Source organism: Populus nigra, chromosome 19 (genome assembly GCF_951802175.1).
Source record: "Populus nigra chromosome 19, ddPopNigr1.1, whole genome shotgun sequence".
Classification (NCBI taxonomy): domain Eukaryota; kingdom Viridiplantae; phylum Streptophyta; class Magnoliopsida; order Malpighiales; family Salicaceae; genus Populus; species Populus nigra.
The window spans coordinates 4,684,847-4,740,449 of NC_084870.1; the positions used below are offsets into that span (position 1 = coordinate 4,684,847).

The 55,603-nt window shown below is 31.6% G+C and overlaps 4 protein-coding genes across 7 annotated transcripts; 2 read left to right on the forward strand and 2 right to left on the reverse strand.

Moving 5' to 3' along the window:
- Positions 1-829: 829 nt before the first annotated feature.
- LOC133680598 (uncharacterized) lies at positions 830-2,499 on the forward strand. Its single transcript, XM_062103624.1, has one exon. It carries the CDS (start codon positions 1,402-1,404, stop codon positions 2,338-2,340), a length of 939 nt encoding a protein of 312 aa, XP_061959608.1. The 5' UTR covers positions 830-1,401; the 3' UTR covers positions 2,341-2,499.
- Positions 2,500-20,057: 17,558 nt separating this feature from the next.
- On the reverse strand, positions 20,058-21,096 carry LOC133679496 (uncharacterized). The gene is made up of 2 exons (XM_062102105.1): positions 20,546-21,096; positions 20,058-20,373 (listed from the first exon to the last, which is right to left on the reverse strand). Exons 1-2 carry the CDS (start codon positions 20,714-20,716, stop codon positions 20,302-20,304), a joined length of 243 nt encoding a protein of 80 aa, XP_061958089.1. The 5' UTR covers positions 20,717-21,096; the 3' UTR covers positions 20,058-20,301.
- A 13,490-nt stretch (positions 21,097-34,586) lies between these two features.
- Positions 34,587-36,175, forward strand: LOC133679591 (dof zinc finger protein DOF3.6-like). 2 transcript variants are annotated; one of them, XM_062102234.1, is made up of 2 exons: positions 34,587-34,792; positions 34,981-36,175. In XM_062102234.1, exons 1-2 carry the CDS (start codon positions 34,742-34,744, stop codon positions 35,908-35,910), a joined length of 981 nt encoding a protein of 326 aa, XP_061958218.1. In that variant the 5' UTR covers positions 34,587-34,741; the 3' UTR covers positions 35,911-36,175. The 2 variants fall into 2 exon arrangements, with proteins under 2 accessions (XP_061958218.1, XP_061958220.1); XM_062102236.1 differs by having other exon boundaries at positions 34,589-34,792; positions 34,984-36,175.
- An 8,695-nt stretch (positions 36,176-44,870) lies between these two features.
- On the reverse strand, positions 44,871-49,749 carry LOC133679732 (U-box domain-containing protein 13-like). Of its 3 annotated transcripts, none has more exons than XM_062102417.1 (5): positions 49,147-49,276; positions 48,320-49,015; positions 47,760-47,876; positions 46,911-47,366; positions 44,871-46,397 (listed from the first exon to the last, which is right to left on the reverse strand). In XM_062102417.1, the coding sequence occupies exons 2-5, from the start codon at positions 48,320-48,322 to the stop codon at positions 45,255-45,257; spliced, it is 1,719 nt and encodes a 572-aa protein (XP_061958401.1). In that variant the 5' UTR covers positions 48,323-49,015; positions 49,147-49,276; the 3' UTR covers positions 44,871-45,254. The 3 variants fall into 3 exon arrangements, with proteins under 3 accessions (XP_061958401.1, XP_061958400.1, XP_061958399.1); XM_062102416.1 differs by having other exon boundaries at positions 48,320-49,072; positions 49,147-49,275; XM_062102415.1 differs by lacking the exon at positions 48,320-49,015 and having other exon boundaries at positions 49,147-49,749.
- Between the last annotated feature and the right edge of the window lie 5,854 nt (positions 49,750-55,603).

Here is a 55,603-nt window from a genome sequence, read left to right on the forward strand (position 1 = left end):
AGAAATATAAATTAATTTTTTTATTTAAAAAACATTTAAATTATTCTTGAAGTATGATAAATAGAAATTTTAATTAATTTTTTTATTTATTTTTTCTATAAAAAAACATTAAACTATACTTGAAGTATCCTAAATAAAAATCTTAATTAATTTTTTATAGATTATTTTTATTTTAAAAAAAATATTTAAATTATCTTTAAAAAAATCTAAATAAAAATTTTAATTAATTGTTTTTTAAAGTTTTTATAGGTTCTTAGATGAACTCGATGGATAAAGTTCAGATGCTGTAGAGGTGTTACTCCCGTTTGCATGTGCCCAGTTAGATTTGTGTAAAAGCTGGATCAAGCTTTGATTAAAACCTTAATGAAGTGACACCCAGCTAAGAAGGACATGGCTGACGAGTGTTTTCTTTGGCTGTGTCTTCCATTCCAGTTAGAATGCGTGGACTCTCCATGGGTGCTGCAATCACCGCCCTTCATTTTTTTATGTGGACCAAGAATCTTAGCCTTTTGAGTCAATTATCCTTTAGTCTTTAATTTTCTAAAGTATTATAACCTAGTCCTTCATGTTTGAAGATCTATAACTTAATCCCTTGATTATCATCGACCGTTGTCTTTTGAAATGTTTTCGTTCTTCTCTAAACCCCCACTGTATTGATTTTCCTCTAATAACTTAGATGTTATTTGGGATTTAAAAGAGTACATTGTAGGTTTTCTTGACAAAAAAGGACTAAGTTGCAATAAGTTTCAAGATTTGGGTACTAAAGAATAATTTACTCTAACCTTTTTAGTCACTTTCCTCTTTCTATTTTCCTTTCCTGACTGCTGTCTATGCTTAATATTTAATGCATATCTTATGGCAAACCCATGTGAATAGCCTCTCCAGCTAAATTCCACACACATTTTACAAGATTTTCCCCCATCACTCATGTAATGCTTTCTCATATCTTTGGTTTTGGGTTTGCTATTAGTTATTGTACTCGCAAAAAAAATGCTTTCTCTGCCCTCCTTTGTAGCGTGTATTTTATAGCAGATACCTATAATTCTTGTTTTAGTTCATGTTGAGAGCTCTTAGGCCTTAGCTTCTGATTCGAGACTAACATTTCACCAGAGGAGGGTTTTTATTTCATTAATTGGGTAGTCTCCAGGAGTTTCCCTTTTCTTTTAAGTAATTTTTTTGGTGTTTTCCAACATTAGTATTGCATTTTTCCTTTATTTTATTTTGGCTATGATGGGTTTTTGGTTCTTTGTGAATTCCTCATGGAAGTTCTTCTGATAGAGCACAGAAGGATTTATATTTGTTTAATATTCTGATATTTTACGTTGAATATCAGAGTAGAAAAACTTGAGCAAAATTCAACCAAAGATTAGTTGTTATTGAGATGTGAATTTGCATTCCAGCATGACATCTTTCAGTAAGTTAGGTGTTGGTTTAGGCCTAGTCTTCGGTTGCCTTCTTTTAGCAATTGTTGCAGAGCTTTACTACTTGCTATGGTGGAAGAAGAGAATCAGCAACAGAGAAGTTGAAGAAGATGATGGTTATAGCAGCAACTATGCTAAGGGATTCTTTCATCTTATTTGCTGGAAAAAACCCTCCTTTTTCAGAAGTAACATTACTCAAGATGGTGTGAGAGATCCAGAAGCCCCTTGCCAAGAACCAGACCAAGAATTAGGCACAAGCAAAGATTTGCTTATAAAAGCATTTGGTGAAGAAAGTGTGGAGTCTGAGATCATGAGGTTGCACAACCTTTGTGGTCCACCTAGATTCCTCTTCACTATAAAAGAGGAAACAAAGGAGGATTTGGAGTCTGATGATGGGAAGTCCAGAGGCGATAGGAGCAGAAAGGGGTCAAGGACAAGAAGCTTGAGTGATCTTATGGTGACTATTGACACCCCATTCCTTTCTCCTTTGGCTTCTCCACGTTTAAAATCCCCTCCTGTCAATGTTTTGGATTCTTATCATCACCATGGATTCAATCCACTCTTTGAATCATCAGTGGAAGCAGAGCTTAGCCGGCTGAGATCTTCCCCGCCTCCAAGATTCAAGTTCTTGAGGGATGCAGAGGCGAAACTGTTTAGAAGGTTAATGGAAGAAGCCGAGAAAAGGGCATCTAAAAATTGTGTTTCTGTTCAAGATTCATCAGAGATTAAAGTATCTAATTCAACGATGATAACAGAAGAGACAGAAGGGTCTTTTCTAGGCTTTATTGTTGGCAAGAACAAAGAAAGTGAAATTCTACATCATCTACCACAATATCATTCAAGTTCTTCTCAGGTACTCCCATTGGCTTCTTCCCCTACAACATTCAGACCCCTGGACAAGAAGCCCGTTATGCATTAATTTAGTTTTCTTTAAATTGACATGAAATGAGGCTTAGTTATTCTTATTACTTGCCAAGAATCAAGCAATAGTCTTACCTTTGGCATTCTACGTTCCCTACTCTATACCTGGTACCAATTTACTTTTCAAAGTGAATGTTTGTGTACTAATATTTCAAAATTTTGTGTTCATATTTCATTTGGATCGTCCATAAATAGCCACTGCCAGTCCGCAATTTATTGGTTAGGCATGGAACCTTGAGTATTCCAAGGCAAACTGACAGCTTCTGCTTACTTCTGTTCTGTTCAGCTCTTGGTTAGGTCAAGTAGGGTGTCTGGTGGGGTAATCTGTTTTCTGTCATGATACATGTCTCCAGTCAACTAAATCATTCATGTGGTAGATTGGGCCACCAATTCTCATTATCGAACGGGCACCGTGATTCTCCGATCAAGATGGTGCTCTAATCACTACTCTCGCTTCTTTTCATGCTCACTTTCAATCTCTGCACATGGCTTCGGTTAGGTGGTAAAATTGTTAAAAGAAGTTGAATTTCTGGCAAATGTCATTTAGGCCAGGAATAAGAGCTGAGATAAGGGCTTGTTCTCCACTGAGCTGTCCACTGAAAAGAAAAATGGATACTAATATTTCAATAATGACTTGGATTTGGTGAGACAAAAAGATTAATGTGCAGTGAAGATCAATGTGAATATGATGAAGTTCTCAGGCGTCTTTGATGTATGAAACTCAAACAAAATGCTGCCCTGTGTCAAGTATGAAAGAAGGAATGTAAAAATATGCACACTTACTCATGAAAACAAAACACACAACGGTGTGTTTGCTTCTTATAGCTTATAGCATACTAATTCGAGTCTCATAAATATTATATTAACTTCAAGACTCATGAGGTACTAACTAGAACACTTGTATTAATAATAATAATAAAAAAAACCAATGATATCCAGCTAATTGCTGCCAGACATTGTGCTAGAAGTTTAGCTTTCAAAAGTACTATAGTTGAAAATTGGATAGAGAACTTCTGGGTTTATGAACTACCTCATTTCAGGCCTTTTAATTTGTTTTTCTCAAGAATGTCTACAAAGCTTTGAGTTATATAATAAGAGGTAGTCCTCCTCCATTCTGGAATTTCCATTCAGTCTTTCTAGGATTTGGATCCTTTATCTACTCTCATTTGTAACTCCTTTTATTTATTTATTTATTTTGAGAAAAAACATTCGGAATTTTACCCTTTTTTTTTTCCTCTCTGTCTCTCTCCCTTCCTTCTAGTTCTTGGTTTCAAGAAAGTGGCAAAGAAACATGATTATAAATGCTGGGTGATCAACTACAAATCTTAATGAAGGAAACATAAGCAGCATGCTTTCGTAAAGATATTGACGATGATGATGATGATAGTACACTCAAGGCCAGCAAAATTATATATGTTCGGCGAGTAATTACCAGTCTTTATGAGGGCATGGAGGGTAGGGGAAAAAGAAACATAAGATAACGTCTTCAAAGAAGCCATTTGAATTTTCCTGTAGCCAAGTCTTCAACAGAAAGTGATAGGGTAGAGAGGAGTGGTGGAGGGTTCATGAGCTTCTACCTAAACAACAAGAAATGTCATTGTTATCACGCGATTCGACCGAAAGTTGCCCCCAGAAAGAAGTGTTAATTACTTTCAACACTCTTGACAAAAGATTTTGAAATTTTAAAATTAGACTTGTTTGGAAATGTAGTAATAATTATTTTTTAAAATATTTTTTATCTATAAATATATAAAAAAAATTATTTATGATATTAATATATGAAAATAATCTAAAAATATATAAAAAATATTTGCAATGGGTGGTGTTGTGAGCTCTAGCGTGTAGAATTTAAATTGGAAAATGGCATGTTGCGTTTTATTGTGCAAATGACGGTATAGATTGTAGAATGGTTCCATGTGAGAGTGAGACCAAACCCTCTTGGGGATCAAGTCAATTCATGCGTCTGTTTATTTTAAGTTTAAAAAATATTTTAAAAAAATTTAAAGATTTTTTATTTTAAATTAATATATTTTTAGTATTTTTAAATTATTTTAATGCGTTCATGTTAAATATATTTTTTTAAAATAAAAATAAAATATTATTATAATACAATTTTTAAATAAAAATTATTTTAAAAAACAGCTGCTATTATACTCCACGTCAACCTGTTAACATCAACCCCTCATGGTTCCAGGTTCTTGTTCTTTATTAATTTTTGTCCTCCATTGCAAGCTGCCGGTCTTATTTTGATTTTTCTCAGAATAATATTATTGTGCTTTTCTTCTTCTTCTTCTTCGAATAGATGTTCTGTTGTAATTTGGATCTGGGGTTTGTGACGTGTGTCATCTGACAGGACAGCCCACTTCAACACCATTGATCATTGTTGGCCTTTCAGATATTCTGAAGGCTGTTGTCTGACAAATACAGTCACGTGTGCATATAGGAGAAGAGGTTGCCAGGTAATTTTCGGCGTCGCTTCTCAAAATAAATAAATAAATAAATAAATTGTTCAGTTAAAAAATAAAAAGAATAAATAAAATGAAACCCGAGGTGGGGACGGGGCAAATTTGAAGTAAGCTTGTAAATAGGAAGGCCGAACCACCACAGAAGGAGGAAAACAATTCGTGGAAAAGCCAAAACCAGTAGAACTCTCTTCTCTCCCGTAAAAGCTATTCCTAGATATCCTCGAAAAAGTCAAAATCAATAAAGTAATGCTAATATAAAAAAAAAACGGATTAAACAACTTGAAATTCATCGAAGAAAAAGTAAAGCAGTACGCATAGACTATTCAAAATATCATGATATTAACCCTTTGTCACTTCAAAATAGCATCTTATCTTGGAGATGTCTTCTAGACGGTAAGCATTACGAAATATTACAAATTTTTAAACAATTAATTATTTTCAAAACATTAATCATATTTTCACAAGCAATTAAAACTCCAATTTGTCAAAATTTTAATAATAGCATGCTTGGAAAACAATTCAGGTTATCTTTATACATAATAAAAATTGAAAATCCTAAGTTATATAAAAAAAACTGGCATATTCGTTCGCACTCCATAACAAGTTAATAATAAAAATAATTTAAAATGTATAAAAAATATAACCAGTATAGAAAATATATTAAGTATGTTGGGTTTGGAGATTAAGCCAGACTCAATATCCTTGAATATGCTGGCCAAATCAGGCCCAAGAGCCTTGAATCTGGTGGAAAAACCAGACTCAATAGCATTGGATCTGGTTGCCAAGAATTCCAAAAGCTGCTAGGTCTGGCTAGACAGTCACACCTAACATTATTGGATCCTAGTGGAGAAAAGGCCTAACACTATTTGGTTTTTCTAGCGGCAAGACCCAACACCATTATATTAATATATTTTGGTCTAAATTATTTATTTATTTGTAACAAATCCTCTCATTCTATCATGTCCTTCTGTGCAACTGTGAAAATGACTCCTCACCATACCATAAAGATCTTCTATTAACGATCCAGCAGTTACTCGACGATGAGAATCTTAATGGTGATTGTTTTTTTAAAAAAAAATTTGAATTATATCGAAAAAAATAAAATTTTTTGATTTAATTTTTATATCAACATATCAAAACAATTCAAAATCATAAAAAATTAATTTAACATAAAAATTAAATAAAAAAATACTTTTTAAATGAAAAAATAAACACATAAATAGCTTTCAGCAGAACCCAATGCTATTAGGTCTTATTGTCGAACAGGACCTAATAATATTCTAGTATAATTTTATTACCTGTACGTGTAGCATATTTGTATGGATTAATTTTTATTTTCTTGACTTGATTGTGAAACTCATGTATTAATATATTTTGGTCTAAATTATTGATTTATTTGTGATAGATCCTTGCCTTCTATCATGTTTTCTGGTTACCAAGCCAAACCCAACACTTTTTGAAAACGATTTGGGTCTAACTGTCAAGCGAGACCCAACAGCTTTTAACATAAAAAACAGAAAAAACAATGTTGTCATGGCGCTACAATATCATCTATAATGCAAACATTTTATGTCTATAGTATGGTCAGCAGTGCAATGAGTTTATATCCATAATAAATGGACAGTATTTTTCTTCACTTTCTTTTAAAATACTGTATAATAATAATAATAATAATACTAAATAAATGGGGAGTCTATTTTTAATACATTCAAGAAAAAATGTTACTTCTTTTTATTCCAAAAAGTAACTTCTATCCAATAACTATATTAAATAGAATGTGGTGAAAAAATTTATGTCGACCCGCATATAGACTCACCATTATTTTCCTTTTAAATTTTATTAATTATTTGACTCGTGCTTTGTCATATGATGGATACTTTTTTTGACAAAAAACAAATAAATATACAAGTTTTTTAAATGTGTTTTTTTTAATCTAATTATAAACCAATTGGCATATGCATGCTTTTAATTAAATAAGTTGAGAATCATTTGTGCCAATAAATATAAAAAACAAAGTGTTAACATGTTTATTCAACTTGTCTTGTTGTAGGTCAAATAATTTTTTTTTAACATAAAAGAATTAATGTGTTTTTTTACATCGAGTAACAAAATGTAATAGTGAATGAAAAAGTTGATAATTATATATAATAAAATATAATAAAGATCATATACATTAATAAAAATATATAAGATCTTAAGCTAATTTTAACGTAGTAGAAGAATGGAATAATGTTGCAATTATTACAGTGAAATATCATTTTCTTAGTCTTTGTATAATAATTTTTTAAAAAAAAATATAAAGAAAAATAAAAACAAATTACAAAATAATAAAGATAAGAAGAAAAAATAGTATAAATAAGCTAAATGTAGAGTCATAAATATTCAAAGTGTAAAAAATAAAAAATAATATTTTTTTTCAAAAAAAAATGTAAAGAAAAAAAAGGAAAAATAAAAATATATTAAAAAAATAAAGATAAGAAAAAAATAGTGATAAATAGGTGAAGTATAAAAATAAAAAAATATTAAGTATAAAAATAAAAAAATAAGGAAAACTTATTTTCAAAGAAAAAACAAAGAAAGAAAAGAAAACAATAATTTTGCCACTGCTACAATAAACAATTGACAAAATCTATATAATTTTGCCATTTCTATAGGAAAACACGTTTTATTTTAGTATATGTATAATATCTCAACAAGAAATTATCTCTTTCTTTTTATTAATTTAAACTATTTTTTAACCTTTTGTTCTTATGTAGCCTGTATTTGTACCGAAAATGTTACCTTAGCTCCCTCCACAGACTAATTGGATGGAATTACATGGTGGACTCAATTGACTGCAATAAAAAAAAAAATCAACAACATGGCGTTCAAGTGATTAAATCAGATATACAAGGACTGGACCGATGGATTGAGGAAAATACAAAGGTGACTGTATGAGTTTAGCCAAAAACCTGGGCTTATTTACAACAAAGCAATAAATGCCACAAGGGGCAACACAAAACCTTGCTAACTTTAGATTTTTATACTGCAATTCGAGAGCAATCGTAGATAATGTTTCTTAGAATAATTTTGAACAAAGTGACTTGGAATTAGGATGATCATTCACAAAAAAATAAAAAATAAAAAAATAAAAATAAAAGGTATGGTATTTTTACCGTACACTATAAGAGTAATCATTGTGAATTCGTGGAGTTGTCTTCTGCTCTTCCACTTTTGTTTTTGTTTTTTCTCTAGGTTTCTCTGGGATAGGAGCTGGTGTGGTTTAGCTCTCTGTGCTGTTCTTCTGGGACATGAGCTACTATGGTTCGGCTCTCTAATTTGTGTTTGTGGCTGGGATTGGCGCGCCGGTGGGTTGGGCTGGCCCTGTCCTTTTGGTTTCTATTACGAGTGAGTTATTATATATCAGTGTTAGGATACTCGCAGCCGCAGGCAAGATGATTTGTCAGTTCAACAAATGATGGAGAAGTATTTAACATTGATGTGTAATGCCGATTAATTTTAGTTAGTGTTTCCTCTTTTTGAAGTCGATGGGAGGATCAATCTCTCTAAATGAGTAGAACAATTATCTGGAACCTATAGCAAGATAATTTTAAGCTACATAAACTGACTTTAAATTGAATTCCCAGGAATTGGTTTGTGGCTTTTTTGTCGATTGTGTTCTTCGCTCTTGCTTTTTCTATTCCTTTTCTTCTCCTTTTCTAGTTTTTTTTTTTTTTTTGGTTTTTATTGACTTTGTAAGCAAACAAACCTAACTTTAAATAACTTTAAATTGCTGAATTGTTCTTTGTAAGCAACTATTTGTTTTCATTTTTATTTACTGGTTCAAATCTTAAGAAGCTTTAAATTATAAATATCAACATGCAATCTCATTTTGTCTCTTTCTTATTGTACTGCTTTTCTTACTACGCAGCACCTGGAATTCTTGGCATTTCCCTCGTATTTTCCCTTGAAAATTTAACTTGGTTTCTAAAAAAATATCTTCTTTTCATTTTGAGTGGAAAACACTTTTTGAAAGTTGTAAAAAATTTAAAAATATCATATTATTTGCTGATTATATCAAATTTAGTCCTCAAACTTTTGATTGCTATATATATTTTATTTTAAATATTTATTTTTCAATTTCATCCCTTAGAATTTAATTTTTATATTAATCTTGGTCCTTATTTTTATAATTATTATTTCCTTTTCCCTTATCATTTTTTAATTGAAATTTTTTATCTATCAAATTTGATCATCATTCTTTTGATTGTTACTTATTTTATTTGAAATAATTTATGAAATGTTAATTATTATTATTTTAATTTCTTCATCTTTCAATTTTTTTATTTTTTAGATTTGATCTCTATTATTTTGATTATTATTTATTTTGTTTGAGATAATTTATGAAATTATATATTTTTTTCAATTTCATTCACATTCAACTCTTTAATTTATAAGATTTGTTCCTCATTATTTTAATAAACTTGAAAAAAAATAAAAAATTAATAAATTATTTTTCAGCTCATTTTCCATGATATAATCAAATACTGGAAAGTGTTTTCCAATTTATTTTTCATTATACTACCAAATATCAGAAAATAATTTACTTTTCTGGAATTCACTTTTTTTTAAAAAAATACTTTCTAGCAAACAAACAGGACCGTAAATTTTGTGTTGGTTTTCCTTTGTCCTCTATGTGCTTTCTGTTTATGTTTACTGAAATACGCATGTTTCTTTTTCACTTTATTGGCTTCTTCTCTTGGTTTTGGTTGCTGGGCCATAACATGAGACGGTACCTAGATTTGTAGGAAGTTCGGGTTTGATTTGGATTATGTTTTTCAACTTATTTTTTAGGCTTCAAATTAGCAAAACTAAGTTCTTATGCTCTGCATAAGAATTATAGACTTATATCTCAAATTTTTAAAATGATGACGAACACCTGAAATGAAGTTGTATACCTTCTGTTACAACCCAAAAACTAATCATTACTCAATTTTAATTTAGTATCTGAAAACACATAAATTTTTCACGAGGTTAATAATTCAAAAGGACATCTAAAATCCTAATTAACTTGTGCGACACACATGAAATACTTCAAAATAAAGCAAAAATAATTAAAAATATACATGCCATAAATTCCCTTATCAATTATACATGCCAAATTTCAACTGAAATAGTTATTGAATTATAAAATATATAATGCACATTTTAAGTCAAATTTATAATTATTCAATCCAATTAAAATCTAACATAAATGACTCGAGTGAACAAATAAATAAATCTATTGACAATCAATTTAAAACTGAAACAAACAAAAGTGTCTCTCTCAGATACTTTTATATGCAAATCAACATTGAATATTTGACTTTCAATTTTAAAACGAAACAAACAAACAAATACTTGTCCCATTTATTTTCATTTAGTTTGTTTGTGATTTGATTTATCTTTGATGCGTGAATATCAACCCTTTTCTTGTTATTGTCTCCACATGCTCCTTCCACTGAGTGGGTTGCCATATAATTGTTCTACATTCTCCCGAGGTTTGTGCTCTTTCATGACCATGGAATGTCCAATTCTTTCACCATTTTTCTTAGTTCTTTAATCACAAACAACTTAGATTCAATTTTTATTTCAAGTTTTCTACTTTATAACTAGACTCATTAACATAATTGTCAAGCCCTATAAAACCCAATGGCATCATCATGCATGATGCATGATTGCATAAGGTATTTACATTGAAATAGATATGCGTATGGAATATATTCAAGAGGGATGCTCTAGAATGGAATAAATGCTTAAACAAAATGTCTAAACTCATTTTCAATTTCTTCAATACTAATACATAGATTTTCCAGCTTTTTTTGGGATAGATTGTGTGTCAGTCTCAAAAGCAGAGCCATGTTAAAGGCTTGGGTGGGTTATAGTCCAGGTCAAGATTTTATTAATATTTTTTGAATTAATATTAAATAAGTTTACACTTAACTAAATTAGTTAAAGAAAAATATATTTTGTCCATCAAATTAGCAATTTTTTTATTTAATTAAAATCTATATTTTTTTGAGTTAAGAGAGGCAAAGTCAAGAAAATCGTATCCCCCTCATGCTAGATCACTTCTTGTTTTCCATCTTTTATTTATTGTGTGGTATTATCCGTTACACAAATTCAACTCAATTTTATCTTAACTACTAAAGCATTATTTCAAATTTTAAAAGATACCGAATTTGATCTTCTCCTTGCACATGTACAACCTGTTAAATAATATTTATGTAGTCTTATTTATTAGGGGTAGAATAGTACTTTCAGTTTAACCTATAGATACTTTATTTGTATTTATGTTAAGACTAAGCACTCATAATATACAAATTATTCAGAATTCTAGCCTCCTTTTTGTGTGTAATCTTAATTATTTTAACATGGTATCAGAGCTGATTTTATGGAACAAGGCTTAATCCCGAACACAGCTTCGTGGATCCAACTTTTTTTAGAGTGATATTTTATCTTCCACTTCTGTAAAATTTGGTATTTTGTTAGTTTCTGCAATTATTTTGGTATTTCATCTTCCCTTCAACTTCTGCAATTTTGTATTTGGTTCAATTTCTGCAAATTTGTTTTGTGTTTTGGAGTAATCATATAATTTTGAGAAGATATTTGTTTAGTTCTGTAATCTTTGTTCAGTTTTTGCAATTTGGTATTTTGTTTTCCACTGTTTTTCCATTCTGGTTCTCTGTGATTGTCGATTATGGCTACTAAAAGAGATGATTCGCTTTAGTATGTGAGTGTGAGGTTAGATGGGAAGAACTATTCATATTGGAGCTATGTAATGAGAAATTTTCTTAAGGGTAAGAAGATGTGGGGATATATCAGTGGAACTTATGTGCTACCTAAGAATACTGAAGAAGGAGATGCTGCTTCGATAGATGCATGGGAAGCAAACAATGCAAAGATCATTAATTGGATCAACAATTCTGTTGAGCATTCTATAGGTACATAATTGGCAAAGTATGAGACATTAAAGGAGGTTTTGGATCATCTGCAACGGTTATTAACGCAATCAAATTTTGCAAAACAGTATCAGTTAGAGAATGACATACGAGCTCTTCACCATAAGAATATAAGTATTCAGGAGTTCTATTCTGCCATGACAGATCTTTAGGATCAATTGGCTCTTACAGAATTGGCAAAATTAAAAGCATATGGTGCTTATATTGAACGTAGAGAGCAGCAATGATTGGTACAGTTTTTAACAGCACTTCACAGTGATTTCGAAGGACTTAGAGGTTCAATTCTGCATCGTTCTCCACTGCCTTCTATTGACTCTATTGTCAGTGAGTTATTGGCTGAAGAAATACATCTTCAGTCATATTCTGAAAAGGGAATTCTTTCTGCTTCAAATCCTTCTATACTAGCAGTACGTTCTAAGTCATTCTCTAATCATCAGAACAAGCCTTACACAAGGGTTGGCTTCGATGAGTGCAGTTTCTGTAAGTAAAAAGGTTATTAGAAGGCTTAGTGTCCTAAGTTAAGATAGAAGAATCAAGCTTGAAAGTCTGGCAGTCAGTCACAATCTAATGCTCATAGACCACCTCAGGGTTATAAACCACCACACCACAATACTGCAACAGTAGCTTCCCCAGGCTCTGTTACCAATCCTAATACTTTGGTTGAGCAATTTCAGAAGTTTCTCTTCTTGCATCCACAAGCAATGTCCGCTTCTTCCATAGGTCAGTTGCCTCATAGTTCCTCAGGTATGTCATACTCTGAATGAGTCTTGCATTCTGGTGCTTCCCATCATATGTCTCCATATTCCTCATCTTTCACCTCTATGTCCCCTTTGTCCTCCATTCCTGTTATGACTGCTAATGGCACTCCTATGCCCTTAGCAGATTTTAGTTCTATTGTCACACCTCACTTGTCTCCCCCTAATGTTTATGTTATTCCAAAACTCAAATTGAAACTTGCGTCTATTGGTCAAATATACGATTCTGGTGATTATTTAGTCATGTTTTCTGGTTCTTTTTGTTGTGTACAGGATCTGCAATCTTAGAAGCTGATTGGGACAGGCCGTAGAGAGAATGGACTATATATTTTGGATGAGTTAAAAGTGTCAGATGCTGTTACTGTTGCTGCTACTACTACTATTGATTTGTCTTCCTTTCGTTTGAGTCTTTCATCTTCTAGTTTTTATTTATGGAATTCCCATCTAGGTCATGTTTCGTTTTCTTGTTTGAGATTTTTGGCATCCACAGGAGCTTTAGGAAATTTAAAAACTTGTGACATTTCTGATTGTAGTGGATGTAAACTAGCAAAATTTTCTACTTTATCTTTTAATCGAAGTGTTTCTGTTTCATCTTCACCATTTGATTTAATTCATTCTGATATAAGGGGACCTTCTCCTGTTGCCACAAAAGGAGGGTCTCGATATTATGTATTTTTTATTGATGATCATATTCATTATTGTTGGATTTATTTAATGAAACATCGTTCTGAATTCTTTGAGATATATGCAGCTTTTCGAGTTTTTATCAAAACTCAACATTCTGTTGTGATCAAATGCTTTAGGTGTGATTTGGGTGGGGAATACACCTCTAATAAATTTTTCCAATTGCTTGCCTTAGATGGAACCATCTACCAAACTTCATGTACAGATACTCCTGAGCAAAATGGTGTTGCTGAAAGAAAACATAGGCACATTGTCGAAACTGTTTGTTCTCTCTTATTGTCTGCTTTTGTTCCTAGTGAGTTTTGGGAAGAACCTATTCTTACTGCTGTAAGTTTAATTAATACAATTACTTCTTCTAATAGTTTGGGTTTATCTCCTTTTGAAAATTTATATGGGTATGTCCCTGATTATTCCTCATTTAGAGTCTTTAGTTGTACTTGTTTTGTTCTTCATCCTCATGTAGAACGCAATAGTTATCCTCTCGATCCAATATTTGTGTCTTTCTGGGTTATGGTGAAGGTAAAAAAAGGTATCGTTGTTTTGATCCAATAACTCAGAAACTTTATGTGTCTCGTCATATTGTCTTCCTTGAGCATATACCTTTCTTTTCTATTCCATCCACTACTCGTAGCCTGACTAAATCTGATCTTATTCGTATAGATTCTTTTTCTAAGGATTCTGGTAATGATACCCCTCCCTATGTTCGATCAATTTGTACTTATAACTCCGCAAGGTACTCTTCTTCTTATGGTTTACCTTTGATAAATCCTACTTTATACCGCACTATTGTTGGGAGTTTGGTATATCTCATCATTACTCGTCCAAATATTGCAAATGATGTTCATTTTGTTAGTCAGTTTGTTACTTCTCTTACTATTGTTCACTGGACAGTTGTTCTTTGTATTTTGCGATATCTTTGGGGTACAGTTTTTCAGAGTCTTTTACTTTCATCCACCTCTTCCTTAAAGTTACATGCATACTCTAATGTTGATCATGATAATGATCCCATATATTGCAAGTCTGTTACCAGGTTCTGTATTTTTTTAAGTGATTTTCTTATTTCTTGGAAGAGCAAGAAACAATCTATTGTTTCTCAATCATCCACCAAAGTACAATATCGTGCCATGACATCTACTACCAAAAAGATTATTTGGTTAAGTTGGTTACTTGTTGATATGGGAGTTTCCTTCTCTCATCCTACTCCTATTTATTGTGACAACCAGAGTTCTATTCAGATTGCTCATAACTCAGTTTTTCATAAGCGAACTAAGCACATTGAAATCGATTATCATCTTACTCGTCATCACCTCAAACATGGCACCATTGCTTTGCCTTTTATTCCTTCTTCCTTGCAGATTGCAGATTTCTTTACCAAGATGCATTCCATCTCTCATTTTTGTTTTCTAGTTGGCAAACTCTCGATACTTGTAGCTGTCGCATCGTGAGTTTGAGGGGAGATGTTAAATAATATTTATGTAGTCTTATTTATTAAGAGTAGAATAGTACTTTCAGTTTAACCTATATATACTTTGTTTGTATTCAGGTTAAGACTAAGCACTCATAATATACAGATTATTCAGAATTCTAGCCTCCTTTTTGTGTTTGATCTTAATTATTTTAACACAATCTACTTGCACGTGTACAATCTATTTGCACACAATATAAGATTATCGTACCACATATAAATGCTTTATATAAAAGGTTACATGTCGTTCATGTCAGCAACAAGAATTGATGACAGTTTACTTACACTATCATTATAATATATTTAACCCAACAATAGATTTTCAATTGAAAGAGTTGAATTGTAGATTCAATGATGAGACAATAAAACTTCTTGTACTTAACTCTGCTTTAGAACCTAAGGACAACTTTAAATCATTTAAAGTTGATGCTATTTGCAAATTTGTTGATAATTTTTATCCTAAAGATTTTAATGAATAAGAGATGCATTATTTGAGATCTCAACTTTAGTATTATTAGATTGATGTGATTCATCATGAGAGCTTTCAAAATATATCTATCATTTTCAAATTATGTCAAGGATTAATCGAAACAAATAAGTTGCAACACAATCATTTGATTAACAGGTTGATTCGTCTTATTTTGACTTTGCATGTTTTCACTACCACCAAAAATCAAGCTTTTTTAGCTATGAAGCATGTTCAAAATATGTCTCGCAATAAAATGAAAGGGGAGCTCTTAGCATATTTTATGACGATTTACATTGAACAATAGCTTACTGAAGATATCTGTAAACCATTTGGGTGAAAAATTATAAATTGACTAGTTTTATGTAAAACAAAATTCACAATTCTCGATCGAGTTATCAGAAAATTACCGACTGGGCAGAAGCTGAATAGGAAAAGAATGAAAAGAAAAGGCAAGAGAGAAAGAGAGAAAAGTAAAGGGAAAATAAAAAAAAATCCAAGGAAAAAAATAAGAAAAGTAAGAGAATAACCTTGTAAACTTATAAAGTTCAATTTATAAAACACTAATATAAGGAAGAATCAAGTAGAGGAAGGAGAAATTGAGAGAGAGAAAAAAAATTTAATTACTTTGTTTTCCAGTTGACATTAGATTGTTATTTTATCTCGGTTGAGAGGTTGTTACAATATTGATTCAGATACGATTATAGATGAATTTTATTCCACAAAACATTGAAAGATATAACTTCAATAATGAGTTTATTTTTACTTTCACTTTAATTTTATGTATTTTTAAATTTATTTTTAATATTTTAAATAATGTATTTGAATTAAGATTTAACCGTTAACTTCACAAGTTCATGTTAATTAATACTAAAAAAACAATTTATATATTTGTTTAGTAGCCCAGTCTACTAAAAATTCCTAGCTCCGCCTGTCTTGAAATCTTCGTTTGAGTTTGGTGCTGATAAGATTACAATGACAGCACCACACTTTCCAATTCGATGCAGTTTTTATTACTGACTTTGTTTCTTCTTTCTTCGCTCCTGTTCTTTCTTATGTGGTTTTTTTTTTTTTTTTTAACTTCTAGATAGGATTGCTGCTGGAGTGTTCTTTACTGAAGATTACATTGCAGTCACTGTTCGCGCTGCCCCAACTTTGTTTCCTTGTCATTTTGGAGTTTTGCCTTCTTTCAGTTGCTTCCCGTCATACACTGCTACCCTCTCTTCCTTAAATTGTCGTGTCTAAGGTTTGTTCTCTTCGACATTGGATTGTTGTTCAATTTGTCTTGAAATGTATTTGGAAACTAGCCTCGAGTTTTCTGGGAACATTTTTCATTGAAGACTTTGCTGTCTATCTTCTTCCACTGGATCTCACTTTTTCGTGTGTTTTTTATATGGAAGCTTTAAATTCTAAATATCTGCAATCACATTTTGTCTCTTTCTTATTGTACTGCTTTTTTTACTACACCACGCCTAGAATTCTTTGCATTTCCCTCGTATTTTCAAATGCATTTGGATCCTTCATTCATCTCAAAGATACCTCCTTAAAACGACAAAACATAGTCAGTTATTTCTAAGGCACCCACAAGGTTGTGTTGTTTTAATACCAATCCAAAACTTATTTTTTAGTTGAGGCATGCAGCATCCACTTATCCTTCTTTTTTTTGAGATGGTTCAACTGTTCAGATCTTGAATTTGTATTTTAATGATCACGAGTTTGAATCTTTTCAAGGCTGCTAAAGGTTTTCATGATCATTAACTATAAGGTCTGTTAAATCAATTAAGATGCATGCAAATTAATTCAAACACTCATATTAATAAATAAAAAAATCAGTTTTGGTTAGATTTCTTATCCAAGAACATGTTTTTCGTATTTAAATAACATCAATGCTATATTGCTTTTGCAAACTACCTGTCTTTTCATTGTTATGGATGTAAGCTTCCTCGAGTTACGAAGTGACTCTCCAATGATGGCACAATTTTTGGAACCTTGGGATGAACTGCTTCTATTTTTTTTTTTTTTTACAGTTACCACATGTCGTTACGCCCTTCCTGCACTGGTGCTCAAACATGGCTACCTTAGTAAGAAATGTTGCATCCACCCTTTTTTTTTCTTTTTGATTTATTACCTTTTTGCTTGGATTAGCTTTGATGTAAACTGATGATGATTATGATATTACACTTATGCCCAATGTATAATGAATTAACTTTCAGCCTCCAGTTTCTTTTTTCTAAAAGGCTTTTTGAATGCTGTTAGATAAACTTTTTCTTTAGCATTTGCATCGCTCAAGCATATGAACCTTTTCCTTTGCGTTGTGAATGCTTCTTCGCTCCAATCCTGGGGAGCAAAAGGAACTTGAGTTGAAAAGGCGTCAATCCATCTTTCACATTCCGCCCGCAGCATCGCCCAGGCAGCCATCTTGGTTTCCTTTTTTTGAAAAATTATTTTTTAAATTTTTATATGTTTATTTATTATTCAAAAAATTGATAAAAAAAACATTTTTCAATTAAATAAAAATTTAGTTTGGTTTTTAAAAAAGTGTTTTATTTTTATTTTAGACAAAAAATACTTTTAAGAAGAAAAAAATCTAAAAGTTTTTTTTGTTATCTATTGATGATATCATCATCAATCTTTTAATTGCTTTTTTATTTTTATTTTTTTAATTGAATTTTTTTATATATTAAATTTTATCCCTGTTTTTTTATTACTATTTATATTATTTGAAGTAATTTATAAAATTAAATTTTTTTTATTTTTTTATTTTTTTATTTGATAGATTTAGTTTTCATTATTTTTTTGTCCATTACAATGTCAATCCATGATGTGAAATGTGACTTAATTTAGGGTGGAAAAGTGAAGAATGAGTAGGTTTTGATGTGACCACTTGTAATTTTCGTATCACTTGGAGAAATACTCTGTGTCATTTCCAATGTGTTTGAAAAACAGAGGTAAAGTTAAATGACTCTTGTTTGAGAAGAAGCGGGAAAGTGAGGAAAGATTTTTCCCTCCCTGGACCTTGCTTTAACCATTCTCTCTCTCTCTCTCTCTCGCGTCCATTGACTTCACTGACCAGTTTCTACATCACTTCAAGCATCCAAAGATTAGGGAAGTGTTTTCACCCTTCCGGACAAACTAGCGGGCCTAGCCTAGCGTGTTATGAATAAAATATTTGTATACTGTATTTTGTAAAAGAAATAAAAGGGAATTGCAGGGAATTATTAAAGAAAACTTGTAAATAAAGCAAATAAATATACAAACAACAATACTAGTACTAGGAAGAAAGATAAACTTAAGGAATTAAAGGAATTGTATACAAACTAACCTTCTCTTTTACTTACTTCAATGCGAATCCTAAGCTAATCCTTTTTATCTCTGCTAACTTCCAATTGAATACTAAGCTAATTTGTTGCTTTGTTGCTCTGATTAGCTATTTTGTTAAGGACTCCTGCTTTTAATAAAATTAAACCTTCTAACCATCTCATGACTCCTGATCACCTGGTCGACTACACTACACCTTTAACTCTACTGGTCGATCAAGATTCTTCCTATTCAATCAATCCAACCATTGTGTGTTTATTTTTTATATAAAACTTAAAACTCTAAACTCTAAAAACATGTTGTGGGCAAGAGCTGATCACAAAATATTGATCCATCTCTTTTAGAGGCCTATTTGTTGGATTTGATAGTATAATCTTGCTACAGTGACATCATACGCTCGCTCTTCTCCATCATAAAATATTGATCTTTTATTAATGGCTCAATCTGTCCTGTAATAATGGAAGGAGTCTCTATAACTCGCCCCATCTCTATTTGTAAACCAAAAAGCCCCCGTCCAAATTTTCCATTCAAACTAAAACCTTTGGCATGTGAATTGCACATGAGCCTAACTCCATGAAACATTTTGGGTGAAAATGACATGGTATATTAGAATCGTGTGCAATTCAAAGGCAGGAAGTATGTTGGTTTAAATCGGCAGAATGATGTTAGTGCCAAAAGACTAAAGATGAGGATGCGTATGATGTCACTGTAGCATCAATATTTACTGGTATCCTGATATTATCTGCCTCTAACTAAAACACCACTATCTCAAGAAAAGCATTCTCAAAGTAAAAATTTGGATAAACAGCTGAGCTGTATCCAACAGTTCTATGAGAATCATATCAGCAAACAGCCAAAAACAATTTTCTAGGAAGGCTTAATCTCTGGCAGCTCATGGGAATACAATCCTGGTTACAATAGCAAGGAACCTGTGTGTATTATGTAACTTAGGGCAGCGATAAATATATTTTAAGGCTCCAATTGAAACCTGATGGTGTGTTTTAACCAACTTTCCTAGAATTACAGCTGACTATTGTCATTCGACTTTCCAGCTTTTTATCTTCCAAAGCAGCACAATACAGTAACTAATATACTCCCCAGTTTGGATATAGACCAGCCCAAAACTTGGCATCTACAAATTTCTCAATCATTCCAATTAATCTCTCTAAAATCAAGAGTTCTAATTCTGTGAATGTTGATGTAGCAAGTAGCTTCGGTTCTCAGAGAAAACCTAAGAAATGGAAATTCGTGTCTAAGAGTATACAAAGGAAAGTTAGTACATTGTGCAAGCTTAAAAGGTAACAACTACAACATCTAAAATTCAATTTAAGTGATGCTGCGATGGCCTTAAGAAAACCATGGGAAGAATCTGGAAGTGACAAAATAGGGTAAATTCAGGTTAACAAGTGTGAAAGCGATCCATCATTTAAGATCTCAGCATACCAAGTGTGAAACCTGCTATTTAGATCGCCATTTTTTATGTTATTGCTACATTCACAGTAAATCCTACTAATGCATGGTGATCATCTGTAACGACTGACAAAGATTCACGTTACCGTAACTATATAATCAAGGGTTCAAATTGAAGTACAGAAAACAATTCAAACTCTGATTTCTATGGGCAAGCAATACATCAAAAGTTTTACATTGCACAGTAAATGTCATCTTGATTCTCTGCTTCCCTATTGATAAAAATTTATTGAAAAATCCCCAGCCACAAAGCATAATACATAAAAAAATTGTCTTGCTCAATACCGAAACTATTTTCTTCAAATGCTAATCGTCTCGAGGGAAGAATCTCAAGTTTTAAATGTCAATCTAAAAACTTACTTCATTTTCTTGTTAAGCCTCTGTAAGTGGTAATTCATGCTCCCCCCTTTCTTTTTGCTTTTCGCAGTCTGCACAGTGGTGGTCAAAATCCATAAGATTTTAAATTCAATCTTGTGAAAATAGAAAAACCAAACTATCAGAAAATGATTTCTCATTAAAAGCATAGAAAACATTCTGCAGAAAAATTAACTATAAGCCTATTATACAATAATAATATACAAATATTGCATCGTCACTTACCTCATCATCCAAACAGGTTTTCAAAAGTTCCTTGCTGTGAAGGCATCTTTCATCATTCATCTGGTTTTGTGACAAGCAACTCAGAAATGATATCATCTCCTGCATGCAAGGTTTCGCGGCAATTCTACGTTTCTTTGGGTTAAAAAATAATCCACCAATTTTTCGACCCATTATTCTGTACTCTGCTTCAAACAATCAATGGTGTCGTGCGATGGCGAGTGAATGTGGCTGCTGGAGGCGCGATGCCGTGATGTTTTGCCGGCTATAGGCCGCTGCAGCCGCTTTTTCGGATCTGCTGGTGGTGTTTGATGGTCGGAATTGTGATGGAGAGAGAAAGGGGTTCGGCGAAGAGGGCAGAGTGCGGCGGCTCTTCTGAGAGTAGAAGAAAATACTTGCTATATGTGCCAAACCTAGGGTGTGTTTGGCTTGTGGAAAAAAGAGTGTGTTTTCAAGACACCGTTTGTTAATGAGGTGCTACCGCAGCATCAAAAAATGCTTTGCGGTGGCACCAAAAAACAAACGGTGCCTTACTAGAGCTTCCTGAGCTTTCTAGTAAAGAATTTCTAGGTATTTCCTCTTTTTTTTATTTCTCTTTCTTACTTTTTATTCTTTTCTGCTCTTTTTTTATTATTATTGTTTTCTTGGATTCCTTTCCTTTCTTATCTTTTTTTTCTCTTTTCTCTTTTCTCCTTTCTCTTTTTTGTTTTTTTTTTACTTTGCTTATATAGTTTTTTTCTTTGTTATTATTTCTATATAGTTTTGCATATTTGTATTGATAAATGGATTTGTATAAATAATATTTTTGCATTTAATTTAATTTAAGAAAAATAAATTTCATTAATAACAATACTAAAAATAAAAGTATGTTATTTCAATTCTTATAATTCAATTTGTTTTCAATTTCTTATTCTTTTACTTGTTTCATTTTATTATCGTTATAATATTGATGTAATTTTAATTCTTCTAGTTTTGATTACCAATGAAATTTGAAAAAAAATTAATATTATTTTCTAAAAATAAAAATCTTGAAAAAAAATTAATGAATAATACATTGGTGAATATTTATTAACTAGCAATTTATTAGTAAGCATTAGAGTTTTAGTGATAGATTAGATTATTGGTTTGTGCTATGTTGTAAGTTATAATAATTTTTTTAATGTAAAAAAATATCTATATGTTACTAACAATTTTTTGGTAGAAAAAAATAAATTGTCTTGGAATTAACTTGATGTGATTTGATCAATTTAGCATGTCTAAACGCAACTTGAATGACAAACAAAAATATATCTTGACTTGGAATTTATTTTTTTGAAGATAGCATTTTTTAAAAAAAAAATATTTAGATGACAACATATTGAATCAATCCAAGTTACCTTGTCAAATCCATGACTCGGTCATAAGGTCATGATAGACCTGTAAAGAAAATTAAAATAAATTATAAAGTTCAATTCTCTACCAACTCAATCTTGAATGATGGAATTAAAAAAAACAACCAAAAAAAAAATCAAATCAACCAAAGTTAACTTGCTAAACCCACGATCCAAGTCACAGGATCAAGATAATCCCATAAAAAGTAAATTAAATAAAATTATGAATTACAATTCTCAATCAATTCAATATTGAATGATGAAATTGAAAAAAAAAACAATTAAAAAAACACAAAAAAACAACCTAAGTCAACTTAGAACTAATATGTATGTGCCTATAAATATTGAAATGTATATTAAACTAATCCACATAAAAATTTTAAATGAAAAAATCACTTATATTTATTGAAAAGCTTATATGATAGTTATGTAAGTGATTTTTAAATTTAAAATCACTAAATTATTTTATATAAAAAATATTATTTTTTTATTCTAACTACGTGTTGTCTTGATCAAATTTAACAAAATAGGCATATATTGGGTAATATAAAGGTATCCGAATAATTAAAAGAGGATTCATTATTTTAGGTGAATTAGAAAAAATATCTCATATATTTTTTAATAGTATTGATTCTTATGTAATATAGAATAAGATTTGAAAAGAATTTTAAATTTTATTTAAAAAATCAATGATTATAATATTAAAAACAAACATAATTTGATAAAGCAAAAAAACTTTACAACTTAATATTATGAATCTTATTTTTTTAATAACCTGATAATGAAAAATTTAATGTAATCAAAGACACTTAAAAATACATAGCACCAAGGCATATCAATCTATTACATAATTATATAAATTATATTTTAGAAATTTAACTAAAAATTTAAATTATCAAATTAAAATAATTTAATTTAATATTAAAATTTGAATAACCGAACAATTACTTCGATTCATCCGATCTCAACATTATCTTTCTCTTAGTTAATTATCTTCTGTCTTGGATGCGCCTGGACGTGCGTGATAGCTTGTCTAGTTGACGAGAATACGAGGATGCGTTCGCAAATCATATTGTTGCTTCTGTCTCGTCCATGCCTTTAAAGGCATAAAGGTTGAGGTAGTTGTCTTTTTCCTTGCAGCATCTAATTTATGTCAGACTCAGGTAGTTCATTATTTATCATTTTATTTTTCTATTTTATTTTTTTATGAATAATAAATAATAGTTATACAGTATATATATATCCATATAAATACTGAAAATGATAGATAAGACATGAATATCTAAATTTTTTACCTAGAAAATAATGAATAAAATACAAATATAAATAAATATATTCAATGGATACTCCATTATTTCGTGCTTGCATCGAAGTAAGTTCCATTATTTCATGTACACAACACTAACAAATAGGGAATGTTCTCTTTCTTTTATTGTTTTGGACCAACAACAGCATTAGGATCATCAGCTAAAAGTGTATAATATTTTTGTGCTCTTCTTTTGTCGACAATAACGGGTCTCAGGCCACATTGATCTGTTGTAAATAGTGCCCAAATGGCCTGTAAATGAGAGGGAGAGGGAGAGGGGGCTGGATGGGAAGGAGACAAGCGAACGTGTTAAGGCTGCAAGTTTGCTTCCTTTACAACTAGAAATTTCCAGATATTAATTAATTAGGAGTTTTCTTTTCCAATGAAAATGAGGAATTAGATTCCAGCACCTCTAAGATGCCTTCTTAATGACCTTTCACTATTAAACAAATAAATGCAATCGTCCATATTTGAGATAAAATTAATAAATAAGCTGCTGGGTTCACGATGCGTGCAAATTAATATCAATATATTAATGTCTAAATTGGAAAATCCTACGAGTTTCCATGCACGTTAAATAATATTGCAGTAATTTATCAAATTTGCAATCTCTATATCTCCTGTCACACCCATGCATCTGTGTGCATAAGTTGTTGTTAGAGAATAGTGTGTGTGTGTGTGTAGTACTGGAGTCTTAACGGCTTAAAATTTTTGAATGAATTAAATAATTCTGTTATGTACAGCACTACTTGTTTGATAACTCATGAATTCAAATCTTAATCTCTATTTTAATTAATAAAATTAAACATATACAGGCACAAAATAATATAATTTTGTGTAAGTTTCAAGCTCAAATAATTAATTTTTACTTGAAGAAATGTATTAGAGAATAATATAAAATATATTTTAAAATCTCATCTAACATCTTAAATTTTTGAATTATGATGCTTTTTTTACGCAAGGTACAATACTAAAATTATTGATAGTGCACTTCAAATTTATCTTCATTTAAAAATTATGTCTCCTCAAAATATCATATGTTAAAGTTTTGGAAGATCACAACTGCTTCAACTCATCAATCAACGGTCAAAGACATATATCTAAATTTCTACGTGAACTAATAAGACTAGATATGACTGTAGATAAGAACATGAACTCTAGCCTCATACACATCCCCAATAACAAGTTATAAATTATGAGTATCACCGACCAATAAGAATATGATGCAGCAAATGACCTGAATTTATTGAATCTATTTGTACATAATCCAACACGTATGTCCCGTGGTTCCATTAAAAACTGAGGATGCACCCTATTAAATTATTTCAAGGCTTCATCATTGAAAGAGTGTGCATCATGACTCCATCCACTATATCATGTAAATGATGTCATGTCATGTGCTTAGAAATATTTTGAGCCATAAATAACATTTGTAGTCTATGATTGACTGGAAAATATCATAGTTTTCTATGTACGATACAAGTCTTTTCTCTATCAGTTTTGGGTTTATGCCGAGCATGCCTACAAGTTTTGCACTCGGTCAAATTTGTATTTTCTAAGTATTACAACATGCAAAAGTTTAGACACGTGTCAAATTTTTGATATCCTAGGCCATATGGTTTCAAAATAAATTTAGCAGCATAGAAGTTCTATTTTAGTGTATTCCCTTCAGGTAAAATGCTTCTCGCTCATTCAACATTTTTGTCGTAACAGGACTTGCTCTACCTATAATATGACTTGAAGGTGAACACCTATGTAATGACCGATAATTTACTGTGATTTATGCATCCATACCATAATGGTTCGTCGAAATCTTTTAAAAGATCAAAAAACCTGGTGGCGTATGTATTTCATTCTTCATCCATGATTGAACATTCACTTGCATCACCCTAATTTATTTTCATTACATCTATAACCATACTCTTATAATGATTACTATTATCATCTTTAACTCAATGCACATTGCTAGAATTATAAGTTGACCCAATCATCCTTTCTATCATGGTCTTGTAAGGGACATATGGTTCTCCATGTGCAAACCAACATAAGTATTTCTCCATGAATTTTTTTATAGAAGATGTATCATAACAACATCTAGATCGATAAACTTTTTATTCTTACACATCTTACATAGAAATCTAACAATGCCCCCACTAATATTTTTAGGATTAGATAATGCGTATTTAATAAAACCTTAAAGCTCATTACAATAATCCATCTTGTGCAACCTTTCAGGTGACTCAATACTCCAAAAATGATCATCCATTACATCATATGAAACCTACATAGAATATTGGTGACAACATATATTAATTAATAATGTGAACTAAACAAATTATCAGTACGCAACTAATTAGTTATCATTGGTTTTACTCAAACCTATTCAATCTATTAATAATATTACCCTTAAATCAGTATCAATTTTTGAAAAAAAAAATTAAATCCCTCCATATTTACTGAAATTTTCAACTTAACAATAAAATTGATAAAAATATAAAATGTACTCAATAAATAAATCATTATATATATATATATATATATATATATATATATATATATATATATATATCATTATAAAACACTTAAGTCACAAAATCAAAATCAATTTCATCAAATGACAAACAAATATAATTTTTTAAAATCTCAAATAAACCCTAACATGTACAAATCATACATCTATACAGCAAATTTCTATGAGAAAAAACTATAATACAAGTAAACATATAAACAAATTACATATACTGCATCAAAATGCCAAAAAAAAATAACATTGTAAAACTGGATTACAACAAAAAATGGGTAGTTTAGATCACTTAATTTGGTGGATCTTAAAAAAAAATTGAACCATAATAAAGATGCTGACAGATTATATAAACCCCGGTAAAAATAAATAAATATATATATATATGAGAAAAAAAATTGGTCTCAAGAATTGGGTAAATTAATTGATATGACTTGTACAAGTATGAAATATAAAAATTTGAATTTTTGACGAAAAATTATAAACAGACTAATTTTACGTTATAGCACCTAACTTTCAATTTGGTAAACAGATTAAGTTGAAATTTTGCATGGAGTCTTATAAAATATTATTTTAACCTTGGTTAAAGTTTCAAAATTTTTGGAGTATGATAATAATTTTTTTCAGATAAAAGAACAAATAGCACAAATGAGTGTCTAGAAATTCTTTAGGGACCAAATTGAAACTTTGCCCAAAACAACTCTCTTTATAAGCTGCCAGCAATGAAAAAAAAGAAAAAAAAGAGGGAGTGAGCAACCGGCCAAGAGAAAAAAATGTGAAAAGAGGGCTTTTGTCATTTTTCGTAGAAATTGCTTGAAAAATCAAAAACAAAGTGTAAGATAGAAATAGTGATAAGTAATTAAAGAGAGGGTTTGATACATTAAGGAGACTACAAGGAGTTTAAAGATTTTAAATGTGCTTTTAAAGAAGGAAAAAATTGAGTAGAGGGAAATGTGAAGGAAAACTTGATTCAACTTGTTTTGACTTTTAATTCTTCATTCCTTAATGGCAAGAAAACTCTCTATGATGATCCATTGTATTGTTTTTCATGTTTATTATTGGATTGAGTAGAATTGGTATTATGTGAAGGTGGATTCTTGATGTTATGATGGTTTGAATGCATGGATTTATGTTAATTACATGTTTATTGAAGAAATAAATATTTGGGCTTGTCATTAATTAGGTTAATTTGAAAAGAAAAAAAAAATATTTCTTCCTCTTAGTAATGGGAATTTCAGCAAGGGTGGATTTTTAGGGTGATTAGGTTGTTGAATTAATAACAAACAAATTATATTTAGTTATGATAATTGAGTATTTGGTGATTGAAGAATGTGTAAAAAAACAGAGAGAAAAGAAGGAGGGGGATAAAAAATGGTTTCCACCTTGGGTTTGCTATTGATCCCTTGTTATGTTATAAGTAAATATGATCTTATTGTATTGATTAGTAAAATTCCATACATGGATACTTAGTTGTTGTTGTGTGTGATTATGGAACTCTTAGCAAGGTGAATTTGGCCATGAAAAATATAAGAAATAAAATTTCAAGCTTGAAGAAATTAATGAATTGTATTTAAATAGTGGAAGAAAAATAAAATGAAATGATGTGTTGAATTAGGTGTAAAAGAATTAAATTTCCTTTAATTGTTGGGAAAAGTTTTATAGTGATATAAGATTCCCTTATAATTGTGGTGAATTAAAAGTTTAAGTGGATGTAGCATTGTATGGATTATTTATGGAATTATTAAAGAACATGAAACTATGTTAGAATAATCACAATAGTTTTGGATGTTAAAATTATAATTAAAAATCTTATTATGTGATGAAGTTTTAAGAAAATTATTGGGTGATGCAATATTGAAATCATAAGAATTTTCAAATGAAACAAGAGAGGTTGGAGGATTCAGACAGCAGCAAGGAGTTATTAGTTAAGCATCACCAGTAGGTAGGTATCCGACATCTTGAATTTTTATAGAAAGATTAATTGAAAAACTTGTGTTAATTTTAATTAGAAATTTTGTAATTTATGTTTGATGTTAACGGATGAACATATTTGGGTGGATGAATTAATGCCTGGTAATTGGACAAGTAAATTAATGTCCGGTAATTGAATGGATGAATTAGTATCGGTAATTGGGTGAATGAATTAATGCCCGGTAATTGAGCGAGTGAATTAATGCCCGGTAATTGGGCGGATGAATTAATACCTGTAATTGGACTAATGAATTAATGCCCTGTAATTGGGTGGATGAATTAATGCCCGATAATTGGGCAAGTGAGTTGATGTTCGGTAATTGAGCAGGTAAATTAGTACCGGTAATTGGGCGAGTGAATTAATTAATACCTGTTAATTGAGCGGGTGAAGTAGTATCGGTAATTGGATGGATGAACTAATATCGGTAATTGAGCAGATGAATTAGTACCGGTAATTGAGCAGATGAACTAGTGCCCGATATTTGGGCAGATGAATTAGTGTTCTTAATGAGGGAGCAGTACCCCCGTGAAACAATTAAGATTGGAATTTAATTGGATGAACATGGAGGTGTAAGATATTAATGATTCATAATAAAGTATATAGAAAAAAATATTTTTATATGGGTGTAGTGAAATGATACATTACATTTTTTTTATAATTATGTTGATAAAATGTTAATTTTATTTTTCAGGATCCTCGCAGTAGTAGAATAGATCATGCTTGAATATATGCTACTTTTTGTGTATTTATATTGATCAACATGTATTTTGAGAATTATGAATGATGTAAAAGAGGTTGAATGAACCTTTATATTTGTAGAACAAAACTTTTATATGTAATTAATATGTATACCATACTTAAGAATATATTTATATTAAATTAAGTATTTGCATTCTATCATGGTTGTTCATATGATTAGAAATGTTAGAATGATAAAATAATGGGAGTGTTACATTTATAATCTAAGTTTTTATTGTTTATTATTATTATTATTATTGATTGCATCTTGATTATCGGACAATTGTTTTTTTATGCGTTGTCTGGGAAAGAGGTCCAAGATGATTAGACCATGATTATGATATGAGTTGTGTCAGGAATGAAGATGTCGATAACTTGATATGGTCTCGTTACAAGGAAAACTTTGCTGAATTTTTAATTAAAAAAAAATTGCACCGCATTAAATTTTACACTTTTAAATAATTATGTTTTTTTTTGTAACATATTAAGTATTGGGGTGGCTGAATTTGTGATGATGATAGTTTAATCTATGAAAAAATATGAGGTTGTTGTGTGTTGTTTTCTATAGAATAAAAAGAAATAAGAAGAAAAAATAGGAGAGAGAAAGAAAAGGGGTCAACTGTCAGGTTATAACTTAAATATTACCATCAGTTCATCGATGAATATTAGTGACAAGTATATTTCATCAGTAATTATGTCTGTAATAATGATGTCATTTTTTTATTTTCTTTTTTTATTCCTCATTTTGTCAATAAAATGTAATTTACTGACGAGTTTTATTCCATCGGTGGTTTTATTTGTATTTCATAATTTTCTGGTAGTGGATTAAGTGTGTTTTTGGCTTTTTGATTACTTTTGCGGTTGTAGTTTTTAAAAAATAGGCTTAAAAAATATTTTTAGTTGTTGTTTTAAAAATATTTGTATGGTTAAAAATGATGAATTTTTGCATGTAAAATAAATAAATAAAAAAGTAAGTCTTCATGAATGAAAAGATGTTATTTTAGCTTTTATAAAACTAAAGTTTAAAATACAATCATGTGTGGGGCTTGGTGTGAAAAACCAAAGGTGCTACTATACCAAACAATCTCTAAGACATATTTGATGTTGTTATAAATGAGCAATATATTTATACATATACAAACATTAAATTATTCGTTTATGCTATGTTGCGGGTTAGATCAAAATTTTCTTAAACATAACAAAATATATTCATGCATTTCTAACATTTTTTTTCTTGCAGAACAAATTGTGTGAGATTTGATCCTATATGACCTAATTAGCTTAGCGAGTTTAAAGATAACTCGAATGACTTGTAAAAACATAGTTTGACCCAAACAAAATTGAAGATGACATATCTCTTTTTTTTTTAATATTAAGAGAACAACATATTTAATCGATTTGTGTTAATTTGTTAAATTCACAACCTTGATCATGAGATCATGATAACCCCAATAGAAAGCAAGCCAAAATAAATTATGAAGTTTAATTTCTAATCAACTCAATATTAAAGAACAAAATTATAAAATAAAAAAATTATTCGAGTCAATCTTGATTAACCTTCCAAACTCGCGATCTAGGTCATGAGATCAAGATTACCCCATAGAAGACAAATCAAAACAAATTATGAAACTCAATTCTCAATCAATCAATGTTCAAGGATGAAATTAAAAGAAATTATATTAACAAAAGACACAAAAATAACCTAAGTCAACCTGAATTAATCCACCAAATTTGTTACTCATGTCATGAAACTGGAATAACCTCAGAGAAAGCAAGCAAAAAAAAAAAAAACTCAATTTAGTCCATGTTAACTTACCAAACTTGCAGCTCTGGTCATGAGACTGAGATAACCCTATGAAAAACAAATTAAAACAATTTGCAAAGCACAATTCTTAATAAATTCAAAGTTGAAGGATGAAATTGAAAAAATAATAATTAAAAATAACCCAGGTTAACTGTCAAATCCATGATTCATATCATGAAACCAAGATAACCTCATAGAAAGCAAACCAAAACAAATCATGAAGTTTAATTCTCAACCAATAAAATATTGAAAGATAAATTAATTAAAAAAACACTATAATCAATCAGGTTAACCTGTTAAATTCATGTACATGAATAATAAAACTAAAATAACCCTATAAAAAAGGACAAGAAGTTAGAAAACTTAATCATTAATAAATCAAATATTCATTTACAATAAAAGTATCACTTCTTTAGTGTTTTTGTTAATGATTTAATAACAATAACAATAATAATTTGTTAATATAGAAAGTGAAGAGAATGATTCTTCTTTTCCACCGCCTTGGTCCAGATTTGCAGGGCCGTAGTAAAGTGGTTCTTGTAGGTAGCAACACCTACCATTTGCTGACGTGGTGCCTTTAATTCCCGACCGTGAGAATCAGATGATAAAGATTTGATTCTTCGTCACCCTCTCTCTGTTTTTTTTTTTTTTTTTTTTTTTTTTTCTCTTTCTCCTTCAAGAGTCTCAACGTGCTTTTTGACTATACCAGCTAGCAGGTAGATTTTACCTGTCTCCAATCTTTAACCCATCCCGGCATGGTTTGAATTTAACAACTTTTAGTAAGAAATTTCAAATGTTAACGGCTAAACTGTTATTTGCTTAGGCACTTCTTAATCCGTAACACTCATTAAATTCATGTATTTAATGGATTTCATTTATTTTTAAATTATGATAGAAAATAATTAAAACAAAATTCAATGATACTAATTAGATATATTAAATAAGTGTTATTTATATGGTGATTTTTTAAGTCTTTACAATAAATTCTAAACAAAAAAAAGACAGAAAGAAAAAGAAAATGGCTCAACTTAAATATTAACTCTTTATGACTAAAATGTCTTTTTATTTCCTAAAAAAAATATCACATTAATCAAAACTTATCCATTTACAATTTCAATCATGAATTAAATTTTAACACGACTATAAACTAATATCAAATCAAATTACATTACCCAAATCACCACTTAATTATCATCTTAATCATAGTTTTAATAATTTTTAAAAAAAGATTTAATAAGTTGATAGCTGGATTTTAACCGGATTAGATTTGGATTGACAATGTCAATCTAGATTTTTTTTATTTGGTCAGCCAAATTTTTTTATATATTTTTTATTGATAAATTTCAATTAAACTAGAAAATTCTTCCATTGGAAGTAAATAAGAATGACTTAGTTTCAAGTCTTTTCTGGGTTCGTTTATTGGTTTTTGATGGTGGGCTTTACCATGGTTGGTTATGATGTCGATCAAAGATGCTAGTGATGAAGGATAGAGTCACTGAAATTTTGGTTTCCATGAAAGACGCCATTAATAAATCATCTTGATGTTGTTCGTTTGATAGGCACCCTTTTTTAAGACTGTAAAATTAATTTCATTCGAAATTAGATTATTCTTAATAAATTAATAATTAAAAAAGAGAGGACATTTTAGGCATTGAAAGAGGAAAAAATTAACAAGCTTATGGCAATAGATTGAGAGGTTATGTCAATATATAGAAACTCCTAAAAGTTTTTTTTTTAAATGATAAAGAGAGTCAAATGACTTTAGAGTGTTTAGTCATTTTCACATTATTTTTTATTAAAATTTCTTAATTAAATTCAGTTTAGAAAATTCCAAACATGTTCTAAATCAATCACCGTATGCAACTTTAGAGTTAATTTTATATTGTGGTAGTGATTTAAAAAAATATTATTTAAAAAAATATTTTTTTATTTTTTTAAAATTTATTTTAACATTAACATATTAAAACAATTTAAAAATATAAAAAAAATTAATTTAAAAAATTAAAATTTTATAAAAATACTTTTCAAATATAAAATCAGACAGCTTACTAGAAAAATATTCGAGATTCAAAATATACCATAACATAAAGACAAGCAACTATACTGCTTCCCATATTTAACTGCAAATATATTTTCAACATCGAAGTTTTCAAAAAATTGTATCGAGCACCAATGTCCATGAAGATCGCCGCCAATAGTAAACATAACGATCTTGATATTGAAGGTAGAGATTCTATCGTGTTTGTTTTTTCTTTTTCTTTTTCTTTTTTTTCTAATAAGATACTTATTGATAATATATTTCGTTCATGATAATAAATACGCTAACAGAAACACTTCCGTCACCGGATCTCCAATTCACTTATCCCATCACCGGCCCTATCTCCCTTGAAATCCCTACCTCCTTCTCTGCCAGTATATATGAAGTAAGATTTTGTCACTGCAAGAAAGCATGCAGGGAGAGTTTTGTAGTGATTTTAGAGGGATAAAGAAGGGGGGGAAACTAGATCAATAATGTTGTTGTTGAGTCTACTGAAACGCATGCAGCATATTCTAACTTCTGTAATCCCTAGCTAAAATTTAAGGTGACCTAAATGCATCCCATCTTTATCAACTTTTTAGCTTCAAAGAAATCTCCTGGCTATCTTTAACTTTAATCGTCTAACGATATATTATATGAATTCTACTTCAATTTGTATTTTACTTACTCTCATACACTTTCTCCCTTTTCCCAGATTAAGATGTTGTGAAATTATGATAGATGTACGTGTGGGGATGTTAGGGAAAGAAACTACTTAAATATATATTGGGCCAATAGGGATGGAAACATATCATGATCATCATGCATAATTTTCTTCTTGATTAAGGAATCTTGTCCTGTTAGTGCAAGTTGTGCAAATTAGACTAAGTTTTTTGGATCATCATGGAAAGAATACTGAAATGGTCATAAAGCTAGTAGTCAAAATTAATAATATACAAAGATGGAACCAAATAGAGAAAAAAGAAAAGAAAACTGACTTAGTGAAACAAAAGAAGAGAATACAGAAAAAAAAAAAAAGATGTCAGTGCTGGTCTATTACAATAGAAACAGAGAGACTAGAATAGAAAAAACAAAATAAAAAATGACATACTAAGATTTTTTATTACTCCATAATTTGATATCATTATCAGATCTTAAAATATTATTTTTTTATATAAGTGAAACTTGAATCCAAATCATATAATTAAATAATAATCCAATTAAAAATAATAAAAAAATAATCAAATAAATTTATAGTTTTCTTATAAAAAAATAATATTATTTCTTAACAACTAAATATCCAAAATAATACAGCCGCAGATTAGCTCCAAGCTAACCTTTATAACTATAAACTTTGTATATTGTTGATTGTCAACATGTAGGTATAAAGCATTAATATGTCTATATTTCCATCCCGGATCCATTTTGTGTGTACTTGTTGATTAAGAAATTCACCCTATAACAATAATATGAGATTGGGATCTTATAATGTTCCTTCCTATTTCTATGTTCAGTAATATTTTTTAAATTTAAAATGATTATATATGTTAAAATGGTAACAATTTAATTAACTTCTAATTATTTAATTTTCTCTCTTGCCTAATTTAAATTTAATGTTAAGATTTGAAACGTGATGGACCATTTTTAACAAGAGATCATGATCCAAATACATCAATAGTCATAAGCTTTAAAATGAATAAACTTGATAAAAACATCAACACTCACTTAATTTGAAATAAATAGGTTGATGAACAAGCGACAACACAAGCTTTTGCATTGAGGTTTTTTAGTAGCATGCATGTATTTAGATATATAATATTTTTATAGTTTTTTTTTTAATTTTTAACACTATATATTACATCAAAACCATTAAAAACCCTTATAAAAATATTAATTGAATTTTTTTCAAATAAATTTAAAAATTAGTTTGAAATACAAAAATAATCACAGTAGATCGTGTGGAAAAAGCAGTGTTTATCCTCTCTTAAAACCCATGGCAGGATCACAATGAATGTGCAGCTCCAGAACTAAAAATTTTAATTACGTGGTGGGGGCACTGATCCCACCACACACTGATAATTTGCTTTGTTGTGTTCATCTCTCTCTCTCTCTCTCTATCTCTCTCTCTTCCATGCACGAGTCACGACCCTCTTTTTGAGCACTACAATCACTGAGACAGTGCACAGCATCACAAATTTAAAGAAAGCTTATAGTCGAAGAAACTTCCTCCATTAGCTCAAACCCTAAAAGTATATAAAAAAAAACAAAAAACAAAAAGAGATGGAATGAGAGAATAAAGTAGAAAAAATAAATGATAAGCAAAAGCCTCCTCTATCTTTCCTTCAAACCTTGCCTTTATTTGTCTTCTCTTTTCCTTTCTTTGTTCTGGTATTCTCTTAGTGTGTGATTCTTCACCTCATTTTCTTTCTTAAAGACCCATCAAACTTTATTAAAGAAGAAGATCAAAAACCATGGTGTTCTCTTCAGTTCCAGTCTATTTAGATCCTCCCAGCTGGCAGCAGGTAATGTTTTCTTCAATTTCCATCCACATAGCTAGCTTCTTTAACCCCCACCCATACCCCAAAAGAAAAGGAACCATATCAAAAAGAAAATTATTCCTATCCCTTTGTGATCTTTTATTGAATATACCAGATGTAGTTTTTTTTTTCTTTAATATTGTTAGCAACCCCTAAAATTTTTAATCTTGCAGCAGCAGCAGCAACCAAGCCAGCAACTAGGAGCATGCGATGAAAGTCCACAGCTTCCGCCTCTTCCTCCGCCACCTCATGTTGGTGGTAGTGGCACTGCAGGCTCAATTAGACCTGGTTCGATGTCTGATCGAGCTCGGTTGGCCAAGATACCTCAGCCAGAGGCAGCTCTAAAGTGCCCAAGGTGTGAATCTACAAACACCAAATTTTGTTACTTCAATAACTATAGCCTCTCTCAGCCCCGCCACTTTTGCAAAACCTGTCGGCGATACTGGACTAGAGGTGGTGCCCTTAGAAGTGTTCCTGTGGGAGGTGGATGCCGTAGAAACAAGAAAACCAAAAGCCAAAGTAGCTCCAAGTCCCCAGTTTCCAGTGAAAGGCAAATGGGTTCAACTTCCAGTACTTCCTCAAGTGCACTTCCATCGCAGATTATTGGTCATTTTCCTCAGCAACAAACTCAATTTCCCTTCGTGACCTCTTTACATAATCTGACTCAATTTGGTGTGGGAAACATTGGATTGAACTTTGGTGGAATTCAGGGACAAATGGGATCAACAAGTGGTGCTAGTGGACAGGCTGGCATGGAATTTCAAATGGGAAGCGGTTCAGGAATGAGTAGCAGTTCCATTTTTTCAGCTGGAGGAGTGCAACAATTTCCTTTCTTTGAGTCTCCACCCGCAGGTTTATATCCGTTTCAAAGTGAAGGCGCTGAAGCACCGACTGGCATTCCTGGGGAAAGCAGCCAGCTTCGATCCATGGCTTCGAGCTCTAGGGTTTCTCAGTTAGCTCCAGTGAAGTCAGAAGGAAACCAAGGGTTAAATTTATCGAAGCCATATTTGGGTATCCCAGAAAATAATCAGTACTACTGGGGTGGAAATACCTGGACAGATTTATCCGGTCTCAACTCTTCTTCCACCAGCCATTTCTTATGATAGATCATATTGATCTCTTGATTATCAGCACCATGAAGCTTATTACTAAAGCATTAGTTAGTAATTGACACAAAGTTGCATGCATCTTCTAGTACTGAAGTACTACCATGACTTGCAAGTTCCAACCCGATTGAGAACCGGGAAATATTGGAACAATTTGTTTGAAGTTTTTTTTTTTTGTGTGTGTGTTTGGATAATGGTTTTGGTCTGTATTGTATGTATGGATTGTTTACAAGTTATTATCACAGTTGACTTATTTTGCATATATTGTTCTTCATGCATTGATTAGCATCATCACTATTCGCTGGTTCATTGAAGTGAAAATTGAATGATTTATGTAACATTGCCTAATATTAGGGTTAATCTTCAAATTAATTAAGAAAACAAAAGAAAACTTGGTCGACAACTGATGATGAGCTGTTGATTAATGGTTATTAATGCTGCATGTTCCCTTTAACAGTTCTACCTTACATAGTTACATGAATATTCGAACTTGAATTTGTTTTCGTCTTCTTTGGTTTAACTGATCTTCTTTATCTTGATCGAACTCATTAAGCAAGCTAGCTATTTATTGTATATATGATCATCTGTCACTACGTTGTGAGTGTGACATCTCCGAAACTAGTTAGGCAATGGTGGAACAACAGCTACCTAGTTCAACAAGTACAGTAAGGGCAATGAAGTTACGGTAGAGTTTCCGGATCCATCTCAGTATATAATATGTCTGTATAATTGTGAGTAGTTTCTCAGTGCAAGTCTTTCTATATTAGAGAACCATCTAAAGTCAAGAATGGTAGATCAACCATTACGTACCTTGTGCTAAAATTCTTCTTCCTCCTCCTCCTCCTCCTCCTTTTCTTCTTCTTCTTCTTCTTCTTCTTCTTCTTTGATGAATGTGTTCGGGGGGATTTTATTGAACATTAAAAGGAAGTCAAGTTACATTAGACACAAAGAGGGTGGCAAATTTGAAGACCACACTTATAAATATGAAAGTAGCTGCATATTCAACACAGAATAATCAAACTTATATCAAGAAAAAGGCGTCTTCAGATGATCAAGAAATTATCCATGAGTACAAAAAACTCCCCAAGTCCAACCGAAAGTAGATGTTTAAATGAGCTACCAAGGAACACAAGAGTCTATAGAAATTCTAAGGAAGGAGTCTTCATAGTATTACAATGAGCTGGCACTTTAATTTAATTAGAAAAATATGAATGATCAGATTTGAACTCCTTAATGTTTGGCCATCAAGGTTTTGGTACTGGATATGCCAAAAAAATTACATCAAACCAAAATTTAAATGATTGTATAAGATCTTATAAATTAACGAGTTTATGTATGACATGTTTCTCGTCTGTGAAAGCTTCAAATATTATTTCCAAAAGGTTTAATTCTCCATACTGTCCTTGATCAAATGAACTATTAATCTCTCTAGAAGTCTATACTACTTCATGTGTATTTGATATTATGATAAGTTTTGTGGTTACGATTTGAAAAACAAATTTAAACTATACATTATAACTTTTTTTATACAAGATTTTAAGAAAGAGTTTGGAAAAAAATAATGATGTGTATAAACACACCATAGCTTCATGACAGACACTCCCCATTTCGCATGCTTTCCATATTCTTATAAATGAGTTTATAGATGACATGTTTCTCGTTTATGAAAGCTTAAAATATTATTTCCAAGAGGTTTAATTCGTTATATTGTCCTTAATCAATGAACCATTCAATGCTCTTTAGAAATCTTTACTGCTTCGTGACAGAAACTCGCCATTTCGCATGCTTTTTTTTTATATATATAATTATTGAGGGTATATTGAGAAGGTTATAAAGCGAATAGTCAAAGAAAAATACAAAGAATATATAAAAAAAAAACTAATTAACTACAGTAAACAATAAACAACAAGAAAACTATCTAAAATTTCTTATTATATCATAATTTGATGTTATCAGAAAATCTTAAGAGTTTATTTCGCATGCTTTCTATATTCCTAGCTATTTATATATGTATTAAAACTTGATTTCCAAGAAAGATCCTTGTTGTCTCATATTTTTAGGTGATATATCTGCGGAGTTCGTCCTTCTTTTCAGTCTTCACTTCCCTAAAAAAAACTATTCGTTACATTAATTGTATCTAAGAGGTTCGTACTTCTTTTTGGTCTTCACCTCCCTAAAAAACTGTTTTTTACTACATTAATACTCCATGCCATCTAAGATATGGTGTGCATAGAAAGAAAGAGAGAGAGAGAGAGTTATCATCGCATAACAGTTTAATAATTTCATAATTATGTGGAAAGGACATACGTCCTGCTTATCTGTGACTTTTTTTTTTTGTTGGGATGAAGTGAAAAACAACAACACACAATCTAAGAAAACGCCAAGAATCCCACTCAAAACCATGCAATTCCATTTTCAACAAAATCCATCTGTGAGAAGAGAAGTGTCCTGGAATTTCGTCAGAACAATAATGAAAGTTCAAACCTACTCGGTCAAAAGAAGTAGAAACACTTTCGAACCTTTTGTTTAGATGGGTCTGCGGACCCCTCTCCCCTCCCCTCTCTCTCTCCGAACCAAACCGATTACTATATAAAAAGAAAGTTATCATTGTAACTGCACAAATCCTCCACACTGATGATTGCATACTATATAGTGTAAAGTATTATAATCCAACTGGGCTTCTGTCGATGTGGTCTCATATAAAAAGAGCGGAATCAAGGATTGTTTTCTAGCTTTTGCAAGGACCAAGACTATTGCCGCCTTGCAAGAACGAATAAAGCAAAGCAACCAAACCAGCTGCATATATAGACACAAGCCACAAAGCGCGCACAACCCTAGCTCTCTCTCTCTCTCTTTCTCTCTCTTCATTATATGGTCAGTTGGACATGGAACGTAAGAAAGTGAAAACAGTTAAATTTTGATGCCAAAACTAGGAGGATACAAATGCTCCAGCTGATACAAAAGTCGATAAAGCAAATAAGAGAAAAAGAGGAGTGGTTGCTGTTGTTGATGTGATGGTAAGGCGTTGAATGTTAAGAATATAAGAAAGGAGAGCAAATGGAGGGGGGGCTCGGAGATCCACGCTTAATGTTGAGTTGTTGTTTATGACCACATAGATTGACGTGAAATGCTATCTCTCTAGATGTTAGTTTTGCCTCCACGTCTTCCCCTTACTTTTCTCTCTTCAAATATCAAGGTTCTGAACTCAATGATAACACATTACAAACTAGTGTTATTACAACAGAATCTCGAAACTCTCTGGTTACTGGTTTAGTTTAGTAGTCCGACTTGCAAGTTATCAGTTGGCCCGACAGGTCACAACTAGTATCTATATATATATTTGTTAGAACACTTTGTCTAAAGTTATCCTGCAGTTCAGTGGTTGCAGGCGACAGTGATATCAACTCTCGGGAAGGACCACCTCTTTTTTCTTCTTGTTTAGGGGCAGGTTGAACCAATTCCGATAGGGCCGATCTAGCTTAGTCTGGTTCTTACTGGTGTAACCAGGTCGAATGCATAAACAATACTAATCACTAACTTGGACCAGTCTAGGATTCGATTCACCGGTTCTGAGTTGAACCGGCTGGTCCTGTCCGATTCCAATAATTGCCATACAAATCAAAAGCAAATTTAACAACTCTTACAAGATAAAATACAGTAATAACAATTATAATCTTATGTAACTTTATTCTTATAAAAATTTTTATAACTTATCTGAAATTATTAGATAAATTTGATCTATTATATTGCTTAAGAAATATTGAGCTAATGAACATAAAATATATAAAGAACTTACATGATATTTGACCTTATGTGTTTTTGTTTCCTATGTGGAAATTCTTTGACGGCAAACTCCAGGTGGATGGGCCAGCCGCATGCTAAACCACCAATAAATTCATGTAACTATTTCTTTGACTCTCTTTTTTTCTTGATAATGTAGTGTTCCTTTGACTTAATTTTCTCTCTCTAGATGTTTCTTTGGCAATCTTTCTCTTTTCCTGGGATTCGAGGCACCTTTGGGCTTATAAATTTGAGTTTTCTTCTTGTTTTTTTTTTCTTTTCTTCTTTTTTTACTTATGATACTTATAACCTAACGTTAATCACAGTTTGAAATGTGCTAGCTAAGCTCTCGCAACCTTTTCTTTCTTTTGAAATCTCTCACGCTAGGTGTTAATTATATTTTGTTGATAATTGGTAATATTGATGGTTTAAAGCGCATGGAATCCTTGATATTTGTAACAGTACTATGCAAAAATGAACCTTTTTTTTAATGGCTGCCAGCACAAGCATAAGAGAAGAGATCGATGGAGTGCACGCTTCACTGATGGAGTCCTCCAAAACAAATGAAAAATTAAGATGCAAACACTTATTGGATGACGCGATATTTTACATCGGTTAAGATTCATGAACTTCAGCATGAAATCCTCTTGAGAGCCCAAGCATTTAGAGAATTTAGGTCAACATCATCATTGATATTGTCTATTGAAGTATCAACTATATGTTGTCGATTTTCAAGCCCCTAAACTAAAGAAGCTACGATGACATTAATATAACACATCGATTAGGAGTCGGAGATATAAACAAGTTATAAGTTTCATGTACCACCTTTCTCTTAAGAGATGCCTTTAATTCATGATAAAATATATCTCAAGACCATAAATCCGAATAATATCTCTTAAAAAATCAACTATATAATGGATTTGAGCTAACATCATTACTGTCAACTATATTAGATAATAATATAAATCATATATTAGAACTTCACCTAACAACTTAAATTTTTGGATTGAATTAGTTTTTTGACATGGTTTTCTTGATGACTAAATGGTCACGAGTTCAAATAGCATCATCCCTATTTATTTGATAAAAATTAAGCACGGGTAAGGTGATCCTGTACAAGTTTCAAGCCTATAGAGTTTTCACTTGAATGAATATGTTAGAGAATAATATAAATCATATCTTGGGACCTAGCTTAACAGCTTGAGTTTTTAGGTTGAATTAGTTCTTTGACAAACTAATTGAATTAAGTTAGGGTATTTGTTTCCTAAAACTCTAGCACTTAATTTAGAATCTAATGATTTAATAAAAAAAATTGAAATAATAGAAATTGAATCTTTGATTATTTATATGAAAAAAAGTAATTTTTATTTACAAAAAACACTTATTTATTATAGAAAAAACTAAAAGAGATTGAGGTTTTACTATGCAAAATTCACCATATACACACTCATAAATTATTGTGGATTTTAATAATAATTTTTTTTATTTTGTTCATCAAACTTTTTTTCTTTGCTATTATCATTTTTTGGTTAAATTGATGACAATTTCTTCTAATTTATTGAAGAATGGCAAGATTCAAACTTAGAAGGTGAAAGTGAAAAATACAAGAAAACTAGGTGGCAATTTCAAATTTGATGTGAAAAGTTAACTTTGATCCTTCTATTTCCAATTGATGAAATTAAAGTCACTTTGGTTTTTGAAAAATTCACTTTTGAGAAAGAGAAACTTCATTTTCTTTGTTTTCCAATTGCTTGGTTTTAGAGGGGAGAGAGATAGTTGTCGGATTTTAGTTATGAAAAGAGAAAATTGATATTAGCACCAATTCCGACCATAAAAAAATTCAGTCTTGATCCAATAAGAGAAATTTCACTTAAGTGTTCATGAGCATTCACCTTCTATGAGAAGGTAAATCTAGGGTCAGGAAGTTTTTTGAATTTTGGTGTTTTAACCGGTTTTTGGGTTATTAGATGTCATAAATAGGTTTATTAATGTTTTATGTGTTTTTAAGTAAAAAACAAGTTGAAAATGAATATTTGGATATGAAATACCCTTGATGCATTGTTTGAATTGTTTTTTTAAAAAAATTAAATGGTGGACTACTAGCTCATTGTCCTCCCTCTTATATATATAAAAAAGGCTTGAGGCTAAAACAAAAAATATATGAAGTTTAGTAGTGAAACATGAAATCCATAGGAAAAAAAAAAGGATAGAAAGTAAACACTTAAAACTATATGGACCAAAGTATAATTTTTGTACCCCGAGTGGAAAAAGGGTTACACATGTTTGGTTGTGTTAATATTGATCCCTTTGGTTTCAATTTTCTAAAATTAATAAAATCAAATTATATTTACAAAATTGAGAAGCAACATAATGTCCTTATATCTTTGTTACATCGAAAGTAAGATGTTGCAAGTGAATTGAAAAAAATCGTCCATGTTAAAATCCTATGAAAATAAAGAGGGAAGTGAAAAAAAAAATTAAAGGACTAAAATGAAAAGATTTCTCGTCCAAAGTTCTGCCTAATCTAGGACGCAGTGAAATGAACAGAAAAACAACGTTTTCCTTTAGCTGATTGTTCAATAATTTTTAATATAATTAATATCAATATTACTAATTTTACAGGAATGGCCAATGAAACATGTCCACCGCATCCTGTCTTTTTTTAAGGGTTTTTCTGATTTGATTTTTGATCAGACTCAGGTTGTAGCCACGGAAATGATTCTCAACAAGTGGTATTTCCTCCTGAAACCACATGGAGTTAGCTGATTGGCCAGGTCTTGCCTTTACTTTATTCCAAATATCTTCCAACCAATGGAATAAAGTTTAGTTAAAGCTCCTTCAGGCTGCTACTGACTGCTCCGTTTCCTGCGCTTCTGAACTCTTTTGGACCTCTAAATGATTGACGAATTCCGTCAAATTTAAAAGCAGGCGCAATGACTCTCTAAAATTTTGAGAAAGAGATGACGATAAATGGGAGTTTTTTTAAAAAAAAACTTAGCACAATGTTAAATAAATTAAAAAAACAACATAATATTAAAAAATAATATAGTTAATGAGTCATGATCTCGACTCTTTTAAATGGTTAAATATGCTCACATAAATTATAATTAAAAAAAAACATTGAAAACATATCAAAACTACTATAACAATATTATTTGTATTATAAAAAAATCTTAACAATATAAATTCAATCATATAAAAAAAAATTATCAATAATAACCAGAATGAACCAAATGAATCATTTAAAGATGGTAATGACTTACTATGATTGCTGTTAATTATTTTTTTGATGTAATTAAATTATTTTTATTGAGATCTTTTCAATAATATTATATTATCATGAAGTTTTTGTATGAATATAAATTTTTTCTCTCTCTCTTTTTATTATAATTTGTGTCAAACCATTTAATAATCTAAAAGAGTTAGCATATGATACCTAAGACTTGCTATTTTTCAAAAAAAAAAACAAATTGTACTAAATTCCAGAAAAAATCCAATAAATGGTGATCGGGTCGTTGTGCGTGTAAAAATGCTTGCGGGGTATATGCGTTTTTGTGAAATGTGTTTAGGCTGAAAGTTTGATTATTTTTTAAATACTCTTCTAATAGTTTTAATGTATGGATGTGAAAATTATTTAAAAATATCTGGAAAAAATATACTCTTATACGCATTACCAGATACATTAACAAAAACTCAAGATGCTATTATCAAAACTCCATATCTCCACTGTTATCCACGAACTCAGTCTTGGCTATGCAGGCGGAATTTTTAGCCAACTATCACTGTGATGGGGGTGGGTCCGGCACGAAGAAAAACATGAACATATTCGGCTTTCAGGTGCGCCGTGCCGATGACACTACAGATGATGGTCAGAGTGGTGAGCTTTGGTGGACAAAATCTCGCGCCTTACCTGACAGAAATCATCTTCCCTTCTGACATTCAAATATCCAATCTTACATTGTCTTTGCGTCTATATCAATTTCAGAGAACGTTATTTTGGACCTCCTCTGTTTTTCATGAACTTGCAGTAACATCAGCTTATAATGGAAGCCATCCCGCTCATCAATCTTTCTTGAACACAAATAAAACCTCTGATAGAATGCAACAAGTTAACCATGTATGAAAAGAATATATCATAATTCTCCGCACCATGAATATTTGCACTTATCATCTGATAACAATCATCAATTAGATGCTAGAAAACATGGTGGCATTTTAACAAAACTGATGGGATTATTATCTAATGAGACATTTTGATAGCATGGTTTGTCTATTGGAAATAAGGTCTTGCAATAAATGCCATTCTCTTTCTGTGTTTCCAATGCCAGTATCAAATGTTTCTGTAGAAAGACTCGAAAAATACACGCAGATCCCCGATGAAGCTCCAGGAGTAACAGGGTAGTTTCTTCCAAGGTCCTAAGACCTATATCACTACGACTTGGTGGCCATATTCTTGGGATTAGCACATTTTCTTCATGCTTGAGGAGCTGCTGAACAAAATTAGAAATATAGTTCGTTGTAGCAAATAGAAGTGATTATTTTTCCTTCGGTTTTTACCTGTAAAAACAAACAAACTGAAATTGTTTTAAAAAAATTTAACCGAAACCAAACCAAACCAAGAGAAAGAAGAGAGAATTGCTGTAAGTGATGTATGGACACAACAAGATGCACAGAGCATGATGAACTATTACATAGAATCTCCAATGATGCCAGACAACAATGCTACTTTTGTCTTTGACGATAAGCCTTTCTTAGCCTACTGGGATTCCTTTTTGTTTGAATCAATAGGTTGGGTGTGCCGTGTGGGAGCTTGGGAGGGGTGGCTGGTTTGCTAGATTAAAGATTGAAGATCTGCCAGCAGGAGTGAAGATTGATATTGTTTAAACTCTCCTACAGGAGATGAAGATTGATATTGGTTGTTTGATTTGATCTGGGTGTGGGTGCCTGGGAGCGTGACCTGTGCAGGGAGGAGCGGCTTGTTTGCTGGGGTTAGAAATTAGAAAGTATTATGAAACCAAAACCAAACCAAACCAAATATTTTTTTTTAATATTCCAATAGGTTTTTTCATAGATCAATTTTTTCAATTAATTTTTTTGATTTTCTTGGTTTAATTAATTTATCAGGTTTTTTTTCTCATCCTAGTAGCAAAGGAGCAATAAATAAAAGCACTTAAGACTGCTACACAAGAAACCGCTAAATAGACGGTATCATTTCATTCTTTCATTTCCATATCAATCGTTTCTGTATCTGGAACCGCGTATCTTAATCTTGTATGACTTCATGTGAGTTCGGAAAACATCTCTTCAATAAAAACTGAGGATGATTGTATGTTACATGGTACAATTTCACATACACAGTTGGATCTGTTTTGGAGTTTTCTCTTCATTCTCCATTTCCCCTTGGATCTTTAGTAATCTCCTGAAAGAGCAGTCCTCATCCCACACAAACAAATAAGTAACTTAAGCAGGTGATCTTCCACCTTCCTCTTCCAAAGCAAAGCTGCCTCTTGGAATCATGAAACGGAACAAAAACCAAATCAATGAAACAGTAAACAAAAATGTCAGCTATCACCAGAATGAGCCATGGTGGGTGGCTGAGGCTGTTGGATGTGAGCCTCGATTTGTGCCTGAGTGTGCTTTTGTTGCTCAAAGAATCTGCTTATACGCTCAAGCAACTGTTGAGCCTTCCTCTTTCCCCTGTCTGTGCCATTTTGTGCCAAATCCACCAGCGGCCCCATCACTCCATGCTCTTGTGCCTCTACCAGATGTTTTTGGTCTCCAGAACAAAGATGCACCAACACTGCTGCTGCATTCTCTCTGTTCCTGGGTGACCCATTCCTGATAACTTCCACCAAAACCGGGACAGCCTCCGCAGCTCCAATGATTGCCTTCCCTTCAGGGTGGCTAGCCAGTATTGCTAGTATAGCCAATGCCTCATCAATCATTCCACCACCTGTTTCCGTCAATAGACGCATCAATGTGGGCACAACTCCTGCCCTCACTGCCTTTCCCTTGTTCCCCTGATAAATGCACAAGTTGAAAAGTGCAGTCGCCGCATCCTTCTTCCCCCTTTGTGTTCCTTCACTTAGAAGAGTCACCAGTGGAGGGATGGCCCCCAAAGAACCAATTGTAACCTTATTTTCATCCACAACTGAAAGGCTGAAAAGGGTGGCTGCAGCATTTTCTCGAGCTTCCATACTGCCCTTCTTGAGCACATGCACTATACCAGGAACTGCCCCAGCTGAAACAATGCTTCCTTTGTTTTCTTCACATATGGAGAGGTTAAGAAGCGCTGTAATTGCGTGCTCTTGGGTGCGAGAGTCAGGAGTTGAGAGGAGGCCTACAAGGAGAGGGATTGCACCAGCTTCAGCAATAGCCACACGATTATCAGCATTTCGCTTGGCAAGAAGACGGATCTCACCAGCAGCAGACCGCTGGTCTTCAAGGCTGCCAGATGCAAGCTTGTGAAGGAGAATTTCAGTCTTTGTACGCTCAGCAGGTGAGCAAGTAGATACAGTTTTATTTGACCCAGAACTGCTGGGTCTTTTTGGTGGCTCAATGCCATTGGCCTCACACCACTGGGCTATGAGGCTGCGTAGAACATAGTTCGGTGTCAGAGCAGCACTGGTGAGTTTCTGTAGTGTCTTTGGACATGTGTCATGCCCTCCTTCCAGCCATTTCTCAATGCAGGAACGTTCATAGGTCTATAACAGATACAAAGGAGATATGTTAAATAGGACAGCTGTAGAAAGATGTATAAACAAACCCTTGAGCTTATACAGGGCAAGGGCCAAGCAAGAGATCTAGTAAATGACCAATCAGCAATCAATCCCCAAGATGTTCGTTACCATCCTATCTTTAGAGCAGTAAACCTTCAGATTGTTTTTGCAAGTTTCCATCTTTCTAAAGCAACATAAAAGTAATTATGGAAGACAGGTATAACTTTCAGGGTCCAAATCTTAGATAGAGGTCTCGTCAAAGGGAAGATCCTAATTACTTGATGAAAAGTGACCTAACTATTTCGATGCACTAAAGTTTTATCCAAGCATATGGCAGTTTCTGTAAACATTCCACAGTCGTAGTTGAAAAATGGAAGATGGATGCAAGGTGTGAAACTTCGTATCATCAAATTACAGACTAAAAAAGATGAAAAACAAAAACTAAGTTTCATCCATTGTTTCAAATACTATAGGGTAGAAGATTCAGGATCCATGTACCTGCCCTGTTGAAACAATGACAGGATCCTTCATCAATTCCAGGGATATTGGACAGCGGAAATCATCTGGTATAACTGGTGTCTTGTGACTTCCATCAGCAAAAGCTTGTCCACTTCCACTTGGGGGAAGATTCTTTTCTCTTGCTGGAGCATCCAAGTTTGGGTTTTCTGTTTGCACAAAATCTTTAATTTTCTTCAGAAGCATTGACATCTTCTCAATGTTCTCCCCAGGATCTCCACCAGTGGCAGCAACCATCTCATGCAAAGCTAGAGACTCTTGTGTAAGGTCAGCTATTCCCAACAACTGTAACTTCTCAGACAACCTTCTTAGGACAGCTAGATCTTTTGCTGAATCATCAATCTTGTTGTAAAGGGAGAAGAGATCTTCATACAGCTCAACATCAGTATCATCGACCCTTCCTTTGGCTCTTCTAAATTGAGAAAGGACAAGCTCAACCTGAAATCAGTGTTCGTTTTTTTAAAAATAAAAAGTAAAAAGAGATGTATAATAAAACAAATACAATAACATGGATAAGTTAATGCAAGGAGCTGTTGGAACCACCCATATTCTTGTTAAACCACACATCCTAGACAAAAACCAGGTGTAGTTTTGAAGTGTGATTGGATCATCTTAGGATCTTTTAAAACATACAAAATTTTGAAATGGTCAAGAAGAAAAACAGTGGTATCTAACTAAGCTCCTTTGACGTTTATGATACCCAAGAAATCACCTCAACATTATGCAATGCATACGCCATAAAATCAAAAATAGCACGGGACAGAATATTAAGTTGTTGAGTTCTGGGTTATCAACGTCCCCAAATAAAAACAAACACTAACAATTCTCTACCTGTTCCTTAACTTCATCAGATATGTCAAGGCTTTCGTAGGAAATTCCACTTAGAGCTTTCTCCAATTTAGCTGTCACCTCATGGTATTTATTCATAATTTGTTCCCTCTCTAGGACCTGAAAGCAAAATAAACACAGTGATTTTAGAAGGAAAAGAAGAAGAAGAAGAAAAGTAGGTATCTTGATGGGACCATGAAAAACAAAAACACAAACTAAATAGCATTTTGGAGATGTTACCAAATTTTGCCTCTACTCTTTTGCAATAAGAATTACAAGAGAACTTTTGTCTAATAACACCTAGGCATGGTAACATTTAGCTAAAAGATATTAAACCATGCAAAAAACACAAATGATATAGAATGTGCATTATAGGTTAGGAATGAGGAAGTGTATATGCACACTATCATTGAGGAAGTGGACATATATGCAAGGATAAACCAAAAATTCCAATGCTTAAAACCATTCTATTAATGAACCACATCAGCTTAAAATCTTTAGACACGTTTCTGCTGAATATTTTGATACATTGCAGTTGTCAATGGAAAAGAAACAGACACTACCATAAAACATTCCTATTTAGAAATGCCGCAGCGTTTTCTTTCATGGTTGACAACTTTCTAGCTCCCTTTTTCGATTTATTTATTTTTCCTGTAAGACAAATTGTCTGTGAACCCCCGTGTCAAAGTTCCAGCGGCGACTGATTAGCGAAATGTTGTGGCATAACCAGGTCCAACACAATAATTTGCCAAAAAAAATAAATCAATTCTGTACTCTGTAGTTTATGCAGTATCAGAAGATTCATCTGAGTTGTACTCATGATCAAAATCCAAAACCCCCATGAACCAGCTCCATAAAAAGAAATCAAGGTCACATCAATAGAGTCTCTAGAAAAACTGTCTAGCTACACAACAAGTTCATGTTTCAACTGTCTAGCTACACAACAAGTTCATGTTTCAACTGTCTAGCTACACAACAAGTTCATGTTTCTTTGTTGTTGTTGCAGTAGCCCATGAATCATCATGCATCCTTGCAACTTCCTCAACAGGTACAAAATCCATAGGGACAAGAAACATAAGAAGAGACAAAGTCAATGACTCAGACTCGAATAAATGCATCTCGATGGAATCTAAGAGAAACAAACATCAATGGGAACAAAAACAACAGACATCTAATTCCCAAATATCCAAAACACTTCTTTTAAAAAAAAAAAAACCCGAACTAACTGTGTGGAGTCGTCAACCATACGGATCCGTTTTCTTCATTCCGCGCGATAATATACAAAATCCCGGTCAGTATCGATAGATTTTTCTACCCTATATATATATATATATAGAAAATGAGAAGGAATCGTTAAGAAAAAAACAAACAAGAGAAGGGGGGTACAGACCATGTAAATCTTGCTTCCTTCGCTACCAAATTTAAGCAAATCTTTAGCGGAATCCAAAGCTTGTTTGAGCGAAACAAGAGCTTTGAGAGTTTGTTGAGGGATGATGGAGTCTTTGCTGTCTCTAATCTCTTCCAACATTGGTGTCAATAACTTCAACCTCCTAGCTAGATTGCAATACTGCTTCTTGACCGCGCATCTGTAATCTGAGATCGAAGCTATCTCGTTCACTGTCTCTATCATACTTTGCACTACCAGTGCTCCGTTCTCCTCCTCCATCATTATAGCCCAGATAACAAAATGAACCAGATCTCTCACTGCACGCACCGTACTACCAGACGATACTCCTTTGCCTTGCTCAACCGGATTACTGAAATATTAATAGACCAATACCCATAATCGTCAGTCAGTCTGCTGACTTTTTTTCGGAGAGAGAGAGAGAGACTTTTTTTTCTTTTGGAGCAGCTGGTGTGAGCTAAGCCGGGGTTGGGTTGGGTTGGGTTGGGTTTATTTATTCGGAATTTGGCTTGGGTTTAATGGATTTGGTTGTGGTCTAATGTGGTGAGTGAGGCTTTTCTGGCTTGGCTAGTCAGCTTGAGCTGTACAGAGCTGGCGGCGTTTTTATTTTATTTTTCCATTTTCACCAAAAAAAAAAAAACGTCGGGGGTCTGGTTGATTCGGTTAAACAAACGCCAAGAGAAACACAAACAAGGTGGGAGAGGTGACAGTGACTGTTGTTTTATTCGGCGGCCAGGTGAGATAAGAAAAGTTTTTTCACGATAATTTAATTTAATGCGATTTTTCAAAAAAGGAAATGCCAGGTGAGGTGGGGGGAATTCCAGCTAATATTAGGGATGTAAGAAAAATTAGCCTAATCTATAATATTTGTATTTTTAACCTGATTTAATTTGTTAAGATTAAATAATATAAATATTATAAATTATAATAAATTATAAAATTTAATAAATAAATATTGTGAGTCGGGTGTGGGTTAAAATTTTTAAAACCCGCTTAATCCGTACTTATATGTATAACCTAAAATAAGTAATTTAATTTTTTATATAAATAAATTTTTTTCTTCTCTCTTCATTTGTTTTATTTACTGTCTTCACACTCATAACCCTCGTAATCGCCTCTCATTCTCTTTAATCTTTCCTTTCAATTCTCTCCTTTATACTTCATGTAATTTTAATTACCTATCAATTTTTTATCTCTTACTCATGTATCGATCTTCTTTGCAAGCAATGAATTTAAAATTTCTTTTAAAGTTTGATATGATAAAGTGAAAATACATTCTATTTTTAGGTTTTTTTTATTTCGTAACCAGAAAATCATGAGAAAATAAATAAAAAATTTAATAATTCCTATTTAACTTTTATTGTCTTAGTCAAATTACAAGCTCAAAAGCATTTTTATAGTCTTTTCCTATTAGTCTGTCTTTATATCCGGAATGTTTAATAAAATATTTGACTAAAAACTATAGTAGTTTTTATATTGTTCTTAATATATATATTTCAGGGTCTTATTTAATTTCAGTAGTTACAACCTAAAACTTTTTTAGGATAATAGAGGAATAGGGGAACTAATATGCTTAATCCATGAATATCTGTAATATAAAAAAATAATATTTTGTATTTTATATTTATTTTTTAAAATTAAAACTATGTAAAAAACAATTAATTTAATATTTCTTCACACATAAGAAAAAATTAAAAAACAAGTTGAACCTTGAAAATAAACACACTCCACAACTAAAATACTTGACGTCGTGGTCGCTGACAAGTAAGCAAGTCTCAAGATAGACAAAGTGTGCACGACACAGCCTAGCCATCTACGACCCTTGGATTAAGCAATTTGCTGGAGATGCTGAGAAATGTCAAGAACAGGACATGAAATGGCCTGACTTTTCACACCCTGAATTGATCAAAGTTCACACGTGAAGATCCAAGGGCTATTTTTAATTCCTAGACACTTGATAATTCTTAAAAAATATATAATCTCACCAATCCGATTCCTGGAAAAAAAGAAAGAAAGAAAGAACCCTGACTAGTAGACGCGATGACATGTTTTTTTTTTAATTAATAGGAATATTTAAGCTGTGTGTATCTCGACTAATTTCATGAGTTCTAAAATTAACGACTATATAAACCTCCAGTGATCCTAAAATTTATAAGACTCGAACCGGTGATTTTTAAAAAGTAAATTTAAGATCAAACACTCATGTTTTTTAATTGATTGCTAAAATAATTTTAAAAAATTGTTTTTTTTCTAAAATAGTAGGTGAAATAACATTATTGTAATCTTTAAGGCCACCCCAACAAGGAGAATTATAATAATGCCAATTGGTCCATGTATCTTTAACACCAGAGTAAAAGATTTAATGATCCCACATCGTGATCCATTTTTTATTTATTTTTTCTGTCTTTTTTTCTATAGGACTGTTCCATGGACAGGAATGGGTTCATGTGATGACCTGTCGCTATTATAAAGTTTGAGCTTCTATGTAATAAGTCTCACATTTATATTGATTTTTTTGAAGCGATCACAGCCATAATTAAGCCATCCACTATGATATTATATAATTGCAAGAAATTCTTTTATAAAAAATATTAATTTCTTTTTTATACGATATTTATTCTTTTATAGATTCATCATTACGTTGTATGAGTAACACACTTAATACTTAACCAATTAAGTAAATATTTACTCTTTAATTAAATATTTACAGCCATAATTAAGCCATCCACTATGATTATAAATATTCAAAATCATTTAAGAAAAGTATGATTATTCAAATGAAATAGGAGATTAATGAATTTTAATTTCAAAGAATTACTCTTTAATTATTATAATAGAATAACTTGCGAAACACTTCTAAACATTGTGACCCGACTCATGTCGAATAATATAAAACAAATGAATATCTGGAATCTAGAGAACGAATGAGAGAGCATTGACAACCATGTGTGTGTGTGTGTGAAAATAAATAAATAAATAAATATATATATATATATATATATATGCGCCGTCGCGTTACTTTGGGGCCAGCACAATTTCAGCCGGCGCATGTGACCAGCGTCAAGGACAGCTAAGTGTATTTAAAAGTGTGGTAGAAATTGGTTTTAAAGTGTTTTTTAGTTTAAAATATATTAAATAATAATTTATTTATTAAAATTTATTTTTGATATGAGTATATTAAAATAATTAAATAAAAATTTTTATCATCGTAATGATGTTTGGACCGCAATGAAAAAGGAGGTATGAACAACCAGCTATGATATAAGAGAATAAGAGGGTTTAACTATGGTTTATAATAATATAAAGGAAGCAGACGTTTAACGCTGCGACTAAATCTAATTTTAAAGTAAAGAAACAATTATTGCAGCGCGAAATGGACTTCAAAATGAAAGGATGCCTCAACACCCTCAAAACTAATATATTAGACTTCAACCATCATAACGAATTACCATAAACTAATTCGCGTGGCCAGACTATTGTAAAATAGGTGTGGGTTATGATAGTAGATTTATATTTTTGTTCTTAAAAAAAAAAAAACCAATTGAACTAGCTTAGAGGGGTAGATTTGTATTTTCACAGGATTTATGTTGTTGAGGGGTATTTTTATTATTTTTTAATTTTATTATACAATGAATTTATTTTAATCCTCTTAAAAGCAAAATATCACTTAGCTGTAGCCAAGGGCATTCTTGGTTTTTTAATTTTTTTAAAAGCACAATGTATTGACTCTATTATTCTTGGAATCAAAATTCTCAAATTATCTTTGTGGGGATAAATTCATCATTTCATAATGAATTTTTTAGCAATAATTATTTGATTTTGAGGGTGGTGTTATCTTTTGATACATAAAACTAAAATAAACAACAAGCTGCTAATGCATGCTATCGTCGCCTTCAGGCGACATGTATGGCTGACTCCTGCAGTGGAAAAAATTGTTTCGCCGTGTCATTTGATATGTCCCGGTGTTCTCTTTCTTCATAGACAACGTGTGTATGGTGATTATATCTGATTTGACGTCGATTCAAATTTTTTTCCCTTTCATTTTTCTATCCTCTACCTTGGTTTGCACACTTCTCATGAAAAAAATCACATCAACCATTAAAAATGTTTTCGTTTTAGATTCAGTTCATATTCTTTTAATTGCAATCGTTCAAAATTAAGATGACTTTAAATTGGATGATTTTTTCAATTTTATCATCGTTCAGTTTCTCACCTCTCAAATTTGAACCCATTCCTTTAATTTTTTTTTTTTTCTTAAGATGACTTATAAATCTTATTTATTTATTGCGATTTCATCCTCATTTTTTTTCATGTTTGATCCTTATTTATTTTATTTTTATTTTTTCAATTTTATCCTTCAAAATTAAATTAGTTTGGAATTGGGCTCTTACTTGAACTCAAGTCTAGGACTTTACAGGTTGCAAGATTAACCTTAGTTCAGAGGATTTGTTTGGGTTTACTTCGTTTTTCATATTATTAAATTAAAGTTGTTTTATTTTTGAATATATTATTAAATTAATCAAACTTATTAAAATTAATGACCCGAGTCTCAAATTTCTTTTGATTATGTAGAAATCCTAGTGTTGCCTTAACTATTTTTTAGGATGAAAAATTTGTCCAACCCCAAAGCATTGCACCAACCATAAAACCACTAAAATAGGCTTATTGAAGTCATTTTTTTTTGTTCTTTCAAATTAACTTCTTTTTTTTTCACTTTTGACCTTTAATACTTGGTTCTTTATAATTGGGTTTTCTATTTTGTTTTGCTATGGGTTCCATGGTCACTGTCTAATACCCATGTTGCGAATTTTGCATGGTAACCATAGTTAATTCAAGTCAATTCAATGTGTCGTTATCTCAATATCTTTTTTAAAAAAATATTGTGTAATATGTCACCATTTACATATTTAAAAAGCTTTTCGGCCAGCGCGAATCAAATTTTTGATTTTTTAACATTTTTATATATTTTTAGGTTGAAAAAAAATAATTAAACTCGTGATGTAACGCGGGTAAAAAATAAATTATTACATGAAAACTAGAGCCTAGAACACCCAAGATCCCTCAGAGTCTTTGCAAAGTCCCTGTAACATCGATTATTTTCATGATATTTAGTTCTATCTCTCTATATTTTGAGAGTAGTGTTATATAAACAAATTTTCACATGATTTCTCTGTATACAAACACATGTTACAGTCATTGTTTTATGAAAGATCAATTATTTCAATTAACAAGACTGACATTATACCATTCATATGTTCAAACATAAGTTTATATAAATAAATTTAGTTTGAGAAAATATCAGTATATCACTTTTCCTATATTTCTCAATTTCATATATACCTTCCTAGTTCTTAAAGAAAAATAAACTGAGGCATTAGATTATGATGTCATGGGAGCTTTGATTGATGGAGTCTTGCTGCAAATAGAAGGTATGCGATGTGCTTTTCTTGCCCCGGGCCCCCGTAAGGGAGGAGGCCCACGAACCTTCAACCTCGTCCACATGAAGTGGCTCGTGGATTGAGAAATGGCTCAATCCCGAAGTCTCATCTTCGACCCCAAACCAGGGTCAGCTGCAGCAAGGGGAAACCGGGGTGGCTCCTTGTCAACCATCCCAGGTCGTGGAGCAAGCGGGACCAGGGCCCGCAGAACAGCAGGCTTCCCTGTTTGCAAAACAAGAAGAAATGAAGAGGGAACTGCGTGATTTTCTACAGGCGCATACCAAGATTGCAACTAAATACAATTTAGTTTCGCAAACAGAAGAACATAAAACATTCTGATTTTGATCGATTAGAAAAAATGGCTAAGGCCATGAATATGTATCGAAATTTAGATCTAAAAAATGCCCTGGAAGCTAGAATGCTCTCGAGGCTACTATGAAGGAATGGGCCCCAGTTAATTCATGGTTATTAAATCTGATGTAGGTTCAATTTAGTGCAAGGTCTAGATTATCGGTAAGATGTATTAATCTGATCAATACAAATTTTTTTTTTTAAAAAATAATAATATTGTTTTGAAAAAAAATATTTTTTTAAAAAAGTCAATAATTTTTAATCTGGTTATAGATTAACTCGTCAAGTTAACTATATAAATTAAACTTTTTTGAGACTCAGTTCATGATATGGATGAGTTTACCAAGTGCTAAGTCAGCTCACCAAGTTGGGGTTAGGTTTAATAATAGTGTATGAATATGTTTTTTTTAATTTCAAATAATCATCTTTTTTTTCTTTACAATTATCAATGCAAGTTAATTTATAACTTGTGTTTTTTTAGTTATTTTTTTAAATTTCATCCTTAATTTTGTATTTAATCCTTTTGTGGTTTAATTCTATGAGATAAAATTTTAAATTGTAATGGAAAGATAGAATTAAAAGATAGAGGGATGTAATGTAAACCAAATAGAAAATACATGGATAATCTCTAAGTTTTTACAATTTTTATTCCG

Bases quoted from the DNA above. Each gene is read 5' to 3' on its own strand.
- LOC133680598 (XM_062103624.1), top strand. From the start codon at position 1,402: ATGACATCTTTCAGTAAGTTAGGTGTTGGTTTAGGCCTAGTCTTCGGT.
- LOC133679732 (XM_062102415.1), bottom strand. From the start codon at position 49,425: ATGATGGAGGAGGAGAACGGAGCACTGGTAGTGCAAAGTATGATAGAG. The intron at 47,367-47,759 runs GTAGAGAATTGT...CACTGATTTCAG, and splicing joins CTGATGAAGTTAAGGAACAG to GTTGAGCTTGTCCTTTCTCA. The intron at 46,398-46,910 runs GTACATGGATCC...TATCTGTTATAG, and splicing joins TCATTGTTTCAACAGGGCAG to ACCTATGAACGTTCCTGCAT.
- LOC133679591 (XM_062102234.1), top strand. From the start codon at position 34,742: ATGGTGTTCTCTTCAGTTCCAGTCTATTTAGATCCTCCCAGCTGGCAG. The intron at 34,793-34,980 runs GTAATGTTTTCT...TTAATCTTGCAG, and splicing joins ATCCTCCCAGCTGGCAGCAG to CAGCAGCAGCAACCAAGCCA.
- LOC133679496 (XM_062102105.1), bottom strand. From the start codon at position 20,716: ATGGGTCGAAAAATTGGTGGATTATTTTTTAACCCAAAGAAACGTAGA. The intron at 20,374-20,545 runs GTAAGTGACGAT...ACCACTGTGCAG, and splicing joins AAACCTGTTTGGATGATGAG to ACTGCGAAAAGCAAAAAGAA.